Here is a 71,312-nt window from a genome sequence, read left to right on the forward strand (position 1 = left end):
AAATGGCCCCAGAAGCTGGTTTATTTTGAAGTTACTTGAAAAGCTTTCAAGATGAAGTCAAGAACATAAATATATATATGTAGATAGGTATTATTTTGTCTACATAATATGCATTATATAACATATATGCTCCACATTATGTATTTATAGTGGTTTTATGCATAGGTCTATATGTGTATAAGGGCAATGATGCTGGTGAAGAGTCTAAAAAACATGTCTTATGATGAGAAATTGAGGGAGATTAGCTTTTTTTCTGCTAAATTAAATATAGGTAAAGAAGAGATGCAGACACAGATGTTAAGCACTGTATTTTGAAGAAAAAGAGAAATATATGCAGAAGCTGGTAGGACGCTCCACAAAAAAAGGTGTTAAAAGAGAAATTCAAGGAAAATAAATGTGTAGAATACAAAAAAATTAGCACAGGAGGACATTTTTCATGGATGTTTTCAGGGAAAATTAGTTGCGGCTTATTATGAGGTTTTTATGCTCAAGGCAGTTGACAGAAAGCTGCTGTTTTAAATCTTGAGATGTCTCAGATATTTCTCTCCACCACTATTACCCTCACCAGTGTCAGACCCCTGAATGTGGTGGCTTTGCAGCCACACAGAGGAGAGAAAGGCATCTGTACCTTGCCAGGTCTCACACCAAAAAGCAACTGGTGGCATTTTGCAAATCTGCACTCCAACACTGGGATTTGGCTTCATTTTATTAAAACATGGGATAATGCATGGCCTCAGACAGCGTACAAAACAGCAATTCACTTCCAGCTCCTCTATGGAGGTTGTAGCACTAATGGAGCAAATCACATCTCAGGGAATATAGCCATGATTTAGTATGTGCATAACTGTAATAAAATGTTGTTATGGCTGAGATTGTTAGGGTTTTAATGGAAAAAACAAGAATTAGGATTGAAATTGAAAAACAACCTAGTTCCCATAAAAGGTAAAAATGTGCTTGGATAAAAGGTTAATAGAGTTAATTGTGAGGAGTAATACAAGGCAGCAACTCATGTTAGAGAAGATAATTGTGATTCTGATAAAGGGGAATTGTAATTAAATAGAGGTTGGATAAACATGATTATCCTGGAAAGGTTTTCCAGCACAGTACCGGGAGGTTTTAAGATGTGGAGGCAGACGCCTGTACGTGATCTGGAAATAGAGACAACGCTGCTGCCAGCCCTGCTGGGTGCTGACCACTGCGGCACGCTGCCCACGCTGCTGCTCTGGCCAGCAGCACCAGCAAAAGGCAATAAATTGAGCTCATTCTGAAGTTTTGTTCACCTGCAACTCTAAGTGGCAAGTGATCTCCCTGTCTTCATCACAACCCCCAAGATTTCTCATTTCTGCTGGTCCCCATTTCCATCCTCATGCTGCCATGGGGGGAGTAGCTCTGGGTGCTGGCCGAGGCTGATCTGCCATAGGGCTGGAGCAGGTGAGGGCATCCCTCCCTTACTATGCTTTTTCCATAACTAACATAATTTTTTTACACGGATATTAAAATGAAAAGCAGTAGTTTGATACTGAACACTGAGAGGCAAACAGAGGCTTTCCACAGTGATCTATTTTACTAAAACAGGTATTTGTGCTTAAAATTTTTATATGCTTAGTTACAAATGTTCCACAATAACCTATATGAGATGAGGAGAATCATATATAGCATATTCCTCCCAGGACAACCGCAAGAATTCCAAAGAAGCTTTTTTGTTTTTGTTTGTTTCCTTTAAACTGCAAAATATTTTTGCTACATTTTAAACTTTTAACTATACATCATTAAAAAAAGTATAAATATACTGAATTTGAATACAGGATGGTATTAATTCATTTTTCTATAGTTCCTATATATTATTTTACATAACACATGCAGAATAAAAAAACCCTGAGAACTTACTAAGAAAACCTATCAAATACTTCTGCTGTTCAATTATTTATAGTACTGTTTGAGATCACTGTATATCATGACGATATACATTCCCAGATGCCTAAGGAAAATTTCTACTGGAGTTCTATTATTCTCTATTTGGAGCACATGAACGTCTCTTGAGGGACTAAGCCTTTTCTCCCTTCTCAAAAAAAGAGGAAGAAGGTCTTTTTGCTTTCAAATTTTTGTTTTTCCAGCACCAACTGTATTTCAGATCTTCAAGCAGACTTCACAGCCCCATATAGAGAGACCAGTTATGAGCCCTTACGGTCACCTTTAATCTTGCCCCTTCAAAATTTTTTCCTTAGAATTTTCTCTCCAATCTCTGTGCTTGCCTTATGTATTTCCATCAGTTTACAAGCTGCAATGAATCCTAAAAGTGGGCTTGGATTCAAATGTGTCCTAATGTTGCTTGGGCATAATCTCTAACAGGTTAGGTTGCCGACAATATCCATATTGGAATAATTGTGCAAGTATTAGGGTGGATAGCATCCCTTGTCATAGTGAATGAGACTGAGAGCGAAGTGATTGAAATTACTTGTGGAAACTCCCAGCACATCTTCTTTGGCTTTTTCTCTCTGCAGTTGGCATGTGATACAGTAATTGTCTTACTCCCATTCCTGTCTTTGCTAGTTAAGTGAGGTTGTTGAAGTCTCTTCTATCAGACACACATTTATTTGCAGCTAAGATCCTGACTCTATTGCCTAAATCAGTTGTTGAATTCCGTGCTGGAAATATTTAGGTATCAAGGTTATTTTTAAACCCAGTCATATACAACACCACTTTTCCTCCCCAGTCTAAAACTACACTTTCTTTGCAAGAACTTCTGTTTATTGAAGCTCAGTAAAAGAGTAATCATTTTTTCGATATTTTAAAGTTTCCACTAAGTTCATTTCCTGGAGGAATATTTCTTTTTGTCACTATACAGTAAGCCTAAACAAGACCTAGAATCAAACACAGGTCATGGAGATGACATAGTAACATTATTCCCACAAACCAGCTCTAATGATATCAGCTGCCTATGCTGCATACACAAGCTTTGGCAATCCACAAAAATGAATGTAGGGATGGGAAAGTTAAAGTTGTACACCTACCTAAACCACATTTTGAGTAGTCTGCCACAGAGGGCTTCTGGAAAAACCACCTTTCACTGGTGACATATTTTCATTTCCCAAAGGAGAGGGGGGTTTCGAGAAGATATATTTTTATTAATTCTGCAACAATCAAAACTAAACTCTGGAAAATGTGTTTAATTTCCATGAAAATGTCACTGCTTTGGCTCTGACTTACTGGCAGTGATTTTTTCCCAATGCTTTAGTGACAGTACCATGAGACTTTTACATCAGAAATCAACTGCCACATGCTGTAATTTTGTGTTTTCCCAAGAGAAGAGCTTAAAAAAGGAAACAGTGAAATGGTTACTGCTGGTGTTTACCAACAACTGAAGGTGAAGCTTTCAGTAACTTTGCTGTCTCCCCAGCCTAACATCCTCCAGTGAGAGGATGGAACACTGAGCTGCCTGCCATGGAGAAGGATCTCTGCCTGACTTACGGGTAGCACAATGATCCAGTGAAGCAGGGGCAGCTTCATACGGAAAACTGAGGCTAACAGTCTTCAGAATTACAAAAAGGGTGTTCTAAAACATTATGTTTAAACTCAGTGAATGCAGCTGTTCCCCTTCAGTGCAAACTACCACCAGGAAAGGTGATACTGCAGAAGAGATCAATGTTCTCTATTCCAGACATCTTGCTCAACTGATTTGTCACCTCATTTTGATTAAGGTGTCTCCACATATGTGTTTGCATGAAACAGAATTTAAGAAAATTTTGTAAGCATGGATGCCAGCCTGGTTCATAAAGACCAACAGAACTTCAGCCTCAGAAGGAATATGGAAAGAAGTAATTAGTTCCCATAAGACTTCTGTTAGCAAAAATTGTTTTAACTTTTTTTTCTGCAGACAACCTACATCCTTATGAAGCTTTAATACTCCTGCAATTTCATGGGCCTTAAATAATCTTGCAGGCGATAGGTATCTAGCTAGTACAAAGGTGATAAATCAAGCTATGAAGTTCTTCTTTTCTTTCTTCACTGATGAGATATTCCTAGAAAAAGGATTCCAAAAAGCTTTCCTCCAGTGAGTCTGGAAAGCATTTGAGCCTTGTATTTGTAATTTGTTCAAATAAAGAACACTAATATATCTAAGCTCAGATAAAGGTGGATTTCTTCTGCTACTTTTTGTCTTCATTTTATCAAGCATATTCTCAGCTTTTTCACAACACAGAGAGTGAGGTCCTTTGGAGTTGTGTCCCCCATTCTTGAAATATAGAGAAGCATCCTGGTAAATCTGCTTAGCTAGCAAGGTGATGCAGGCAGTAAAAGAAAATAACATGGAGCACTTTATGGATGAAGGACACACCCTGATGAACCACATGTGTGTTCATCACATGTAGATGCAAAGTGGGAAAGAGAGAAGTTTAAATGGAATATTGTGGTTTTCAAAGCATTTTGAAGGTGATGATATTCAGAGCTCAACAGTTTTCTTAAAGAGACACCAGTGAAGATCTCAATGACCATTTAGCTTTGTGAACATTTTCTTGTGTATGCCCATCTCTCTTACTGCTGCATTTAGCCAGCATTTTGGTGTCAGAGCTTAAAAACAAAGTATGATGAAGTACCATAGTTCCTGGACACTTGGTTATTCCACAAAAAAGGCAATTCCAAAGGAAATACCAAATGTTCTCCTGAACTTACCACTTTTAGAAATAAAAAGCCCCTCTATAAATATGGCTGTTTGCCAACAGGAGTAACTAGCACTGCACAGTAAAAAGACCATCTGTGCTACACGATTCATCCAGGGCCACAGCCCATGTCACCAATCAGAAGCATGAAAAAGTCAGGAGTTAATTACGGATACTGTGGTTTCTCTCTTTTCTCTGTGGAAGCGATGATGTTGAGGGAGGTGACCAAAAGCGAAGAAGACTGTCAAGTACTGCAGCTATATTCACTGAATCACAGAATCATTAAGGCTGGAAAAGACTTTCAAGATCATTAAGTCCAACCAAATACCACTATGTCAACTAAACCACAGCACTAAGTGCCATGTCCAGTTGATCGCTGAACACTTCCAGAGATGGTGACTCCACCACCTCCTGGGCAGTCTGTTTCAATGCCTGACCACACTTCCAGTGAAGAAATTTTTCCTGATGTCCAACCCAAATCCCCGATGACACAGCTTGAGGCCATGTCCTCTTGTCCTGTCACCATCTGCCTGGGAGAAAAGGCCAACCCCCACCTTGCTACAAACATGCAGAGCAGCACAGCAAACACTGGAAAGAGCAGATGGTACTGATGTTCTGTTTGCTGGTAATTTATTGAGGAGACACCAATATAGAAGTCTTTATCTTCAGTTGTTTTTCATGGGTCATTCCTATTCTTACATACCTAGATCTCTTTTGCATCACTAACATTTTTATTTTACCTTCTTACGTAAAAAGGTATCCAAAATGGAAACAGTAGAGTTCTGTCTACAGTTAAACTACCCCTTTCTTTATTGCAGTAGTAGGGGGAAATCCAAGCCAAGGAAGACAGAAAACTCCCCATCCAAACCTAAAACCTTGGAAAACTCAGGTTTTGGGTGTGCAGAAGCATTATCCAGCATTAAACTGTTTATCAGCAGGCATTATTTTCCTATGTCAAGAATGTCTGCCATGATAGCTCTGCTAGATTTCATTGGTTTCACTTTAAATCCCGTATCTGTTATTATCAAAAATCCTTAGAGGAGGCCCTGAGAGGCTACTTCCTGTAACACAGCCCTGAAGTTGCGGGACACAATTGGCAACACCACACAAATCACGTGTAGACTGGCTACTCCAACATTATCCAATGCTCAGTGAGATAAGGCAGCAGCTTTGATCGTTGGCTATCTGTTGTCCTCTATGACAATGGTCCTTCTTGGATAGGTCTCAACATCCACAAATATGTAGCGGATCTCAAATCTTCCCGTTTCAAGATTCTGAAAAGAAAACAATTTCAGAGTGTTTTTTTCTCTTTGGTAGTTTAAGTTCAAGACTAAGCTTGTCAGGTGTATCAAGCAATTGTACATACCTCTTTGACTTCCACATGGACTGTTCCCTGTTTCCCTGATTCAGTGCCCTCAATATAAAACTTCAAACGCATATGTTTCAGTCCGTCCTTTATGTATTCAATGTGACTAAAAACAGCAAAACAAAACAAAAACCCAACCACTCAGCAAAGATACAGATTATATGCTAGTTAAGACTTCAAATTAAAACTTACTTAGAGGAGTTGCTTACTTATTTTGTAAGAAAGTGTATTCCGGTGGTGTCCTTATGCTACCTTGGGTTCCTTCTCTACTGCTCCTCTCAAGCTTTACTGTGAGTGCCTAAGGACTAGTGGAGTTAGAAGAGCTAATTAGCTGCTGAGGATTAAGAGATGAAATGCTTAAATGTGCTCACCCCAGTCCTCCTCTCAAAACTGAAAAGCAATCCAGTGCTGAAGACTATGGAAATTCCTTGTATTTATTCTAAAAAAACCCCAGATTTGGAGCCTGACATCTAGAAAAGGACCCCACATCAGCAAGACTTCCAGAGCTTTTTTAGGCACTTCAACAAAGTTATCAAGCCAAAACACACAAAGCATGTTTTTTCAAATTAATTACCAGGTTGGTTAAACCACATCAAAACAAACAGTTTACTATGTGCTTTACTTACTTTGAAAAATAATTTTGTTCTGCTGAAATGGTGTAACTTTGGCACTGATATGAGATCTCCAATCTAAATGCTGGTATTTAGATTGGAGTTGGGTTATGCTTAAGTATTAAATAAATAGCACATCACTTTCAAAGTGACCACTTTGGGAAATTGATAGTCCGATGGGAGTTCTGGTGCCAGTTTTTGTTTCCTACTGAAATTACTAACTGCTGTTTACCACCAAACACTTATTTCCATCAGTCATGCCCAGGTACACACTGTGGATTAAACTTCTAATACAGTTTAAAGTGACTTGATGAAGTAGAGAGAGCAAATATGAATGAAGAGCCTTACTGCAGTAAATTTACATTCAAGGTGTTCATACACAAAAAAACCCTGTAGATTTTTGAGACATTTAAGATCATCCTTATACTGCAGATGCAAACTTTACAATCTCACACAGTTCTCAGCTCAAATATTTATTTAAAATACTATCAAAATCAAAATGATTGAAATTAAATACTAAGAAAGCTGATTCATAATACATTTACTTATTTACAGACAGGTGCTTAAAATGTTTGTGCACATCAATTTCATTTAGCAGCTTCACTTTAAACACCTTTTCAGAGTCTGGTGAAGAGATAAAGCTTCAATTAGTAAAAGTCTCTTTCCTCTAGACAAAATAAAAAATCTCAATTTCACGGTTCAACTTGTGTACCTGGGCTTATGTGTCTCATGCTATATGAAACCTCACTGAATATACTGCAGCCAAAGAGCCCAATAAAGGCAAAGCAGGGAGGTCTTACGTTTTGTAAAAAATAATTCTGTTGTTTCTTTCAAAAGGAAAGCAATGGACACACTCATGAAAGGTTTAGGTGATAGATGTTCTGTCAAATGCACAGTAGAGATGTGGTCTCAAGTACCAAAAAGCATTCTGCATATCAGCTCAGAATAGTTTCAGACTGCAAACTTCAGCCAGATTCCTGCTTCACCCATGCATGCTTAGGCCTCTGTACTACTCTCCTCGGACTCATCCTATTTTTTGGGGAGAACAGGTACCGCAAAAAACTTCTATGTTCAGTCAAAAGTGACAGGATACATCACATACAGTTCATCACTCTAGATCGAACTTGTGACCCAAAAATATCTTTGCTGTGCACAAACTAATGTCTTCATGGGGCAAGCACCAAGGGGTACCTGACATGCTGTCGTCTTCCTCTTCTTGTTGCCTCTCCATAACCTTTGATAGAGTCACCAAAAACACCAATTATCTACAAGAGAAAAGAGGTTTGAGTTGTCAGAAGGGATCACACACAAACAGACATTCCAGTATCAGCTCACACCTCTGCTGTGAATGCATCTTCTTTTAACAAAATGCCCCTAGAGAATCTAACGTGTTGAGAATCGTTTGTGAAAGAGAACGGTTTAAGGAAAATTCCTCTGTATTCCAGCCCTTTTATTTTACAGTCCCGTATTAAATGTCTAAAATATATCCTACTGATAGCTTCCATTTGTACTGTTCTCTGAGATGAAGACGTGTAAACTGACATATTGTGTAAAAAGGAAAAAAAAGCAGGAAGTATTTGCTCATGTCTCCTCCAAGAGAATACGTTTCAAAGTTCAAAGTGCAAATGTATTCCCCTACAAATTGTCTAACAAACACTACTGAATAAGAAATTCAGTAATTTTTTTTCAGACCTATAAAGTCAGAGTGGATTAACTTAGTCTTAAACTTACTTTAAATATGGTTAGGAAGGGAGGTTAAGTTTTACTATGCAAGTACGGGAAAGAAGGTTTAATTCTACAAACTTGTTCCAAAGCAGTCTTCATTTTTATTCTAGCAATGACTTGTCACTTCATTTCTAGGCTATCCTCAAAGGCATTTGTGGTAACCTTGTTTGAAAGATTTTTCATCTGAAGTAGTGTTTTTTAAAATCTAGTTTTACACTGATTTTTGTTTACACCTACTTATGATGACTGTGTGATCCCATGACTGTTCTTTGCCTCTTTTCCTGTTAGCCACAGGAATGCTAATTGTGCTTCAAATGAAGAATTTAAATTCCTGAACATCAGTGCAGTGCTTCACAGAATGACAGAAGCATAGTGAAGTCTCACAATAGAATGAGTGTGCTGAGAAAAGGCAGCAGGTTAGATCCCCAGAACTTAGTGGGACCAACTGCCTCTCTGACCTGCACAACTCAAGTGTTACATTTAGCAGACACTCAGGTATGTCCTTAAAACTTTCTGTATGGTGACACAAGCACATGCTCTGGAGGGCAGACTGTATTTCCATCAGTTTTTGTGCCGTGGCACATTCACTTGGCTTCTAGCAGGCCAGTCCACGAAGGCTCAATGCTTGCAATGACTTCTCCTAATGCAGGCTCCACTCTGGAGCTGACCCACCCCATGCCAGCTAAAAGCACTGGCAAAGCTGCTAAGCACCACCTGGGTCTTCATGTAGCTTGTGAGATTCCTTGTGTGAAGTTTTGACTTGAAGAGAGACAGTAACTACTGAGAAACATAAACTTATGGCTAAAGTTTAAAAACCAACCTCAGGGTGAGATCTGCATTTCTCCAAGGCATCTCCATAGATCTTATTTGGACTAGAAGAAGAGAATAGCTCTTTAAAAATCACATAGAACAAACCACCTGTAACAGAAACAACAGCAGACGAAATGAAAACTTATCAAACCAGATGGAATTAATGGAAAGTGTCTTCTGATAAAGAACATAATTAAAAAAATAACCTGTAACACCAATTCCAACAAGCACCACAATAAAATAGGTAAAGTCTCTTCCAGCTTCTTTCACTGAAATTAAATAGAAAACAACACAGAAGTTACAACCTTGCATAATAAGACTTGTATGACTTTCTTACATAAATGCTTTTCTGTTAGTCTGCAGCTCAAATAACATTTTGGCAGAAGAAAAAATTCCAGTAAGTTTCCATAATGCCTCATCACTGTAAAAGAGATCATGGAACATCTCTTGTATTGTACAGGGCATGCTTACTCTCTGTGTTAAGCCTGATTAATTCCTGTTTGCTAGATGTTTTCAAGATCCAAAGTAGCAATTACTGAGTATATGAGAGCCAGATTTTTTAGGAACTAATGAGGTATTTAGCACTGCAGTATTCAAACTACCACCTCAACCCACAATCATTGCAATCCTTATGTAAAGAAAAGGAGAAGTAAAAATAAAAAAGTGAAAGCTTATAAATTGCACATACAAAAATTAACTGATTTTATGAATTAGCAATCAATAGAACAATAAAAGGGGGAATATTAGACCAAAGTATGTATTTTATTTATTAACATAATTAACTGCTGTTTATCTGATTTGTTTTTATCTTTCAATTTTTATCTAAAGTACAAGTGTCAGTACACACTGCAAAATAAGTCATATAAAATTCTCTCTTTCAAAATATTTGAGTACTTGGAAAGCAACTACTATCTTTTAGTGATAAAGTGTGCATTTCAGGGGAGTACAAGTTATGGAAGAAATGTTAATAACTCTTTCTCCTGCAGTTTTCAAATCAGTTGAAGGTGTGTTTCATAAACCATTTCAAAGCATAACATTTCTGAAGCTAATTATGTAGTAACCACTTTTCACTGAAGTGAATGAACCAAAGTGAAGGCAATCCTTAAAAAAACTGCTATCACATGTAGAGCTTTGACAATTTTTTTGGAGGTGAACTTGTTACAACAGCCCTACAGACAGGCTGCATGTGATAGGTTTTCCTTCTGAAATGGGAAACTAGAGGCTAGTACGTCTTCTGCCAGATAATGACTTAAATCAACAGGCTGTTTAGAAAAAGTCACATAATTTGTTCTGATTGTGCAATGCACACACAGAAGTGTAACAGCTGCTCCAAACAATACGATGTGAAAAGAAACCAACTTGGTGCGCTGAGTTGTTTTTTTTTTTTTTTTTTTCTAGATACTTGAGGTTTGAAGCTACAAAACGTCAGCTGCAGAAGGAACTGTCTCCAGCCCTTCTGAGCAGCACACAGCATCCCTCGCCTCACCTTTCTGAGCCGCCGACACCAGCGTTTCCTCGTTCAGCGCCCTTTGCACGGACACATCTTTGCTATTATCGCCAGGTTTTTCAGCTCTGAGCCCTCCCGCCTGCGTCCCGATGCTCTGACGGGCGGCCCAGAGCAGCACCGGGGGCTGGTGCCGCCATCTCAGGCAGGACCCGGTCCCGGTCCCGGTGCCCAGGAGCGCCCACCCGCGACTGGCGAGCAGCCAGCGGCCCAGGCAGCCCCGCCCGAGGGAGCTGGGGAGCGCCCCCGGCAGCATCCCAGGCACGGCTCCCGCCGCCCTCACAGGGGCACGGCCGGGGCAGCCGAGGCGAACGGAAAGTTTGTGCCGCTCGCCACCGCTCTCCCGGGGGACCTTCGGGGAAGTGCCCCCAGCGGCCGCTGCCCCAGCTCAGGAACCCACCGGACCCTTTACTGCCGCTGGCCGCTGCCCCGGCGGAAATGTTTAGGACGGCGGAGCAGCGAGCGGCGGCGGCGGGCCCGGGGAGAGGGAGTTTGAGCGGGCGCCCTCTCCCGCCAGCCGCCGGGAGCGGCTCCCAGAGAGGTCACTACAGCGCCCGCCATGCCCAGCGCCGCCACAGCCACTGCCACAGCCACAGCCACAGCCACTGCCACAGCCACAGCCACTGCCACAGCCACTGCCACTGCCACAGCCACTGCCACTGCCACAGCCACTGCCACAGCCACAGCCACAGCCCGCCCTCCGCAGGCGGGGACGCCCGTCCCGTTTCACGGGGTGCGGCCGGGGGCTGCTAGCGGCGCCTGCGGTCCCGCTCACCCTTTTAAAGCTGTGTTTTTATACATACTTTTCTTGGTTTTGCACACGTAGATGCGTTAAAGGGATGGAGACGGATTTCCACGGATAGAGACGGCAAGAGGGATCTGGGCAGGCTAAATCGATGGGCCGAGATGAACGGCATAAGGTTCAACGAGGCCAAGTGCCGGGTCCTGTCCGCAACCCCAGGCAGCGCTACAGGCTGGGAGCAGAGTGGCTGGAAAGCTGCTGGTGGAAAAGGACCTGGGGGTGCTGTTCGACAGCAGCAGAACATGAGGCAGTGTGTGCCCAGGTGGCCAAAGCCAACGGCTTCCTGGCAGGTATCAAAAACAGTGTGGTGAGCAGGACTAGGGAGGTGATTGTCCCACCGTACTTGGCACTGTTGAGGCTACACCTTGAGTACTGTGTTCAGTTTTGAGCCCCTCGATTTAAGAAGGACATTGAGGTGCTGGAGCGCGTTCAGAGAATGGCAAAAAAGCTGGTGAAGGGTCTGGAGAACAAGTCTGATGATGAACGGCTGAGGGAACTGGGGATGTTTAGCCTGGAGAAAAGGAGGCTCAGGGGGACTTTATCACTCCCTACAAATCCCTGAAAGAAGGCTGTGGCCAGGTGGGGGTCGGCCTCTTCTCCCAATTAGTAAGTGATAAGACAAGAGGAAATGGCCTCAAGTTGCACTAGGGGAGGTTTAGGTTGGACATTTTTAAGAATTTCTTCACATAAAGGGTTATTGAGCACTGGAATGAATTACCCAGAGTTGTAGGAGCCGCTGCCCCTGGAGGTGTTTAAGGAAAGACTGGACTAGGCACTTAGTGCCGTGGTCTAATTGACACCGTGGTCTGTGGTCATAGGTTGGACTAAATAATCTTAGAGGTATTTTCCAACCTAATTCATTCTGTGATTCTGAGACCCGAGAACAGAGTGCCCGAGAGCCCCGGGCTCACGGTGGGGCGTGGGGCGGGGGAGCCGCCGGGATGCTCGTGGCGGCAGCGCTGCGGTTCCCCACGGCGCTAACGCTTCCCCACGGCGCTAACGCTTCCCCACGGCGCTAACGCTTCCCCACGGCGCTAACGCTTCCCGACTGCCCCACACGGGCGTGCTCGGGAATCCAGCCCCGCCTTCCCCGAGCCAGCGCTCCCGGACACCGCCTCCTTCGGGCTGGCGCCGTGCCACCCCGCCCCAGGGCGCTCCACGGCGGGTGGCAGCCACCCGCTCCTTCCTTCCCTTCCCTCCCCGCCGCCGGTGCGAAGCCGTCGCTGTGCCGCGGCGGAGCGGCCATGGCGACGGGCCGTGGCAGGTAACCGGGGCGCGCCGAGTGGGGCTCCGCCGGCCCGGGGCTGCCTGCTCGGCCTTCTTCACCTCGTCCGGGGAGGGTGGTTTGTTGTTTTCCCTCAGCTCCCATTGCTCCTCGGGGAAATCTCTTTCACGTGCTCTACGGCTCTGGTGTCTAACTCTCCACCCTTAACGGCGAGGTCTGTGGCCATGGTGCTCTTCTCTCCCTGCCCCTGGCCCTACGGAGGTGACACCTTGCAGTGGTAAAACGCTGGTGTTGCCAGGTGCACGGAGGCCTGGGTTTAACACTTTTATTCCTGCTTGGGAAGGGGAGCTTAAACTTCGGTATGTCCTTCAGCTTGGAGAAGGTACTATAATGAGTATCCACAAAGTACTAGTTAGTTTAGTGGCTACTTTATGTGTGGTCAGGGTAGTTAGGCCTTTGTAATAAATAGGAGGGTTTCACTATGGAAGGTGTGATTGCCTTAATTCTTACAGTTCACGTTCGGATTTCAAAATTTTAAAGCATTAGTCTTAGAGGCAGAGTTGAGAAAGCAGATTTTTCTGCTAACCCAGTTGAACAACCTTGGGTTTCACAGCAGTTTCATTCCTCCTGCCGGCTTTTTTTTTTTTTTTTTTTTTCTTTCTTCTTCTTTTTGACCTGCAAATGGATTGGGGTAGTATCCACCTTTTAAAAACACTGAAATTGTTAGTTTAGGACAAAAAAGAACCCTAACCAGCCCATGCCAAAACATTATTGTCATTTCTGTTTATCCCCAGATATGCTTCAACAGTTGGAGGAGACAGGTTTTTTCACTACTTAAAACTTTGTATACATTATTTGAAATGTTACTCGAAAGACAATTGTTTGCTGACCATCAAAAAACCAAGGCAGATTGCAAGTATTATGGGGTGTGAAAGTGAAAATACTGGTACAAAACTGAGCTCCACAGGCTGAAAGCTAATGAAAAAAGCAGTTGAAGTTGTTGTGCCTCTTAGTTAAGAGCATCTCAGTTGTTCTAGAAGTCTCTAAAGAGGGGGTGTAACAGCTGTCATTCACTTTTTTCTTAGGCTTATCTGCCCCAGCTATGTCAACGTAATGTAAAAGCATTTTGTTAATGCTAATTTAAAATCTTGGCACACACAGTACTTGAAAAGTAATTTATGGATTGGGTTTGCTGTTTGTTTCTTCACACCTTGAAAATATTTTTGTTTTGAAAGATGCAAAAGTTCAGCAAGTTTTTTTTTAATTGAAGCTTTTAAAAAGAATAGCTATTACATTAGAGTTTTCAAGGCATGTGTAGGCAAAAGTTTTCTTTCCTCAGATATTTCTCCCTGGGGTGAAGAAGACTGGGGAGTGGTTGACATGAGCAAGAAGGACTGAATACAGGCAATGCAGGTTATGCTTGTCCAAGGTGGTGTGTTTTAAAATCCAGAATCCAGCTTCTTATCTGAATTATTCCTCTGCCTGGAATCTGTGAAGTTGTGTCCCTGTGGAATATGACCAAACTCTCTGCTTTCAGCGTGGATTCAGGGCAGAATAGCCTGGGATGTGCTGCACTGGAACACACAGAAGTGATAGCTCTGCTGCTGTTGAACATGACTTGTGTCTCTAAATCCCTTTAATGGCTTTTGAAAAATACAGTCTGTAAGTGCCTCATCGTCTAAGTGTACTTGATAATGATACATGAGTAAAACCCTTGTTTGACCTCCAGGTTGTGCTTGTTCTATGGCTACTTTTTTGTAGTTCTTTGTTTAGGTGGTCTATCAGTGGTTGGCACCCAAGCTGAATTGTGCATGTCTTTTTGTAAAGGTTATAACAATTCTCAGTAAAATGTCTTGGAATTTTCTTTTTTTTTACACATAGCACAGTTGACAATGTAGACCAGAGTTGTTAATTTCTTTCTATTTTATTTTTCTTTGAGCATAAATCAATCTTAAACCAAGAACAGTGTGTATTAAAGTACATGGTACCCATATATTAAAGGTACATGGTACCCATATACTTAAAAATTAGCTATTCCCCCCCCCCATATTGATTGGTTACCTAGAAACCCAGAGCTTGTTTGACCAGGTGTTGGAAAGTCTGCTGGCAATTTAAATCATGAGTAATGCCGTGAAAGGGGAGCTCTGCCTGCTCGGTGGCATCAGTGGGTATGAAGTGTAAGGTCCTGATTTAAGATTGAAACTCTGTCTCAATATTTCTGTGTGGTTTAATGATAGTATTTGCAATTTCAGTTTACAAAGTCCTTCCTATCAGAAAACTTGGAAATATGTGTGACCAGTTGGATTGTAAGAAATTGTGTTAGAAATATGCCAAGTTTCTTTCTTTTCTATCCAAATTGTGATGTGCAAATGTTGCCAAAATAGGTACTTTCACCCTGGTGTGCAGGAGGCCAATCCAGACACAGAGTTGAGATATTTGATATATTTACAGTTCTGCACAGAAGGGGGTGCTGGGTGGCAAATCCACAAAGCCAGCACACCAACTATCAAAACCTTTTGCTATTTGATACATTTTTGCAAAGGAAGGAATTAGTTTTCATTGGCTACAAGTTACATAGTTCTCTAATTAATATTCTATGTTCTATTGGTTAGGGATTCTCTTGCTTCTCATGCTAATTAGTCTGCATGCTCAGTCTTTCTCGAGTCAGTGGGTTTCTTGGGTCAGTGGTTGCAATCTCATACTTCTGGAAGCTGGAGCTGATTTCAGTGCAACTGCTGAGTTGGCTTTAATACTTTCTTCCTTATCTTAGGAGTTCTTCCAGGTATCCCTGTGGCCTGTAAATTCTGCATTCTTTGTGTCCACTATCAGTGGGCATCCTTCTTTCCAAGCTTTAACCTCCCCCTACGTCTGAAATTATTGAAGCATGTCAAGACCTAAACCTTAACAAGTAATTCTACCAACAAGTAATTTGTCTGTCTTAACACCTGGACATCTCTTAGAGCTTCTTAGATGCTGTTTCATGGATTAAATCTCCTTTCTTGCTGTTTATGCTTGAAAGTGTACAAAGATCAAAGAACATCCTTTCTTAAAAAAATTGTACGTATTCCACATTTTGCAACACTAATGAGCTATAAAAATATTGATATCCGTTTTGCCTATTGAAATAACTCTTATCTCTCAGATTTGTGAGTATTTTAGCAGGGGAATATCTGAAATGAGACTTCAACTTTGTTTCACATATGATTCTGTTGTATATTCAAGGAAATTCTTTTTGAACCTCAGCAGTTTCTGAGGAAGTTTCAAGGCATTGTTTTTATCTGGTATCTTCTAATAGTTTAGCAAAGTTGAGTGGCTCAAAAATGTCTCTGGACCAGTGTTGTGAAACAGAAGATTAATCACTGAGTTTGACTTGCTGCTGGGGTCTCTGGAGCTGGGTTGTGGTGGCCACATTGGTGCAGCTGTGTAAGGGTAATAGATCTCTACTGGATTCAAACTGATTGGGGGAGTGACACTATTCCCTCTGACTGCTGTGAGAGATTAATCATGGCAGTGACAGCTGTGAGTTTAAATCGGAATCTCCCTGATTTCAGGTATTTTAACTTGGGTGTAATTGTTCAAATCAGTGAACTGATACTAATGATTGCCATGTGATGTATTCCCTGAATCTTGCCTTGGTTGAAATGTTGTGTCTAGGTGTGCACAATATGTGTATTTCTTCATTTTGTGAATATGTGACTGAACAGCTTTTCCTTCTTACAAGTAGGTTAAGGACCCTTGCTGCCAGGCCTGGGCAATGTTCTGAAACTGTAAATGCTGGAATTAAAAGTCTGTATTTGACACCTCCCATAAAAACGAAACCAAATGTGTGCATTGAGAGGTGAGTATGTCTTTAGGTTAGGAGTAAGAGTGGAAGACCCCCTGCAGACTCTAAGCCATCTTTTGACTGCTTGCAGTGGTTATATTCATACCTTGGAGATTTCTATGTCAAATGTTCTGAGTTAAAAAGATTTGATTTCCTGGTCTATTTTGGGATCCTTTGTTCACCTTCTAATGTTTTCTGGCATGGTTCTCCTTTGTGTTCTTTTCTAAGTTCATAAGAAATGTGTAGGTTTTCCAAGTCATGCGAAGCCTTCAGCAACTCCTTTGCAAGTCCTGGGCAGTGTTGTTCCTTGATAATAAAAATTGTGATTTTATTACTTCAGTGAAAGCCAGTTCTGAATTAAACTTCATATGTTTCTCTTGGTTATTGGTTGTCATCAAGTGTATCTTAGTGTATAGAGAGGCTGAGAATGGTGGATTGGGATGAGGGGGGAGGAATAAGTGGCTGCTGCATATTTGCTGCAAGGTAAATGTTTCCCTTCCTGTTTGATAGTGAAAGGGCACTTTCAATATAATTGGGAGTTGTTTTCTTTTTGAAAATTAGTTACATTTTTACAAAAAAAAAAAAAATCTATGTTTCCTGAAAAAGTAATTCGTTTTCCTTGTTTTATACATTTGATAGCTTCCTGTGTAATGATTGCTCTGTTTTGCATTGGACAGCCAGTTCAGTACCTTTATGCTGTTAGACTGGTGTGAATGGTGAGAGAAAAAAGAAAAAAATAAATTCTTTCAGCTTCCTTCAAAGAAGGAAGAATACCGTTGTAAAAACCGCTGTTGAAAATTCTGGATCAAGCATGTTAATTTAGGTAATTTGGAGCTTTTTGAGGTATCACTTCTAAATTATCTCTGGAATGAGTGCACTAACTGCTTTGGGCTTACAGTGCACGAGTTATTTCACATAATAACAGTGCAAGTTTTGGCATGCAGAAAGTTTTGGCATGTTGCCTCTATGTTAACGCAACTAAGATTCTGAGTTTAATACAAACATTGAGGTATTGGCATTATCATGCTACCCTTTAAAGCTCTCTGTTTCTGAAATAGTGTTATAAATCAACAAGTGTTGCAAATAACCCAGTAGTAAAATGACAAGAGGCACAGCTGGGGCGTTGACTTTCACAGCACCTTGTATTTTCAGTGGTGATTTTGATGTGGCCATACTCAATGCTCAAGAAAATCAGAGTATAAAATGTATGTATTTTAAACTGTGTAGTTATGAGGTACTGCTTGAATGGTACGAGGTTCCTGTTTGTTAATGGAAAAAATCATGTTGGCTTATCTCCAGGGTATGTTCTGCTTGTCACGCTTAGACTGGCACCTGCATTTCAGGCAGCTTTCCAGATGCACAGAGACATTAATGTTTTCAAGATGCCATTTGGCTCTTACTTTGAAGTTCACATCTTTCTGTTGATATAAATGAAAACTGCACAAGACCCCTGAGCACATACAGTTTGAAGATTATGATGAGGTAGACAGGACATTTCTGTCCTGGTGCATCCTGAGACCTGACTGATACTGCAGTCAAGAGGGAGAGTGAATGTATCTGCAGTTTTGCAGATGCTGGTGGTTGTGGAATAAATGTTAAAATCATGGTACAAGCAGTAAGAAAGTTAAGCTAAGTGAGGTATTTCCATGTCGAGCATAGTTAAAGTTAACAAAGCTTAATGAAAATGCAAACCTTTAACTTTTCATGTAATTATGCTGTGCCACTTGAATAAGTTGTGATGAATTGTTTTAGGCAAATGCCACATACCAGAGAGTGAAATTAGAACCCAAATTCTTCAGTTTAACTCTTCAGGTGATTTTTGATTAATCTGTTTACAACCTGCTGGTTTCCACCTCTTCTGTTTTTCTCTGGTTTGAAATTAAAATTCTCTGCCATTGTAACTTCTGGAGTTTGCAGACAAGTCTAACAGTATTCCTCTTTCTCTTTTCCAGCATGCCATCAGAAATGCTGCTGAAGATACTTTCCTATTTGGATGCTGTGTCCCTGTTGTCTGTTGGTTGCGTGAATAAGCGCTTCTATGAGCTGGCCAATGACAAGTAAGGAAGAGGGAAGGTCTCAGTCATGCTGCAGTTTTTGTGTACCTGAGCTATGAGTCTTTTTAATTTCGTTTCTCTGATGCCAGAGCACTGATGTGTGTACCTGTGGGCAGTTACTCTGCTGAAATTGCACTGCGTAGCCCACAGTCCATGTTGCATGGAATTCAAGCTGTGCAGGCCCTGTTGTTTAATGGGAGTTATGAGGCAAAAACTAAATCCAGTGATTTGAAATGTTGCTGTTAGCACATTTTTGTTTCAAAATTTGCAAATATTTGTATTCACATTCACCTGCACAAACTTTTCAGTTCAGGTGATCCTTAGTGGTGTGTTGCCAGTAGCTTTATGGAATTGTCATAGCTTTCACAATTTTGAAGTCCTACTTACTTAGTTCTTCATCAGGTTTTTGTAGAGGGATTGATTCAATCAAATGATTCACTAGTGGTTTTTCTCTGTTGCTCTATTTGTCAAGTTTTGGTGATGTCTAAATGAGAACAAAAGAGACAAAGATAAATACTGGGACCTTTTTTTATAAGGATTGCTTATACAGAGTTCACAAATTGCTCCTACCTATTGGAAAGGAAATTGCCATGATAATTTTTTGAAAGGGTAAAGAGGAGAGACCCAGCTTGGTATGTGATAACTAGGATCTGGGTATCCTTTTTTCTCTGGGATTCTACTGCATTAGTGTTGTTTGAATGAGAAAATGTCTTCCTCAACAGGAAGTTGCTGCACCTGGTATGAATCCGTTTCTCCCTTTACAGTTAATTAATTGGTTTACATTTGCATTGATACCTTTAGAACTGATGAATTTAAAGGGAAGATCTGTAATCCAGATTTAGGTTTTGAGGCTGTCAGCGGGTAAGGGTAGATAAAAATTGCATAGTTGACACAAATTACCTATCTTAGTACGCGTTTTCCACTTCAGGATGGAAAGACAGGATAAAATCACTGTGGCTGTCCAGGGGAAGATGATTCATCCGTCTCCATCTCGATGATGTCTGTTTCCATTTTCTAATCTCAATATTAGATATTAGTGTGTGCACAACTGGGACTTGGGGAAGAGATACTTTCCCTTATCTAGGATCCTGACTGGTTCAGTGGGACCAGGTCATTTCTTCCTGATGGATTTCCATGGACCTTCTTAAGACCCTGAATCTTGCAATGAATGAACAGAAGTTTTAATTGAAGTCCATGCATATTTCTATGACAAATCTGACCTTGCTTTTTAGACAGAGTATTTATTTTAGGATATTTCTGCTGTCCTGGATGTACAGGGTGCTGTCCTTGGTGCAACAAGACCATCAGTCTTTCATTGTGATATGTCTGTGCTGCCTAATGCAGTGATTTGTCTTCGGGCTGTTTAAATAATGTCTGCACTTGAAAGGTTCTTGGCACTGATGTCTTCAATATAACTGCTGAAGACAAGGAAATGTTTATGACCCCTCTTTCTGCATCCTCCTTGCACCAGCATGGGGTATTCCAGCCTTCCTATCATGCAGTGTGGGAAGTTCGCATACGTGGTCTGCCTGCGAAAGCCTGAGGATTCTGATTGCCAGAGGAAGTGAGAGCACAGGGGAAGGTCTTTTTGCCATTGTGGTCAAGTGATGACTGATGATGATGTGTCTGATTCTGACATTTGAGTTAGCAGTAAAAGGTTTGTTTGGCTTGTTGTAGTAATGTCCAGTAAGAGGCCTTGAGATGGGTATTAACAATTTGAGACAAGAAGGGCGTGTATTCTGCTGTGAAAGAGGCAAACTTGTGCTTCCCTGTTGGATGCCTTTTTGATTTATCTGCCCTGAATTCTTCAGAAGTTGAGGATGAAGGGGCAGTGATACCTTCCTGAACACTTGTGATTCCAAGTCCTCCGTCATTTTCTCCTCTGTCTACCTGCCGTAACTGAATTTTTGAGTTTCTTGAACTAAATTCTTTGCTTGCACAATACTGTTTGGGAAAGGAAGAAGCAATATGTAACTGAGAGTGAGGATGAGGATGGTAGGTATTTGTAATTAGTCTGTCTTCAGTCAACTAAATTGCCTGAGTTAAAAATGCAGGAAATGCCTACTACTAAGCCCTGTCTTTTCAGTATCATACAGTAAGATGTGGAGTATCTCTCTCCATTGAAGAAAGGATGGCTCTCTTGGGAAGGGGTTTCTACTTAATAGGAGACTTTTACAGGAGATTATTTTATTGGACCTTTTAGGCTGATTAAGACCAATTGGATGATACACAGCTCAATTTCCCCTGATGATGTAATGTTAAGGACATCTCTCCTTTGTTTTCATCACCGAACAATTCTAAACTGCCTTGGAGTTAAAAATTCCCCCCTCCATCAGAAATGTTTTATGCTATCTGTAACTTGGCTGCCTCTTATTGTCTTTAAATAGAAGTATCTTAAATCTTTGTTTTAGTTATGGGATTGTTCTTCATGTTACCCCTCCTGCTTTTGGGAAAGGACAGTTGGAAACTCACGTTGACTGGGAACCCACCTTTACCAGTCATGGTAGGTTATTGGTCTATGTGTTTCAAAGACTTTTGTCTCAAAAAATGGCAGTGGGGAATTCTGGATATATCTGCAGAGCAGGAGCTGGAAGGTTTTTTGCAAAATTCCTGTGTATGTTTGCATCAATAACCAGAGCCTGGCTCTCAGCATGTGGGGACTTATTCTCAGCAGCTGATGAATTGAGAATGGTTTTGATGGGTAGGAGGCAGTGTGGGATGGATTTAGTCCTTGAATGCTTTAAGGAGGGGGGAAAATGCAATACAAAATACGCCAGTGTAAGTTTGCCTGAGGATAAGTGAGGACTGGTAAAGGTAATCTTGCTGATAAATGGTAGAAAATGTCTCTTAAGAACTTGTTGCTCTTGCTATTCATTTTCCTTAGTGCAGTTATGTAGACTGTGTGTCTAGCACTTTAAAATTAGAAAACTTATTGGCAACCTGTATTCACAGGTTATTGTATGAATTCTTGTAGGTTCCTGTACTCAATATTCTGTGAACTGTCCTAGAGATACTGCTGTGTGGGGGGTTGAAGCGTGAGCTCATAGTTTTCCTGGCATGAAAGAGATGAACCCATCATTATGGTCATGTATTTCTTTGTCTTCAGAAAGTCATGTCTTCTCTGAGCTTTTCCAAAGAGGGTGCAGAAGGGATTGATGTGACATTGGTACCACCAAACAAAGGTGATTCTGATGGTCCTCCTCCACCCCACTTTCAGCTGGATCTGTGTGAGAAACTTGAAGCATACAGGTTATTTTTGTTGAATAAGAAGTATTAAAATGCTTTTTCCACTAGCTGATTTTCTGTGAGGAGGATGCATCATTGTTTTGGGGTGGAATTTTCAAAATTTTCTGCTTAACCTTCGTCGGTTTTCACTTGTTGCTGACTGTGGCTATGCTGTTGCTGCGCTTCATCCTGGATCCTGTATTTTTAGGACGACAGACAAGACTTTTTTTTGCTAACATTATGCTCAGTGGTAGCTGAGATGTACATATAAAAAATAAAGTGAGTATTCTTCCTCTTTATTCTGTTTTCAGTGGAATTTGGCTGAAACTCTATTCTAGTTCTTTGCAACCAAAATGGACAATTTGGAAAATGAAGTCTAAACAAACAGAAACTGTTTCTTTGGGCTGTGCTGCTCTACATGATAAAAAGCCTGGGTACTGGAAGAAAGAATACATCTTCAAACAAACGTCTGCCTTCAAAACCAGAGTAATGCGGCTCGTTAAACTTCTAGATCCTTATACTGGTCTTCCATGTAAAAACAAAGAAGCTATGAAGTAAGCAATGCCTTGTTACAAAGGGATTTACTTGAGAACAATGTACAAAATATTAATGGCTTGGGAGGGTACAGAAATAGAGGTATAAAATGTACATCATAATAGGAAGATACGATGATAATCAGTAAATGACTGAAACAGAGGAACATAAGTAGAAGTTAGTAGAAATTTAAAAATTCTGTTGAAAGCATAGTTTAAGTTCTGTCACTTTGGGAACTTTTTTTTAAATGCCCCTCTCCCCTCTCAATTCCTAAATAACAGAGTCTCTGGCTTGAGTTGGATAATTGTTCTAAAGGACAAAAATGGAAAAGAACATGTAATAGAGGAGCCAAACCTATCATTTAAGGACACATCTGTTACCATACTTTGGTATGGTACACACTGGCCATCCTTAGATGTCCTGTCAACACTGAAACTGTTTGGAGTTACACCACTGCTTCCTTACCAAAGCAGCCCTCCTAACAAGAATGGGTAAGTTTTAATACAGGATTTTGGAGGTTTTTTTGGGTGTAATTGGTTGATAATGTATCTGTAGGAGCTGACATTGGTTTGACTCAACAAGTTAACTCTTTGCTAGAAAGCCTCCCTGTAGCATTTCTTCTTATGTTCTTCTCCTCATTGGTAGAGCTTTTTTAGCAAGAAATAGTATAATCCAGCAAGCTATGACATTAATTCATAGGTTAATTTAGCTATTGGCACGTGATATGCAAACTGATAGGTCCTGACTTGGATAGCTGAATTTAAGGCATAGACACAAATGAGCATGAAAGAAACATGTAAATCTAGGAGAATTTATTGTGAGAAATTTAGCTTGGAAAGGTTCATCAGTATTTATGTGGCTACAATCAAGTAATGTTAAAATTTATTTTCTGACTAGTAGGTATGTACATGAATTTAGGGAACTTGATGTTTAACTATGTGTGCAATTTTCAGTACCTGTATATAAAAGTCCACAGCATATCTGTTGCTTTTTAACTTAAATGTGTACAGTGTTTTTTGTCATTATATTCTGAGAAGATATTTAAATGAAAAGTGTCTATTTGAGGTATTTGGTTGCTGTCAAGGAGTTTTGCACACATCTGGGCCTGTGTGTATAATAGGTGCACTGTTAGCCACATGCTTCTTACACAAAGCCCCTAGCCATAGAGCTCTGAAAAGAGAGAATTGTTCACCTAAAAAACACCTGGTTCTTCAACCAGAAGCATAGTATTTGCTTAAAAAAGAAATAAATCAAGAGAAGCCATTTGTATAAAGTTAGCTGAACAAGTCTTGCAGTCAAATTATGTAGGAAATGTAATTGTTTTACCAAGATGATGGTTCAAATGTAGAAAATAAAAAGGAAAGCTTACAGGCAGTTAGTGTATTTATTTCACAGAATTGCAAGTTTTTAAAGATTGTGAATATAGATGAAGGCAGTGGTTTCACCAATTTCAGTATGTCAGTGTTAAGACTATAAGGCAGTAGTGCAGGGACAAGCCTGATTGACTTAAAGATGGAAAGGACTGATGTTAATTAGGAAGAAATTTTTTACTGTGATGGTGACGAGACACTGGAACAGGCTGTCCGGGGAGGTTGTGGATGCCCCATCCCCAGCAGTGTTCAGTGTGTAGTTGTAGGTGATACCAAAGTGATGCTATATTACTGCAACCCTAGGGTGTTTTACCATGTCCTGCAGCTGTAGGGAGGAGGAGAGAAGATCCAGCAGGCAGGAACTGTGCAGCAAGATTGATTTATTTAATTATTTTACAAACTCTTTTATAGACTTTTTTCTTCATAGTCTAATTGGGCAAAGGATCAGCCACCCCTTGGGGTGATTGGCTAAAATCCTAAACATCCATTGTCAAAATATTTTTCTACTGTACCACAAACAAGACTTTTCAAGGCTGCAGGTGTCTGGTTGTTCACGTAACTCTGCTACCTCTTCAGTGAGAGAGAAAAGTCTTTCACGGGCTTAGAAAATAGCAAGAAAATCCTTGCTAGCAGCATTTTTGTATCTACAATGCTATGCAGAAATCTAGGACCTGTTTTGAATATAATAAGAGCCTAAGTCTGAAAAGGGTTTTAGAAAGACTTCTTTCTTCATTCTGAATAGGTAATGCGAAGTGTTACTTTCTGCTCTTTTTTTTTTTTTTTTTTTTTTTGATGCATCATTAGTTAATAAGAATGTCTGTGAACTTTTAATAAAAAGTGTTTTGGAGCTAAATGGCTTTAATTATAGGGAAAATATAGAAAAAAGTCCTAAAAAAGGAAAGCTTCCTCTAACACAAACTTTCAATTTATTATGTATACAATTTGATCCTTTCCTTTGAATTTTGCTTCTGGGGAGGAAAAATTCACCTTAGTAGCTTGCATCATGCTGACATACATTCAGTGGTTCCATCTAGTACCAATATAGTATCAAAATCAAATTATAAAGTAATTCTGTTGTATTTTGAAAAATTGGGCAAGCACGTAAGTTCTTTTTTTTTTCAAGAGTGTATTAGGACCATTTTATTTCTTTTCTTGTTAGGGGTTGAGATCCTGCTAGTACACTGTAGTTGTTCAAATGTATAGTTTATGGCTCTGCATGCCAAATGCTTTCACAACCATCTTCATTATGTCCTGCTGGTCAGACTCCAGAGTTAAAAATGAAATTAGGCTGAACTTCTACATGGATAAGGAGACATAGCCTTTTCACTGCATTCTGTATCTTCTTTTCAAAGACCTCGTCGATTTTCCTTGATTGCTGAATACCATCTTGCTAACCTGACTGAAAGTAGTGTAGCAGTTGGTGCTGATGAGCTTGTCCAGCTCTTCAGTCTGAGTCCAGGACTGTTAGTAGGAATTTGGAAGGTAAGATAACCTTTTATTTCAATATTTTATTATGACTTGAAGGAAAAGATTTTTTTTTTTTTTGCCTGGTAGTTTGGGATTTGGGGAGGATTTTTTTTAATCTTCCTTTTTTTTTTCCCCTTTGGATTTTGAAAGATCTTGTCTAAACTAGTAACCACAAAACTCATGTAGGAACTGTAAGTGGGTGATTTATTGTATCCTGAAGAGCTGTCACAGGAGTGTATATACTTAAAAAAGAAAAAAATCTACTTTTAATTAGAAGATCAGTTATGTATCATTCTATATTAGATACTTTGTTCAATTTTATTTGTTTTGCAGTCTTCGCATGCCCAAGTTTGATATCCCAGAGGAACTTTAAATAGAATGGTTTGAGAAGTGCTTCTTCCTCTGATTCATACCATGCCCTGTCCACATCACTCAGAGTGATGAGTTCCCAAATAGCAGCTTAGTTTTTAATCTACATCACCAGGTAGCTGTATCCTGCTCCAGCAGTAGGAATGCTGTAAATCGTGACCTTTTGGGGGCATTGAATTCTTGGTATTAAGAGTCTAAGTTAAGCAGCTTGCTTCTGTAGAGTGGGCGTAGAGATGAATGTCCTTGGAGGGCAGTGCTGAGCATCTGAAGTAGATTTCTATGCAAAAGGAATCTGCATCTTTGCACGGAATGCACTGGGACAGTGTCTGCCTGTAGCTACGTAGGGCTGGGTGCTACGGAAGCCTGTCTCAGGTGTTCTGCTCTTGCTCTGAATTCAGAGCCCTTTCTTCCTCCCCTCAGCCATGTTATTGACATAGGCTTAGGCTATTTGGCACTGGCGAGGAACTTTCCTTAGGGAGCCTGTGAACAATTCCTCAAAGTTGTGTCTAATTTCCAGCTGCAAACATGCTGCCTCAAATATGCACAATCACCAGAGGCAATGTTTAAAACCACAGAAGGACTATTTAGTTCACTTTTACTTAAAGGTAAGAGTGAAAGTCCGTTTCCTAGAAAACTTGAGACTGCCTGGCCTGCACGAACCTGTTACAGGTTGTTTCAATCTGTGAAAAACTCTGCTAAATGAACAGCCTTTTCTCTTGCATCTTCAGAAGTTTTGTAGACTGGTGTCCCTGTATTGTTGGCTCTGTGGTCTTGCTTATGCATTGGCCCCTCCCAAGCTTGGAAAGAGAACTCTTTCAGCACCTGGAAATGGTTCAATTATAACCAAGTTTCACATAGTTGTTAAGAACTGAGTGCCTCACTCTAATATATTTTCCCTGCTTGCTTTTCCGAACAGCAGTTCTTATTCTCTGTGTAGGCAGAGTAATACGAGGTAGTTAACTGTCAGTGGGTGTAATAATTCTAAATGCCACACATCCTGTTTTTTTGCATGTAGCTGTGTAACAGAAACCAAGGGCAGGTTACGTGGGCCTCCTGGTATTTGGATAGAGAAAGACTGAGAAATTATGTGATTGATAAATTGCCCTAGTTATATCTTTTATAGCTGTAATTTTGCACTATGAAAATACAGGAGTAGTTAAAAAGCCAAAAGTTTGAATAACGAATGTCATTTTCTGGTAACCCAGAGAGATGAGCACAGTAGTCGCCCACATTTAAGGAGAGTAATAGACTTCTGGCAGTGAATAATTTTCCTATTGACTTAGGTGTTCGTAAATGTAGGATTTAAAAAATGCATTTAAAGAAAAAAAGCTGACATCCTAGCATTCTGTGTTCTTGAAGTAAATACATACCTCTGTCTCTATTTAGTTTTCACATTGATGTTTTCTTTGACTGTATAGGCATCTGCAGAAGGTTATGTTTTTAATGTTTTCCCAGGAGTAAATAATCTGGTGAAGACAAGATTTTTACTTAGAAATTCACCATTTCTATTGAATAATTCTGTATTCCTCACTGATGTTAGCCCTCTTTGGAAATAGTTCCTTGCATATGAATATAAACCTGATGCTTCAGTAGTTGGGAGTAAGTGCTGTTTGATTCTGTTTAGGTATCTATTTTAAAGTGGTAAGTAGAAGCTAGGAAAGTACAATTCTTGGATTGCTTGCATAATTTTTGCCTTGGCATAGCTAGTTTCCTTCTCTTCCCCATAATATAGAAATGCTGTAATCTTTTATATATATATTCTGTACTCTTGTGAAAAGAGTAAAGGTTTTAGGAGTCCAAGTGTTAAAGAAAGCCATTACTAACATTATTACAGTAATTGGCAGAGTAATAAGCAGCAGCATTTATCCATGAATTTTAATGCTCAGAAAGACCTTGTGAAAAAAAGAATTTCCAGATGAAAATACATCTACTTCAATTAACTTTTCAGGAGAAAAATGAAATTGCTTTTGTTATGGCGAGTCTTCATTATAATCAACTTCTTGAGAGAAGCATTTTGGGTTCTGCTACTGTGTAAGTTTGGTTTTCCTTTGTGGGTAATAAAGATAACCTTTTGAATAAAGCTTTGAGTTTAACAGTTAAAATTGGCTGCTCGTAAGAGGTTTATATTTAGGCAGTAATTATCTAATCTTGCTTAATATAAGCAACAGTTACAGCAACTATATACAAAACTTTAGAAGCATTTTCATACTAAAATATTGCCATTTTTATGCTATTAAGGAGATAATTTACTTATACAAGTGTACTAGTACTTGCTGTATTGAGAAAGTTAGAAATACACTGCCCATACTTTCTCCCTTTTCACAAGCAGTCTTTTTATTTCCTCTTCCTATCTGAAGCAGCGAAAGAAGAGAGAGACATTTCAGGAAGTAGGGAAGTAATCTTTGGCTGTGTAAGGGGGGGGGAAATTCTGGTAAACTGGTGAGGTGCCTTATCTTTTAGTATTGAGAAAGTAGCTGGCCTTCCTGTGAAGTGTTTGTATATGTGTATATTGCAGTGTATAATATAATATAATATCTATTTATACACTGTAAACTGTTTTTAAAAATGGAGTTTTTAGCTTTAGAACAGTATTTGGGGAATTTATATCCCCCTCAGCTTTCTGGTTAGATACTGTTTTATCTACCAGTAGTCTTAAATGCGCACTATAACTTAGTGTGGCTCTTCTCACATAGAAGGTAAGATTTAACACCATCTCCCTTAGTATCAAATTGGATCCTATGTAGAAGTTGCTCAGTTGCCTCTGGCACTTGGTCTCTTCAGGTCATTTGTGTGCAGTAGTTTCTTATTTAGTTAGGCACAGACAAAATTATTTCAATATTTGCTATTTAAGAAAAGTCTCTAGCTAGTGGGCTTTTAGATTTGTAATTAAGCTGATGCTTTTTTCTTTTTTGTAGAGAAGTCCATGTTTTGAAGTTTAGCAGATGTACCTTTTAAAGCTGACTGCCATATTTTCTGCTTTTGGCTAGGCTGAACAGCTGATCAACAGTATTAGGCACTGTATTAGCTTAAAAGAAGCATGATGAACTAGAGATGTTTGATTTCTAAACTGTCTTAAGATGACAGTCTCAGTGTAGGGGCTATGTGTTATATCTTTCTCTGTTAAATCTCTGTTACCCCCCTCCCCTTGCTAAATTTGCTAAATTCTATTTTTTTTTTTCAAGTCAATATGCTCCTCCACCTAATAAACCTTTGCTGGATGATATTGACCCAGAATATGGACTGCATGACTACAGCCTGCATCTTGATCTGCATGGCAGAAGCTGCATGTACCTGTGTGGATCATTCAAGGGCCTCTTCTGCAGAAAAGGTAAAGTTGATGGAACAATAATGTCTGTTTTAAAAATGATCCCTGCTGTTATGTCTTTCCTTCTTGTATCCAGTTTCTCTGTTTTAAGGGGAGAAACTGAAATGGAATTTTAAGAGTGAGCTATCTTTCTGTTCATTGTGTGGTTTCTTTATATCTGCGTGGTGCTTTGTGTGGCGTCCTAAGCCTGCTCTGTAGGAAGTCTGCCCACTGTTACATTGACACAGTGTCAGGCCCGGGACACAAATTCTGCAGATTGTCAGGGTCTTTTCTTTTAGTTCCATGCTGCATTAATAATGCAGTGGCACTGCTCTTGGTGCAGGTTGATGTTTCTTTCACTTGTATTTTATAAAGGAGAGACAGTTTGTCCTCATACATTTTGGAGGCTTGTTTCTGTAGAATTCTCCTCAAGTATACTTTGGGTGCACAGACAGACTCAATATATAAATAGATTTGTAGAAGTTACCCTGAACTTTAAGAGTTACAGTTTTTATTTCGGTGAACTTAGGTTGCCTGTTCTGACATCCTTTCATTGTGTGGTAAACACAGTGTTTTGTCATTAATTTAATTGCTGCTTCATTCTTTTCTCAGCACTTCTTTCCATGAGACATGATTTACCATCCCTGTTGTTCTCATACAGTCCAAATTCATAAATGTACTGGGGTTTCGGAAAATATATGGATGATCTCTCCTTTGACATAACTTCAGCATAACTTCCTACAGCTACAAAGCTGTCTTTCTGTAAGCAGAGACAGATTAAAATATTAAAATTAAGCACTTTAATTTATTTAATTTAAAATTAAGTACTGTAAATTAATTACTGCTCCCACTATCTTTTTTAATACCGGCACTCCTGAGCGTTCTGTAGATTTCAGAAAATACTGGTTTTAGTCAGTAGAGGGCGCTGTTGCCAGGCGTGAGTGCTTTTACAGGTATACAGGATTTCCCCGTGATTTGGTTTCTCTCATTTGTATTTGGTGATTCCAAGAACTATCATTTAAACTGCAGCCTTGTGCACTGTGGAGTGTTGTAGTCCTTGTACCTGAAATATACATGTTTTCAGATTCCAGAAAAGCTCCAAGCTTGAATTAAAGGAATAGTTCTAAGGCTAAAACTTCAATGAAAGTCTGTTCTTGTAGCAAGAAACCTTACCTGAAGTGTTGTGCAATACAGGAGGTCCTCTTTATATTCTCAAAAAAAAAAAAATCTCAAAATCGGCCAGAGGGTTGGGTTTTTGGGATTGTGTTGGGTTTTGTTTTTTCTCGCTTAGCTGAGTATCGTGTTTCGTTTTCTAAAATGAAAATGTTATGCTCTTAGCAATACAGTTTCACAAGAAGTATTATATGGCACACTTTCTTTCTTGGTATCACTTTTTTCCTTCTTGGAAGCTACTTCCACAAAAGATTAAGCTGATGTTTATGCAAATTGTAGCAAACGTCCCTGAGCTACAGTTGTGATGCCATCTCACTTTGCAAGTTACAGAATCTGTTTTATGCTCACAAGTGTTTTCTGAATTGCTTTGTTTTTGTGACCTTCAGCAGTATGACAGCCACCACATTCTGGTCTCACAGGACATCAGACAGCTGAAGACATGGTTCTGCAGACAATAACCTCATTTGTCATCTAGTCCTTTCCATGTGCTTGCACAGTAATTCCTCTTGGAAAATGCTTGACTTCCTCCAAAAATGGTGTAGTGAGGCAGCTTATGGCTGTCTGCTGTCACATTTTTCATTGTAATTTGTTGTTCAATTTGCTCTTTCTGGTGAACATGGTATTGCTGAATGTGCCCAGGTTTGTCCAAACTGGTTGTGTTTGATGGTTTGTGCTTTGTTTTTAGGCTCCATTCTAATAAAACTCTTTGTCTCATCCTCTGGGAGGACTCTGAAGCATGGAGGTCTTCAACATACTAAGAAGTCTTACTATTTCTTAACATCCTCTACCCAATCCAGTTCTATTTTAAATTATGGATGTGAAATGCCCATGGGAGTCTCCACAACTTGAAACACAGATCAGTTGTCAGCTATTATACTGTTGTTTTATTTATTTACTGGTTTTCATTAGGAAGCTTTAGATATTCCTAGGTTACCAGAGAATGCCCATTTGTATTCTGCGGAATAACTGATTTATTTGCTCAAGTTTAATTTTTGTCTGCTTTTTGTTAGTGTCTATTAATATTGTGCTTAATTTTGCTACTCTTTTTCAATTATTTTTGCAGAATTCTTAATATTAAATTAAAAAAGGTTATATCACACTTCATTGAACCAAGCAGATGGAGTGTATACAGCTTCAGATTTTTTTTTCTGTTTTTAATATTAGCATTACAGTAACTAGCTGTTTTGCCACGGTTTTGGTTGGGTTTTAGCATTTTATTTTATGCTCCCTTTCATGTAAGCAGAATTGGTAATATGGTCTTACTGACAGATACTGTGGGGTGAATATGTTAAATACTTTGTAACTGAATTGAAAATATTTAGAAAAATTTCCGTGTCTTCAAGAAGTTTTGAAAGACTTTTCATATGACTCCCAGAAGCCGTCAATCTAGCTTCTTAATAAACATTCTTGAAATGCATTTACCTAGGTTTTCAACTTTCTAAGCACAGCTTTGTAGCCACATGGTGTCGCTGTTATTCCCCAGAGAACGGCGAATCACGACACAAGTTCAGGTTACAAGGTACGGCCGAAGCGACCTCGTTTAATCACCCATAACCTTTATAGCATGGATCGCAATAGAGAAATTACATGATTGGCCTATTGGCCCACCACCTCCCGAGGTGATAGGTTGAGCAGTAAGACACCCATTTCCAAATATTATTCTTACAAGACTGAAAACAATTCTAGTGTTCTCGTAACAACCTGCAGGTGCAGAAATGGTTTACATTCTTACAAACTGTTGTCTATCTAGTTCTCATGAGAACAAAAGCTTTCACAGAGAAGCTGTGAGAAGCTGGATTTCTCTAACTGCTTTCTTATGAGAAAGGAAATTTTCACAGAAAAAATCCTCTGTCAGGCCTTGCTAGCATCTACAACATGGTAGTTTAAGCTTTGGATTTTCAATGTCGTTTCTTGTTGATGTAAATTGAAGTGTTGTGCTTGCAGAATGTAAGGGGTGATTTTTGTGTATTTAGAGAGCTTTTAAGATTTGTTTGTAAAATTTCATATCAGGCATTTGAAATGTTTTGCATGAAGAATGATTTGCAAGTTTAAATAACCATTTCAGGGGGGTAAGGCTTGTTGTTGGCACCAGAATTAGTGTTGACCACATATTTTCCTCTGAAAATACCAATCAAATTTCAACTTGCAGCAAAGGCTTGGTTAGCAAAACAAACTTCCTTGGCTTTTAGGTAAAATAAGTGCTTTGGAACTATGGTCTGTTTGTTTCCTTCCCCTGAGGTTTGTCTACATGATGTATATTCTCTTTGTTGGTATTACCTTTATTTGGAAATATTTGTTCCCTATAGATTACTCTGCTGCTTTGCTGCTCTAAGTGTCTTGCATAAACCAAGGACTAGAGAGATTATAAGGGAACAATGAAACAAAGTCTAGATCAGGCTGAAGAAAGCCCTGTCCAGTTTGCGTCCTCCGTGTTTTTCTTGGTATGTTTAACGTAGCTTGTTCTGCCCTTTAATTTCATTTTCTCATCTGACTGGGGTAAGGAAGGGGAGATTTCAGTACTTAGCCTTCAGCTTCTTGCTCTTCTTTAGGCAGACTTTTCCTTCCATCTGAATGTGAGGACTGCAATGGAGCTTTTAAATTTAAAAAAAATACATAAAGACTGGATTAACTAACCCATGAATAATTAGCCTTCAGATTCCTGATCTGTTGCCTATTTCCATTCTTGCTAAAGTTAAGAAGTAACTGCAACACACCTAAGCCAGCTGATGTATCTAACAGTGCTGTATTAATGCCATGCAATAGTAGTGATGTCCTGGGGTTCATTAATTTATTAGCAGAATGCTTTTTTCAATCCATTTTTATTCCGTTCAAACTTTATTTGGTTTGAATGAGTAAGAGAAATAGCCACTGCCATTCAGATTGGAATTGTGGATAACCAAATAGTCCTTTGGAAAAAATGCTTGTTGGCTGATGTTTTCAAGTCTCTTGTAAAAAGCTCAACTGTAAATGTGGACTTTCGGTGCTTAGTCAGTAAACTATTTAGCTATTTTTACCTTGAATGAAATTTTGACATTTAATTTGATTTACTGAGGTTTTGGAACTGAACCATTTGGGCAGCTATCAACGGCCTTTTTCCACTTGGAGATGGATCGTGGAAATGAATTCTGCTTACATTTTCCTCACTGATTTCTTTTGGATTTCACTGCAAGGACAGTGGGTATCACAGTGTGGAGGATTACATTTTCTTTCAACCATACAAAATATTTCCTACAAAATATGTCCTGAGCATAGTCAGGTTGGTTTCACTGTATTCACACTCCTGTTCCAGTGTCTGTATTGAAAAACCTGCAGCTGTTCTCTGTCATGTGTTGGGCTGCTTCCTCCCCAGAGTAAGTATTCTTTGGACTCCCCACTGGTGAGTGATGCCTTTCCAGTATTGGTTTGGGGCCAGCTGTATCTTGGGAGTTGCTTGGCCCTACAGTGCCAATTCAGAGAAGTTTCTGGCTTCTTTGGTAAAATGTGGGCTTTCTTTCTCCATCACCGCCTCCAGCTATCTGCTTCAAGCAGAGGTTTTGCTGCCACTGCATGCAGGCTGCAGCTATTTAACTCACAGCCAGCTTTTCTGATGTTGCTGCTTCTGTCTGTAGCCTCGTGCTGCTACTTGAGCTTGACTGAAGGAGAATCACAGGCAAAACACTTCGGTCTTTTTTCACTTCTGCCACTTGCATCTTAAACCTCTGCAAGCCCCTTCACTTCTTACCTTACCATCCAGGGCCTGCTCCTGGATCCTGACAAGCATTACGTTCCTGGCATTCCTTCTCTCCCTTCCTATGTGTCTCCTTCAAGTGCTAGATACTTTCTTTTTTTGTATTGAGGTCTCTAGTGCTTTTGTTTTGAGAGAGTATCTCTTGTTCAAGGAAACTTGTTTAAGGGATGTCTTACTAAGAAATCTGCTTGTGTCATGATGTGATGCTTTTATTTTCACTTTTCTTTGTAGTCAGTTCATTATGATGTACCCCAGGTTATAATTAGACTGTTGGACTCCCTGGTTAATTTTCCTTCTCTGATAGCAAGGGAAAAAAGAACAATTAAAAAAAAAGCCGATCTCTTCTGAGAGGAGAGATACCGAAGAAATATGGTTATATATAGTAATAAAAAAACCCCCCACAAATAATAATAATTCTGTGAAAAAAAAAACAACTGGGCCCTTGGAAAGCTATTTTAAAAATGAAAAAATCCATAATTTAAAAACTTGATTCAAATCAAAGCATACTGCATGTCAATTTATATGATGCAATATCTTTTCCAAGGAGGAATAGTTACTGTATACCCTTTGTATTGGGTTATTTGAGTTTCCAGTTAGAGCTGAGAGATTTAAATAATTTGAAAGAAAACGGTTGGGGGAGATAGATATCTCATCATTTATTTTGTGTGTTAGTGTTGAGCTTGACTTCTGGGGAATGAGCAGTGATGGAGGCACTGGGGGCATGAAATTGAAATGTTGAATGTGGAATTTACTCCTTGCATCCTTGTGTAAGTTCTTTAGGTGGCATTCCTATTTTTATACTAAAAAATACAAAAGAATTTTTTAGCTGCTGTTTCTATTGTGAATCACAGAATGAAAGCTCAAAACTGCAACTTAATTCCTCTGTAATGTGCTTGATATCTAGCTGTTGGTGTATGTCAAGGTTTCTTATTGGTGAGTGGGAAGAAAAAGGCATGGAGAGAAGATAAGAAAACATTTACAGTGTACTTGGGCTGAATTTGATTTACACTGCTATAATGTTGTATATTGTTTATATTTTCAGGTGACATTGAAAATGGATACCTGAGGCTCTCAGTTGTAAGCTTAAAGGATAATAGGAAGCACTTTCCTATTATTGGGACACTTGGCATATGCTGGGAAACAGATGCGTTTAAAGGCAATGTAAAGGTCAGAAATACTTTTTGTTTCTGGAAGTGCTTATCTCAAAACAGAATTGTGGTTGTGCATCCTAAATATGCTAAATTTTAAACAATTTTTTGATTTGTAGAAGGTGTCTGTAACTAGACAAAAACCTCTCTTCCAATATTCCAAAAAATATGTGCATTTTGAGGAAAAAAGTTTTTTCTTTTCTCTCACAGCATCTGGATTGCATGATACACTCATTATGCATGTGTTACTACTCCATTGCTTTCCATTCAGCAAAGATGCTGTGACCAACCAGCCCTGCTTGGAAATGCTGGACAAAAAAAACGTACTGCAGATGTACTTTTTGTGAGGGTTTTTTTTGGTTTGGTGTGAGGGGGTTTTTTTGTTGTTGTTTTGTTGGTTGGTTGGATTTTTTTGTGAGCAATAAGCCTTGAACCCATGGGGAAATACGCTGCAGTTCTGTGCTGTATATGCAGGAACTGCTGGGGAATGTTAAAATGCCAGGGGGCACAGGCAGAAACTACAGTCAGCACCTAGCTCAAGTCAGGTACATCGGTCGGCTGGATTAACTCTTTGTATTTTAGAGGAGTGCTCACACATTCTATTGGATAAAATTCCTAAAAGAGCTATTTCAAACAAAGTTTCAGAGTAGTTCTCTAGATTTTTCATGAATATTTCAGAAGTCCCAAAAATTCTGATAAATGTTATTTAAGCACTACTGAAAAATTATCTATTTCAACACTTGATTTCAATTTTGGCACTTCTTTTGAAAAAAACCCCTCAAAATTAATAAAACTGTTGTTTCTGCCAATCCTGTATAAATGTGGGATGGAATACTGTTTGATAACATAACTGGGAGAGACTTTTTTACTAAAGCTTGTAGTGATGAAACAAGGGATAATGTTTTTAAAATGAAAAAGGGTAAATTTAAATTGGACATCAGAAAAAAAAAAGTAAAAAATTTCTTTCTCCATGCAGAGTGTGGTGAGACTGGGGAGTTGGAATTAGACGACATTTAAAAGTCCTTTCCAACCCAGACCATTCTATGACTCTATAGGATTAACAGCTGCTTGGCAGATATTTTTTTTTCTATGAAAATAATCATGAGTAGCACATAAGAATTTGGGAAGTTATCTGTCAGAGGAAGCAGAGAGCTATGGCTCTAGTCTTCAGGTTTTTAGTTTTAGTCTCTCTCCTATGTGCTTACAGCATAAGTTATACTGAATATTTATTTCTAGGACAATAAAGAATATAAATTTTTTTAAACTCCTAGTTTTGTGGTGACAGAGTGAACATGTCAACATATAGCTGTGGGTTGAATTCAGTGTGGTTTTTAACATAAGTCTCTAAAATTCTTAAAACATGTGAAGGCCAAATAATATCAGCCAAAGAAGCAGGACATTCCACTACTTTGAATTTATTTGAATTTCGTTTAATACTCTTAAGGAAAACCAAAAAACCCAAAAGCTTTCTTGGCACTTCTGGTTTTTTTTAATAAAAAAAATTAATTGCTGAAGTAGATATAGTTAGAAATAGTCACGGCTTAGGAATGGTATTCTCCAATTTAGTGTTCTCACTGTAATCACTCCAAATCACACTCTGCTGGCTTGCTCCCCCCTTCCTGTCCCCTTCGCTGGGCTGCAGAGAGAACTGGAGGCACAAAAGGTAAAGATCACAGGTTAAGATAAGAACAATTTACTGGAAACAGCAATGAGATAAGAAAATGGAGAGTAGCCGCAACAATATTAATAACAAGAATGTATGAGAGAGGTGAGTGATTCACATGCAAATGCTCACTGTGGAGCCCAACCTGACCATGCCTTTCCCCACCCCTGGAAAAGAGGTGACTTGGTATAGAACAAACTCCATGTTTTAGCCATGCTCCCTCCTGGCTACTGCAAAAATTAACCCTGTCCTGGACAGAAATGCATGGGAAGACCCCCACCATCCCGCCACTCAACACCACCTTGCTTTACTTTTCATAATTGGCCTTGTATGTGCAAGTTGTCAGACCAAAAAACAGTGATTCTTTCTTGTTTCCAGTGATTCTGTAGCTCATGTAAGTTTATTATATCATCATTAGGTTTGGTTTGAATTTTTTTTTTCAGCATAGTCTACTGTAAAAAGCTTAGGGAGACTGTGTGTATCATATTGCCTCATGTTTGTGCCATCTGCTCTTGTATTGTTTGATTGAAGTAAAGTAATAGTGAAAGCAATGCTAGAGCAACAGAAGCACAGCTATGTAGTACAGAGAAATAAAACATTTCAAATGAATTTTTTTGGCATGGAGTATGTGGTGTTGGTTTGTTTATGCTTTTGGAGTATAGATACAACATAATTCAGATAATTTGATTCATTTAGTGATTCAAAACTCAAGAGAATAAGTAACAGCTGGTACTAACAATGACACACAACTCCTATGGTTTTGAGGGATATACAAAACAATCATTTTGCAAAGACCCAAGAATTGGCATTAACATTTTAAAATTATGTAGTTGTGTAATCTTGTAAAGAAATATTTTCAAGAATCTGTAAAAGGAAGAATTACATGAGGATTATTAATATTACCTTTCTGGGAACTGAAGCTGTGAGCCATTCAAAAAGTGCAATGTACAGCTGGCATGGAAGGGTAATTGTCTGTGCACTGCCTTGGGTGGTCCCTGAGTATCTTTGCAAACATTGCTGCGTTCACCCAAGTTTAGCAGCTGAGTTTGAATTTAGGTTGCTTTCTCATATTGAAAAGACTATTATTATTTGAATGGTAAAGTAACTAATAATTGAGGAAAACATGTTAAGGGCTTAAAAATGTTCAAGAAATAATGTTCTGATTTGGGTTGGCAGTGTAGCTGTAGCACAGCCTCTGACTTCTGTAGTTTGCAATTTTGATTTCTTTAGGAAACTTCTAAGTAAGTATTTGTTGCAGTAGGCAGTGAAGCACTATCACTTATATTTTGAGTTTTTAGCCTTCGTATAAAACTCTCCGAACTCTTGATATTTCTTCTAAAATCAGGGACAGATCTGTGCCATGACAAAGGGAAGTAATCTCTTCTGCTTGTGTTTGTAGGACTGCTTTGTGATGGATCTGACTCTATTGGATGAAAGTGGAAAGCCCTTCTGGTGTTTTAGTGCTCCAGTCTACATGGAATTGTCTTCCAAGGCATCCGGCCTTTATGACTACATGGGTCCTATCTATACTGCAGACTATGTAGATTCAGAGGGTAAAGTCTGTGTTGAGTTTGTATGGTTGGAAGAAACCAAGGAATATATTACAGTCAGTTTGGTGCTTTATGTAAGCACCAAAAAGGTAAATAGCTGGTATGGAACAAACTACTGACCTAATTAGGTCACTAATTTCCTTGCTTGAAAAACCAAACCACCCTCCCACAACAAAAACCACAATAAACCTTTGATACTTAAGATTGACACCAACAAGCAAGACTGTTCCTGCAAGTTTTCCAGTAACAAGTGTAATTGCCTAATTTTTTTTAATAGGCAATTGGGGGTTCAAAGAGACATATTGATATAAGTGAGTTTTTCTTCTCTGTTGAACATCCCATGGTTAGTCTGTTTGTGATACTGGGTATATTGAAATTATTTTTAGAAAGATTTCTCCTTATAGACACTTGTTACTATGGTTAAGGAATTGCTTCTTTTGAGAGCCATACTGTGAAGATGCCTTATGTTACATAAGCTACACTGGTTTTGAGAACATTGACTTTTATGCTTAGTAATAAAACAGCATGTGTGCTATTCCCTCCAGGTTTGTCAGAGTGTTATTGGTAAATGACAGGTTTTATTAAATGCATTTTGTTAAACACTTCTTCCAGAAAAACTTCATTTGAATATATTTTAGTGAAGGATTGAAAGGGTAGATGGGAAGTCATATCTGAAAAATATGTCAGTCAAGGCATTTGTTAAGAAAGTCATGTGTAAAATCTATTTATGACATTTCTTCAAATTCCTGTTTGTTCTGTTTTCCCATGTTCTAACCTTCTGTCTGATTTGAGCCTAGATACTTGCCTCACATATTGGCCTATGAATAAGTGTCCCAATTATCAGCCAACCTGAGCTTATGTCTGTTCTTACTGAATGTATGTAACATTCAGTTATTCTGGAAACAATGCATATCTGATACTGTTTATCTAACAATGTGGATTCATTTAAAAATTGAATATATGTGCCTGATCTTTCCAGTTCCTTAGATTAACTTTAGAATCACATCTTCCACTCCCTGTAAAAAAAAAAAAAAATTACATGGTATTGTGAGTCCAGTGTCATTACCTAGTAAGGACAATTATGTTGTTGACTGCTCTGATGTTCCTATGCTAGTGTTTTCCTTAAAAATAAATTCTCTCTTTTCTTTATTTGTTTGCATATATCAATTGGTTTGTGCAAACAATGTTCGTATGTAAGCACTTGTCTTCTGTGCTATAGAGGCAGCAGGAGATAGATACTACAGCCAGAAAGTTGTTTCTTAATGTAACTTTCAAAGACCTTAAGCTGAGGCTGATACAGGTCTAGCTCACCTTGTTAACCTTGCCTAAAGAAGCAGAGGAAATGTTTCTGTGTTTGGTCGTTAGCCAGACCTACAAGAACAATCAGCTGCGTTTTGTCTCCTTTCTTACTGACTGCTGATGGGGACAGGGATCCCTTGAAGTGATACAAAGGCTTTAATACGTGGACTCGGTGTGATGAATGCCAGAACAACAGACACTGAAATTGATCTGCACAGACAAGTGGCCAAGCTAGATTTTTTTTTTTTTTGCCCAAATTTAGTCTTTGAGATACCAGCTTTAGCAAGGAAATGGTAGCTCAGTCCCAAAGTCTTCTTGGTGATTAGCCTTACTGCTAAACCTGTAAACAAAAATGTAGAATTATTCTGGCTACATTGTTCCTTTGAAATGTGCAAGTATGTTCTCTGCCCTGCTATGAATCTACTAAAGTCAATGAGCACCCAGCAGCCATCAAATGGTAAAAGACCTGTCACTGTTCATTCTAGCTGAATTTTTATTGTATTTCCAATGTTTCTGGGTTTAGGGGGTTTTTAAATAAAAATAAAATACTTTAATAAGCAATTTCAATTTCTAAAATATTTGATTATTTTATACAACTGAATGTTTTATAGAAAATTCTGGTGTCACTGTTGGAAATGAAACAAAAGAGTATGCTCTTCCTACCCCTGACAGGCTCATCTAGTAGCCTGGAAGTTTACTAACTGAATTGATGAGGATGAGAGTAAGCCTTTAGCAGCACTGTCAACCTAAAAGGTGTTACAAGGCAGAGCAGTTTCCTCAGGTTATTGCTGACTTACTTCTGTTGTTCATAAACAATATGTGCATTCAGCAAACCCAAGCAAACTGTTCCAAGATCTTAAAAAATGGACTGAACTGTTGCAGAACTTTTCTCCTGTATCTTCACTGACCATAATCTTTCTGGAGATATGAAGGGTGTGTCCTGAAATAGGCCATAGATGGACGTAAACTTGATTTAGTATTATGCCACTCCTTTGATTTCAGCTGACAGTTGCTTTTAACTTGCACAACAGAAGCAAATTCAGTAGGTACCACCTGTATGATCAAATCTGGTAAGTTACAAATGCCTTAACTCAAGCTTCCATTTCTTCAACTCACATCTTCCTTTCTTTGTATAAGTAAAGATGTACACTGAACTTCCACAGAGGAAAGGGTTTACATTAGGTAAACTGCACTGGCCCATTCCGTGAAAGAAAGCATCTGTTCTAAAAACTCATGCTTTGGTTAACATCTTCATCTAATCTTCTAAGTCCCCTTTTACACACACCTGGTGCAAAAGGTGGTAGGGTGAGTTGCATGTAGCACTCTACAGTAAAAGATTCTTGCTGTATAAAAGACAATTATTAGAACAAACAGGAAAGATGGAGGCACCAGTTGAAATCTGGTCATGTGGCAACTAGTTGTGACAATAAGCCTTCCAGCACATTTTTCCTTTAATGCCTCAGGATTTCTTGCAGCTGCTTTTAATAATTTTGTGTTATATACTGAAGACAGAACAATGTGTTTGTTGTAATTTTATCATTTATACAAGTAGTAAGACAGTTTCTGTGAGCTGAAGTAGAAACACTTTTAAGTCAAAGATTTTACTTGTATTTGTGTGCTTCAGGTACCAACTCATCCAATTAAAAACAGAGCAACCCCTACCAACTTCTAAATGTGTATGTTTAAGTACTCTGCAATAGACAGAATGGTAGTATTTTTTAAAGGGTGATTTACATGGTAGGCAAGCATAAAAACAGTACTTATGTTTATTTTAGTGCTATTATAATAGTGCTCATTTAACATGATGAGTTTAAATTGCATTGAAAAGGAATCAGTGTGAAAGAGTGCTTTAATGAAAGGGCTTTCATGAGATTATTCCAACAGTGGAGGAGTTGTCATCTAATAGAACTACATGTAAATGTTAATTCTGCCATTTATCCTTGTTTTGCCAGATGTCTGCTGGGTACCTAAATGCTTCTGGTATTGTGTTCTTGAATTTTTAAAAATTATTTTTAAGAGGTATTTTTGAAGGGAAAATGTCTTCAATGAGCAATTTATTAATATTTTTGGGCATTTAATGTGATCTTCAATTGATACAAGCTGGAACTATTGGTTTATGTTATCTGAGTAATTGTATTTAATTTTAACACTGCCCTTCTGGAATCATTGCTCTTTACTGCAGTTGGCTTACTATAGTGGGAAGCTAATGGCAGCTGTATATTCTGAAGTCTTTGTAGCACAGGTGAGTAATCACAGTATTTTTCTTCCAAATGCCCTTTCAATTGTTTTGGGTTTTCTTCCCTTCTTTTTGCAATTGCTTTTATAATACATTGCAGTTCCAATGTGCTTTTTGGTACATTTGATTTAATATGGAAAGCAGTTGTATGGTGGGTAGTCTCATTGACTCTTCTTTTCCCTGCCTGGCCTCTCTCCCTATTTAGCAGGTATGTTTTGATTTGTATTCATCCATATGGCAGTTTGACACTGGTTAAGCACCAAACACCATGAAAAATTATTCACTTATTTTCCTCTGCTATAGCTGAGCAGAGGAGGGGGAATTAAAACTTCATTTTCATAAACTGAAATAAGGATTATTGAGGAAAAAACTTCAAGGCAAAACAGGTTCAAAACTTAAAGAGTATGAAGAAGATTTATTATTGACAGAATTAAAAGTAAAAAGGCTAATGAGTACTAAAGCAAACTCTCAGAGCACCTTTCTTCTCCCAGTACCTCCCTCTTTCCATCAACCGCGCAAAAAAGCAAACACGGGGTTTTGGTCAGTATTTAATTTCTTAAGAGTCTTTCTTTAAGGAGCAGAGTTTCTTCTGCTGTGCCATGGGATCCTTCCCACGGGAGATAGTTCTCCACAAACTTTTCTAGCGTGGTTTCAACTTTCACAAGCAACAGCCCGCCCAAACCTGCTGCAGTGAAAATCCCTCCCATGACTCTCACAGTCTTCCTACAACTGCCAGCGTGGGTTATGGGGTTAAGTCTTTTAAGGATGAGCTCTTCTAGCCTGGAAGCAAAGGTTCTCTTCTTCAATCTTTAAAAGCCTCTCAGCATCTGTGCGCCCTAGTGTGACTACTCCACGGGCTGTGCGTGGATCTCTGCACCCCCATGTACATAATGAATTATATGGAAAACAGATTGTTGTATTATAGTCCCCACCACAGCTTGCAGGAGAATTTCAGCTCTGGCACTGGGAGCGCCTCCGCCCTCTCCCTTCCCCCCCTGACCTCACTGCCACCATGTTGGCCTTCCTTCACATGGCCTCACTTTTCCTTTTTCTCTGACCTGGAAGAAAGTCAGTGTCTGTAAGTTGCAGCTGAGAAGTTGGTCTTGTCCGGGCTCTGCATTGGGGAAAAGACTTGCCCTGTCTCTCACTGCAGGCACTGTGGTGTTTTTTGTCCGGGTCGGTGCGAGCCATGTTGACCTCAGGGGCCCGCTGGCACCGTGCGGGCCATGGCGGCTTCAGAAGAATCTCAGCCACACCGTCCTGGCCTCAGTTGGGGGATTTTCCAGCCGTGTGGCTGCTCGTGGCGCCGGGGTGGCTCCTCTCGGTGGCCCAGCCTTGGCCGCCGCGCCAGGAACCTCCCCCTGTCCATCCCTTGTAAGGGAACAAGGGAAAAAGGAGCTTCTGGCGGGCTCTTCTTTCTTAAATATGTCCCTCACAGAGGCGTTTCCAGCATGTCCAATTGGTCTAGCAACCTGCCCATCAGCTATTGGCTCTGTGCCCGTCACAGAAGTTTCAAGCAGTTATTTTTCCTTTTTTTTTCTTTGCCTCCACAAATCAAGTTTTGCTAAACCACCACAATCCATTATGTATTTAGGTATGGTCTTGATTTTGTTGAAATTGATTTCATTGTCATGTGCTTGCTTTCTGAGACAAGAACTGTCTTCATTTTTTTCTTTTCCTTTTTTTTTTTTTTTTTCCAGGTACATGGCTACCAGATGCTAGGGATTGAGTGCTTAGCAGAAATATATGTATAGTATAATAAGGATACCATCAGCTGAAATATATTAATTCTGTTTCAGATTAAGAATCTAGGCAAGGGATCCTGTTTTATATGTTAGGTATATCTGAATGTTTTACTGCCTGGCAACAGTTATGTAGTAGCCTACGTTGTATTTACCAGACTGTTCAAAGTATTCAAACAATTAGAAGGAGATTTAGGTAAAAGCACTTGCTCTTCTGTCTTTGTTATGTATTACTACAGCTCAGCTGATCTGCTGTGTCTAACTAAGTTATGATAACTGAATCTGAGCTCAAGCATAATTGCATTAGAAACTGCACAGAAAAAATGGTGTTTCAGGAAGTTAAAATGAGAACAAGAGTTGGGTTTCAATCTCTGTTTGTGTGTAGTGAGTTGGAAGGACATTAATACGAAAAGTTAAATCCTTTTCTTGTTTCCTGTCTCTTGCATCCATCAAAAATCAGAGGGGGAAATGGTGGCAACAAGGATAACTAGGGAGTTGAGTGTGGTGAGGAATTTACTATTCTGAATGTCAAAGCAGTGCTTATTCTATTCTTTCTCGGACTCTTAAATGGCTTAAAATTTTTTCTCATGCTGTGCCTCTTAAAATGTTAGCGAAAAAGGAGTAATGATACTTTGTATTAATGCTACTTCAGTTGTAGAAGGGTTTATAATGAAGTTGAAAACTGTAAGGCTTTTAAATGTATTGAAGAAAATTAAAATGGGAGTTATTCTTTCTGGGTTTAAGTTGTTTATCTCCTTTTGAAGAGAGATGAACCTTTTGAAGGGAAATGCGCTTATCAGTTAGACACTGATCATCTGTTGATAGGTAAAATTACTTTTGTTCTGCATAGAGGCCACTTAGAATACATGCTAACAATCATTTCCCTCCTGAATCAGTCATAAAGTTAAATTCAGCTGTCTTGATGAAATCTTACCGAAAAAAATGCAAGGTAGGGAAAAACGTGTAACAGCTATGTTATGTCCTGTTTATTCCTGAAATACTATAAATCAGTTTAATCTGCAGGGGTTGGAAAGTATTTAACCATTAAACAAAAAATACCACCACCAAACCCCTCAAGCTAATGCAAATGCTTAGCATATCAGAGCTCAGGATCATCAATATCTCTTCTGTTCCAAAGAAACAATATACTAACAATTAGGGCAAAAAAACCCCCTCCTGATATTTTGAAGAACCTGAAAATGAAGGTTATAGCTTAAAAAAAACCAAAACAAAACCCTTAGAAAATATACTGAAAACTCTCCATGTTTGGCAAAACCTGGAAATAATAAATAAAGTTATTTGTGATTATCAGTGGCTCTTTGTTAATTGTTATCTCATTTGTTTTTGACACCTTGATTTACAACTTTTCTGATAGAAAAGTGCAAAGAGGGGTACCTGTGTGTACCTTGTGAAAACGTTTACCAAAAACCTTGAAAGAGAGGTAAAGTGCTCTGGAAGAGAATATTTCATTCCAGGTTTGCTACCTGTATGAGATGGTAAGTAAAAGAGTATTTTTGAGGAAAAAAAACCTCGTAATAGTAACTATATCACATGTCCACCGTGTTTTATTCTAATGACACATATATATAAGGATCTTAAAATTTCAGTTTGAATTCTATTGTAGAGTAATTAATGGAAGTTTGTGTGGGAGGAAAGGCACAACTTTGTAAGACTAGTGTTCTGCTGTCCTGAAAAGACATTTAATGAACAAGTAATGGTGTAATACAATTACTGAGTAATTTTTAAATTTCAAGTTTTGCATCTGCTTTCACATATTGTAGGACATATGGTAAAGACTGAATTGGAAATAACACTGTCTTTAGGAAGTAGTAGAGGTAATTGACAGTGTGCTCTTTTTTAAAAAGCTCAGCATTTCATGTTTACAACTTATATATTCAAAGCATGAGCAGAATGCAGTTATTTTGGCCTTCAGTTTTCACTGTATTTTATAACTATGTAGGAATTTGTGGAGCACAAGGATTCTTGCCCATATTCCTCAGTATTTCTGAAGGATCATTACTGGAGACCCAATCATAAGCATTGGAAGTCCAGTTTCATGCAGCTGGAGACCTCTCTCTGTGGGTTGGTTTAGGGTGCTCTTTCAGATTGAAGTGGTAGTTAACCTGTTTGTTGTTGAACAGTATGTGAAAAAGTTTGCATTGTTTTATGCAGCTCTCTTCTGTTACGAGCCAACCTGCACTTGATTCTTTCTAAAAAACACGAATTCAGAATGTATCCATTACTGATAAGTACATTGCCTCATTCTCATTAGCTAGCAAGCAGAACTGGAAAAAAACTGCCATGTTTATCACTTTCAAGAGATGGAGGCTTTTTTCCTGGCATCTCCCCACAATCACTGTTTGCAAGTACTGCGTAATTGCTAATGTACTTGGGGCTTCCATTTCAGCTACTCGGTGCACTTATATATGGAACTGTAATTTAGTGTCACAGAGCACTCTTTCATTTTTTCTGCTATGCCTTGGTCCCTCATTTTGCACCTGCAGTAATTTTGTCCAAATTGTGTGCACTGCAAAGAGGAAAATGTCTGCAAATTTTGAAATCCAAAGAGAGTTCCATCTGCAACTCAGACTGCACATCCATATTTGTGTTACATGGGACATTTATTCCAGGATTTATTAAAACTGGAGTTTTGGTTGGAGCTTTAGCTCTTTATGTTTATTCCTTCTAGTTCAGCAGTAAGGATTTCCAGTGTCAATCGCCTTTATAATCTCCTATCTCTGTGAAAGCTCATATAAATTGTCTTTCAGTGAAACTGGACAGAATTACATTCAGTAAGAAGAAGTTTTGAATTTTTTGATTTGTGTTGATAGTTTTGTCTTTACTATTGAAGATTCTATTTAAGCAAATGGGTTGTTTCCAACTAATACTTGGGTAGTTACATAAAAACAGTCTTGATTCTCACCTTTTTTTTTGCCAGAATTTATATAGAAACTTACCAGACTGCCTCAAATTTATGACTTAGTCAACTGAAGGCATTGCATACCATCCAAATGTTGTAGCAGCTACTGTAGCTTTCTCGGAGATTCCTCTTCAAAAAAGCAATTTATTCTGTTTTAAAGAGAAGAATAGCAGAAGTTGATTTACCCCTAATTAATAATTATAAAATATTTTTTGTCAAGCTCTTGTTACCTTTATGTTCTCACAGCGTAGACATTCTTACCTAGGCAAAGCATATGTCTGCATCTGTCTGTGAAAACTGATGAACAGGTAATCATAACTTTTTCTGTCTGTAAAGAATTTGCTGCCTCCTTTAAATCTGCAATTCGAATCTTTTCCCGAGGACTGAGTTTTTGGAAGTTGTTTTTTTTCAAGACCCCAATGTGATTTTAAGCTACCAGATGTCTATGTCTCCTACCTGCTGCCACTTTTTTTTTTTGTTGTTCCCTCTCTGGAGACCTATGCCATGTCATTGTAGCAGATTCTTGGTTTATTCCCTTAATGATTTTTTCTTCTAATGCACCAAGCATTAGACATTCCCAGCACGTCCTGTGTAGAGCAGTCTCATTCCTTTCATTTCCTTTTTCTTGTTTCTATGTGATACATAACACACACTATCTTGCACACAAAGCCTTGCTCATAGAGAATGGCCCATGACAGTTCACTCTGTTTCTGTCACAGGCAGCAGTGGGCACCTGTGCAAGGTCACCTGCAGTTTAAGCATTCATTTTTTCTACTGTTAGGGTGCTTTGTAAGACACGTAAATAGTTGGTCTAAGCTAAGATGGTCTGGCCATCTTTGCAATGTCTTTCCATTGAATGACTTTGTCTTGCAGATGTTTGCCTGCTACTTTTGGTTCCTGCTATTTTTGTTTCCTGTAAAGATGTTGGTATGAGAACATCTTTATTACTAAGGAGTTATAGTGTAGTCAAAACCTAATAACCTTTAGGCACAGGTCGCTACCAATGTTTCCTATTTGGCAGGCTAAGACTTTGTCTGAAGAGCTCAAGTTCCAAAGTTCTGCTCTCTTGGAGGAAAATGAATGCTTCCCCTTCCTTGGCTTCCTTCAGGTATCTCTTTCTTTCCCAGGAAGGTAGCAAATGACTGTAGTAACAGGGAACTCGCTAAGGTGCATGGAAATATCTATGGCCTTTGAGCCTTAGACTTGAACTTTCCTGGACCAAGGTAGAGTAAAGAGCTTGTCATGGGACAAGTCCCAAAACAGTGATGGAGTTGGGGTGGAAGCAGAAAGCCATTGTGGATGGCCCGTGGAACACACTGGTCTGCTGTAATCCTGACAAAGATATTTTATTTCCAGCATATCTCTCAGAATGCAAAGTTTGCCCATACGCAGTTTTCTGAGCAGTAATTTGCTGGAGTTTTTCAAGTAGCCTTTCTGTGATTTAATTGTGTTACTGATGATACCTGTCTCCTTTGCTGTGGACCATTGTTAAGGATTCAGGTAATAATGTGGTGTAGGACTGCTATAACAAATGTAGCCAACATATGCTACTCTGTGCAGCTTGGAAACTGCAGCAGGAATCTGCAAGATACAGGTCACTGTATGTAACAACATGGATAAGGGTTGCAGCTGAAGGTGGAAAATGTTTTGTACTTCAATCTTCAGTCTCTACCTCTTTGTTCTTATTTTATTCTACTGCTTTTGCTTCTTTATCTGTTTCTTCCCACACTTACATCAGATTCTGTCTTTGTTTTACCATAATCCTAGTGGTATTCATACAGGGGATCATAGAGGGATTCCTTTAACTGCTGAATTATTTGGCAGGTTTGCTGCTGGGAGCTGCCTTATCTTTTTTAGCCTCATCAGTGTCAGGCAAATTGTCTTGCCACATAGTAACTACCATAAATCTTGTTTGATCTCTTCCCACAGGCATGGAACTATCTTAAGCAGTTGTGGGGGCAATTCCTGATGTCCTTGATGAAAACAACAGTAGCTGCCCAGGGGATTACAGCAACTGAGAGACAGAAGATTGCACTGTAATATAAACTTGTAAAACAGTAAAGTTTATACAGTGTATGTCACTGGGTAGCATCTTTTTACTACTGGCAGAGTTGGACAGGTAATAGAACTCAATATGTGAACTGAAGCATTAATTTAATATGTACCTGCAATCTGGCAACAGGGACTTAGTGAACTTTCTAGTCATCTCATCTCTAAAGGACATAAATCATAAACCAGCACTTTTCCCCTGAAACTTTCACTAATGCTCATTTTCACATTGGACTCCATAGTTTTGAGAAGCAGTGAGAGAAGTCACACAGGCATGTGAGATTTATCTCATCTAGCAAAACTTTCAGGGTATAAAATAAGGAGGGGGGAAAAGATGGGGTGCTTTTGTGAAGAAGTTCAATTGAACTTCTGTGGCACCTTCCTGATTGTCATGGAGGTACACAAAAGCAACAACACCCCCCTTCTCCAAGCCCCTCTCACTCGGGGGGTGCCTGGGTTTGCTTTACCCCAAAGGGTCACTAAAGGGTATTCAGCAGAAAAATCATTCCTACAAGAGGAGTGTTGAGGGCACTCAGCCCCCAGAAGTGTCCTTGCCTGGCATTCCAGCCCCAAGGGAAAGGCATCCCCTCATAGACCCACTACTCCCAGGAAAACCTCACTTTAGGAGGGTTTCTGGCAGGGTGTGTATAACCTAGTTGGTTTGGGGCTTGTGGTCATGCATTGGTAACAGTCCAGAAAATTCTCTGAGCCTCAGTGCATCTGTGTGTGTGTGTTCCTGCCACTAAAGAATGTTAGCACAAAGGGGAATTTAATGAGAGCACATAAGTGAGCTTAATGAGTTAGTTTAAAAGGAATTTTGTAATTGACACAAATTGGTTAAACTTATTCATTGGATTTAGAAAACTCCTGTTGATATTTTAGGTGATGCTTTTCCTAGTTTGCATTTTAAGCGAATTTAAGGCTGTGGGAAGTACCTCCTTTAGGCAGAGATATTCTAAGTGGATCAAGAATGGTGCAGGGTGCATCAGCAGCTTCAGCCTGGGAGCGTCACCTCCAGACATAGGCAAGTAGCTTCACAGTCATGTCCTTTCAGCTTTGCTTCTTCTAGAGATAGTAAGGATGATGCAGCAAATTAGCATCATCATCATCATCCAGAAATTCCACCCACAGTAGCATTAAACCTTCAGTTTCATTACTTTCACATTTCTTCAGTTAATTGTGGGGAGAAATAGGTTTTGACATGCAAGCAGTTCATGCCTATGTTGCCTGCTTTTCAGTTATGTGGCCAATCTTATCCTGCTGCCTTGAAGTCTGTAAAGGTAGCCTATCTTATCTGATAATGAAAGAAATCTATGTTGAATTTCTTTGACTGAATTTAAACCAGTGACTTGAAAGGTGTTTTCTACAAAATCTCTTTGAGTATCTATGCATGCATCTTTAGATTTTTGTGAATAAATTCACCATCTGCTTTTCCCCAGGTCCCAGGGTTTTTTTTCAGTGACAATATTGGCAGAAGAATATCTGTGGGAAAGAGTTTGATCCCAGCAGGACTTAAGTGATAAGCATAGTTAAACATGTGAGCATACATTTGAAATGTCTGAAGTTCAGTCAATACATAATTTAAGTTCTGTGTTCACATTTCCCTCAATGACTTTTTGAGAAGGTGTATCCTTAAGCTTATTGGAAAATTTCTTTATCGTTGTAGCATTATATAGGAAGCACTGATCTTAAAGCACCTGCAGTCATGTAATATAATGAATGGCAAAATACAGCTCCTTGTAATGGTTCATAATCAGATTATTGTGAGAAGGGTAATTTTGTGAGGTCTCTCTAAAAAACACTTTTTTTTTTCTAAGAAATGAAGTTTAATGATTGGAAATAGATGCTGAGAGGAATTCTAAAGGTAGCTGAACTGCTGCTCCAATATTGCTGAGTTAGCTGAGCAAAGTGAAGCGTTCATGTCCTTTTCCAATTTTCCCTTTTCCAGCCAGTGTATCCTGAAACTGTGGCAGTAAACCCAGGGGTAGTCAGGCAAATGTCCTTTCTGGGTATCTGCTCTCCCCATGCATTACATAACTGCTCTCCCCATAGGGTTGCACTGACGAACAATCTTTAGTTTGTAGGTCAGGATTCATTTGGTGATAATGATGCCATGAAGATTTTTTGCCTTTTTTTTTATACCCCTGTTATACCTTTTACAACTTCTGTATTCCTAGTGCTTTTTGCCTACATTCTTGGACTTGTTTGTCAAGCTAAGAGACTAAACATTTTAGAAGCTTCGTAGGTAGAGGATACTGTGCCCCAGACCCCAAGGCTCTCTCCAGAACACATTCTGTAAACCAAGATAGAACCATCCAGGAGAAGGCTTCTTGGGGAGGGGGATTCACTCGGGCCTCTCATCGGGTAATTTTTGATAGATATGCTAATTAGTAAAACCTATAATGTTATACCACATATTTGGGGGGGGGGGGGGGGAAGGGGGGAGGACACTGTGGTGTGCATTTCGGTTCATTTGACCTGGACGTGTGCACCTAAGGATCCTTAAAATAAATACCAAGGTAATATCCCTTTTCCCCTTCAAACCATATTTGACTCTTGATTTTAAGACCAGGACAGGCATCAATACGTGCTTGGTTATCACTGCCCTAGAGTCACTCATTGAAGAGCCAGTTACTGAGTGTGAGTTCTAGTTCATGCTCATTATTGACCTTGGGGCTTCTACACTTTTTGTCTTGAATAATGTTTTCACAGATTTCATGGTACATTCTGAGTTGGAAGGGACCCACAAGGATCACTGAGTCCAACTCTTAAGTGAATGGCCTGTACGGGGATTGAACAGGGATCAAACCTGAGACCTTGGTGTTACTAGCACCATGGTCTGAACAGCTTTTTCAGTAGCAATCCAGCTACCCTCTAGCAGTTCCTCTCTCCTCAGTGAATTCTATTCTAGGCTCCTTGTTTTCATTATACCTGAGCCAATCCCAGTGTTTCTATATTCTGCTGCATTAATTTTTGTAGGATATATAAAGAGACTTTTTTTGGGTGGTTCCACTGTAAAATGGGCAAGTGGGGTCAGAGTTGGACTTTGCTTCTAAGGATTGCAAAGAAAGTAGTTTGTATTTCACTTCCTCATATTTAATTACTATGGTTGAAAGAATTGCTGAGCTAATTTGAAGCAAGAGATTGCTTTGAAATGTTTCTTTTGCCAGCAGATCTTCCTCAATGAACCAACAATTTGTATAGATTTTAAAACTCCTCATTGTCCCTGCTTGCAAATGACTTAGATATTTGATATAATGATGTTTTTGTCTAGTTCTCCCTTAGAACTGCTCGGTTTTCTGTACCACATGAAGCTGGATAGATTCAGAAAATGTTCTGCTTCACTTAAAAACCTCAAAAAGGCAAAGTCTGGGGGGAGTAATCCCAAGTATTATTTTTATGACAGAGTTTGGAAAATCTCATAATTTGTATTAAGCTTTTGGAAATGCAATCTTTGGCAAAGTGGTTCCTTAGCGTAGATTTGTAGAACTGTATGCAGGCTCAAGGAAAAGTATAGCTACGGCATCAGAGGGCTAACGTGTTTGTATAGGACTGTGTTGGTACAATTCGGAAACTGGAAACGAAATGTTAGCTTGAGTATTCTTCTGAACTATTCTGCACAGCACACAATGGAATGCTACATAATTTGATTTAAAGAAAATAAAAAAGCAGCCCCAAGGCTGAAAAATTGTAAGTATTCTGAGTTATTAAAAAGTCCTCCTCTGGAATTAAAAAAAACCAAAAAAACCAAAAAAACCCCAAAAAACTACAGGCTACACTGCTTCTGAAATTGATGTGCAGCATCTGAAGGTAGCCAAGGTGCTATTACGTCTATTATGTATGTGATGTCTGTTATGTATGTGATGAGGTTAAATGACACACAATTGTAGTATGATACAATTGTACAATATTTCTTACACCTGATGGACAAGAATAGTTCAGGTGATGTTGAAGCCAAATAATATGGCACAAGGATGTAACTTGCAGTAAGAAGATTAAGGTTAAGTAGTATGCAATGCCAGTGACAGCATAAAGCAGCATAAAGATGATTCTAGCAGGTAGTAAGAAATAAATGCTTTTCTGAAATAAAAGCAAGATGTGCATTGTAGCAGCAAATTTCTGATAAGCTGAAAACATGATAATTCATTATGGTGCTACAGAAAATGCTCTGAAAAACAGGTTATAAATATTATTGTTATAAATACTATTATAAATATTATTCTTATAAATACTATTATTAGTAGTATTAGTATTATTACTAAATTATGATCGTTGTTTGGCTGCACTGCTTCCAAAAAATGACACACACAATGTTGTAGTGTTAGGGAGTCATTGCATGCTGTTTACTTCACTCAATCAGGCATTTTCATGGCTTGATTTGTTTCAGATATTCTCTGTTGAGCACATGAGAGTAATTTATTTTAGCAGCTGGAAAATACACTTAAATCTGTGGTACACATTGATTTGTAATTTTCTGTTTTCTTGCATGCTGATAGTATTTAAAGATTTTGAATTGTTCACAGCAGTAGATGTTTATTCTAGGGGAGGTAGAATAACATTCTTACACACTCAGTTGGATCTTGTTAGAGCACCCTACTGGTTGTGGTATGTATTTGAATAAATGGATAGATTTGGACAATACAGACTCGTGCAAACTCGTAATTATCTGCACTACGTGAGACATTTTAAACAATATTGTCTCAAAACCCCATTGTCAGGCACTGCAGGGAATAAAGATAAAACTCTGGCACAAAGCAGACTGCCTTTGGCCAGCGAGGCAAAGGTGTATTTGTGGGGAACAAAAAACTGCATCAGAGTTAGGGGGATGACTCAATGGAAATACAGTCATCTGTCAGTCAAAAATTACTGCTCTAAATGAGATAATCTAATAATGGAAGTCTGGCACGGCCTGCTGTGACTGGGAAAGGAAGAGCACTACACCTCCCTGAGTGTCCGCCATAGGTCTGGAAACCTCTGGGGTTCCAATCTAGGGTTAAAGATCCTCAGGAGGGCCTGTCAGGCCACCAAGCACGTGCCTGCTATTCCCAGAGTGACGTTGGGCAGGATCAGAAGTGATTAAATCCTCAGTGCACTGACCGAAGGCAAAGAGATAGAGAGGGGTCCTTTGTATGGGTTGTGAAGGTTTAATTCCTCAGAGGGTCCAGGGACAAAAGATGTTAACAAGGGAAGGTCCAAGGGTTTTATAGGGATACAGTCCACTAATCAGGTTCAGGCAAAGGGGAGGAGAGAATGCAAACTGACCAATCCGGGGGAAGGTGGGAGGGAGCAGGGAGAGAGGGACCAATGGGGCATTGAAGAACAAAGAACTTTCTAGAACATAAACGTATTCAACAGGGTGATACATATTAAAGGTATATACATAAAACAGAGAGGGGAAACAACAATTGACAGTTTACATAACAGGGCAAAGGACTGTGAGTGCCCATCATAGCCTGGGGAAAGTTTAAACTTCTGAGCCAGCCCACCAGGTATTCAAGGCTGCATTCCGTCCCTGTGGCTCACCTACCACCTGGCTGGTAGCGGCTACCGCTGCCACAGAAGTCTCCTATGGAGTCATCATGTTTTAGAATGTGACTGCATAGTGCATCTTCCTCAGTGTACTTTGTAGTGTTTTCCCTACCTGGCAAAAACTAGAGAGGAGAAGAGGAACTGCCTTCTCATTTTACACTAATAATATCCCATTCCCACGTTCTGGAAGGCTTTATTTGCCTAGGTAGCTGCGTTTAGCAATGTTTACCTCTAAAAGAATAGTGAATATGCTGTTATGTCACATGTTGAGTACAGATAATTCTTCATTTTGCCACCTGCCTGAGGTATATCTCTGTTCTGGGATCCATGGGAGGAAATAATCCCTTTAAGAGGAATGATGAAGCTGGAGATAATTGGAAATTGTTTTATAAAAGCTGATCCGAAGTTAACTCTTAGAAAGTAGTGATGGATGGTTCTAGAAGGCAATTGGTTCAAGGCTGTGATAACTGCAGTGCTTACATCCAGTCACTCTATCAAGTGGCCAGGCTCTGTTGTAAGCTAACTTTTCCTGTGTTACTGTGCTTCTGATGCTGATGGCTTCAAGGTGTTAGTGTCCTCACAGAAAATACTTGAGTTATCCTAAAGCTTTCCAATAGGTACCTTTGTAAAAAGTAGTTGGGGGTGATGGTTGTCACTTCTTAAAACTTGCCATTTTCTGAAATATCAAGATAGAATTTTATATTACAGAATTTCATTTAGCATTTTTCAACCCTGTCTTTTTGTTTTTGTAAGCTACTGCTTTACATTAAAATTACTAAAATAATTGCTCTTCCACCTATCAAAAAAAAAAAAAAAGCCATTGTCATGCAGGTACTTCTTGACATTTGAAAATATGAGTGATCAGAATAAAAAAATACTTTGATGTAAGTAAATCAACTTAATTAAGGCTGTTCAGCTATTAAAATCTGCCTTGGCAAGATGAATAGATTCTAAGGAGTCTGACTTGAAGGGGGGAAAAAAAACATGTCTGTGTCTAGTATGCTGTACACAACATGAGTGCAACTAATCTTTTCTTAGTGCTTGTATTTGTGACCCTCCCTACCCTATTTGGATAGCCGACAGTTCTCTCCAATTAAAATGACTATTTTAGCATGGGCAGGGAATAAAATCATTGTATTGAGGTAGATTCTTGTAGTGCTTAATAGCTTGTGGTTTTAGAACCTAATTGCAGGAGTGGTGTGTTGACAGACAGGTGACAGATGTATTCTTCTGTTTGTCGTGCCTGTGTTGTAATAGCTGGGCAAAAAGAGTGAACTTGTGGAAATGATCATTGATAAGAGGTACATATTTTAGTCCCAGTATTTTGTGCAAAGCCTTTTAGAATGCAAATATATTAAAAGTAGCTGCAATGATTAAAAGTGGTTGTGCTAATCTTCCTCTTTATGGCAATTACTCACCTTTTCAGAATGACTTCCATGACTTTCACCTCAGCATTAATACTTTAGCTGGGGGATATTTTATACTACATTTCCCAGAACACTTATGTGGCTCACATCTGAATATTCTCCAAATAAATCATAATATCTCATTTTGATGCCAGATTGATGGCTTATGACTTTCTCATGTAGTGTCATAATCAATTCTTCTACAAAGTGCCTTATTGTGCAAAGCTGCACAATAATGTATAAAAACTGTGTGTTATTTATTATTTCCATCCTGAGGCCCTATTATTTCATTAACTCCCTGACCTTTCCTGTCAGATCTTATTGTTTCAGCAGAATCTTTCTGCAGAATTAGAATTTTGATCTCAATATTGATATGTGTTCCTGCATTATCTTATTTATATGCAAATGGAGTTTTCTTCAATGTTTTTGGTAGGGACTACTTTTTTTTTTTTTTTTTCAGTTCTTTAAATTTCTGATAGTATTCTCTTGCTCACTTATACCACCAACACTGACAGAAGCTTTGATGTTTAACAAACAAAAGTTCTTGCTAAGTATCAGCAAGAAGTGAAGGTCTGCTTGAAGTTTGTCTTTAACAAGACAAGCAAAGTAACACTGTTGTAGTTTAGGACTCAAAATCTTCCAGTGCAAACCAGGATTTTAGTCTCAAAAACTGCTGTGATAATTCTAAAAGTTTTGATTTCTGAACAGGTTCATTATTTAGGCATCGTGACCTTTTGCTTCAATAATTCTTAGGTTATACTAAAAATACAGTAATTTCAGTAGAAATGTTTTAAGGTGGCACTGATATATCATTACTTAGGGTGATCTACATTATCCTGATAATATAATAGTCTCAGTATGTCAGGGAAATGAAATGCTAGACTACTGTATTCTTGAGTTCATATACTGCACAAAAGTACTGATCTTACATGTGCTAAATTGTCCTTCAGACTTAAATTACAGCTATGATCGGCACAATTCGTTGGATGAGTGCTTCAAACACCTGCTTCTCTGTGTTGTATTTTAATCTGTACAGTCACTTCTGGAAGTATTTGAAGGCTTTCAGCTGGACCTGAGGTTCACTGAAGACCAAATCTGTGACAAATGTCAGCTTTTGTCACAAACCTACAGAATGAAGAAAAGTGTTGTGATGATCCTTGTATCATGTGACTCTTCTCCATGCTTGATTTCCTTCTTTCTCCTCAGCTGTTGCGGTGGTCAAGGCCACTGCAGATGTGACCAAGGAGCCACAAGGCCCAAGAACAGTGGAAGTCTGCTGGTGGGCAGGTACTAATGTATAGAAGTGCCTCCCGATCATGGCGAGTTCCCACAGTCCTTTGTTTTGATATGCAGATTACTCCCAGTTAGTTGGCCCTTTGGCCTACGCCCCCTTTCTTCCCTATAAGACTTAGTTCCAGGATGTTCTCCTCTCCTCAACACCCCATTGGTTGTTGAATCCCAACTCCTCCCTCCATGTTTCCCTATTGGTTTGTGTACCCTGGCCCTGCCTATGCTCCTCCCCTCGGCTCTCTCTCCATTGGTCCCTTCTCCGCCCCTTCTCCTCCCCGTATTTAATCCCTGGACCCCCTGCAATCTGTGGTCTTTGCCCCTGGACCTCTTCACATATAGATAAACCATGTCTGTGGAACTCCACACAAAGAGCCCCTCTGGCCTCTTTGTTCTTGGCGTGATTCAACAAAGTGCTTGTGTGTGTGTGTTCACTTGCCCCGAGTGCTGCGCGAGTGTGCCAGAGCAGTTTACGCCCCGCCCAGGCGGACTCTCGTAGGATGCTTTGGGAATGGTCGCGCCATCTTCACACCCGAGCCACACACGAGCATGACACTCACAGCCTTCTTTATATCTCTCTCCTTACAGTAGCTCTCCACAGTCTCTATCTTTCAGGTATCTAAAAGTTGTTTCATCTATCTTTCTTGATTGCTTTCTTGGATGCAAATAGGAATTTGCACTGGGATCACTGCAATTTCAGTTAAGAAATGTGAAGTTAAAGGAAAGCTTTTTTTATGTTTTGTTCCTTTTAGTTTGATAGCAAGATTTTTGTCCCTTGTTTGGTGGTTTTCCCATCCTTCTTTCTTGGTTCCCTTCTCTGTTTTTTATTTCAGCACTGAAAGGGTGCCTTTTTCAGTGAGGATTTCACCAGAGGACTGCTTTTATTTCAGATCTTTCCTTCTCAGTCCCTTTTTCCACTAAAAGTTCGGAGGAAGTTTTTTTCTTCGTTGTGTTCTCCTTCCACAATGTTCTCTCTTATTCAAATTTTTCCATGTTCTTTCTTATTCAGAATTCAAATATTTATAAATAGCTGGACAAAATTTGACAGTAATGGAGCTTATCCCAGTTGTGTATGGTTGTCCAAGGCTCTCCTTTTCTTTTTTTCATCTTAGACTGATTATGAATATATGGGACTGCAAGGTCCTTCCCTCCGTTGAGGGATTAGAGTAGGCAAATGGCTGCTTTTTGTCTTTTAACATTTCGTGATTATTTATTATTGCCACCTTCATTTAAACCATGTGAAATTCTTCTCATGGCTGTTGGTTCTCTTTAAAAATCCTTCTGAAGGGCTTTCAGACTGTTATCAGCTGAATCTTCTTTATTCTTTTTAAAATGTAGAAATCTGGGAGCTGCGACTCCCCTTGATAAAAGCTTTGCTGATTCTTCCTTGGTGGGTCCTGCCCACCTAATGTTGTTCTGAAGAATTGTGGTTGTCAGGTTTATTTGTCTGTAGTTCCTGAATGTCACTTGGAAGACTTTAAAATTTTCAAAATTATTTCAACTCTTCTTTTCTTCTGGTGTAGAGGCATTTTAAAGATTGAGAGTTTGAGGACTGTTTGCTACAATTATTGTCTCTCATGCCATTTGGGTAGCCAAGGGGTGGGAGGTACATTGTGAGTGAAACAAGGATCTAGGTGCTTGTATTCCTGCTCGCCTAGAGAAAAATGACTTCCTATTCTCACTCAGAAATAGAAAATTTGTGCTTTTTTTGGCCAGGTATTTACTTGGTAGCTCACAGAGGCCACACAAAAATACCTCCTGGAATTTCACGTAAATTTTTAGGTATAAGTCCACTTACACCACTTGTATTTCCAAGCTACAGGCTAAATTAAACTTTGACTGTTGAAACCATTCCTGTTTCCCAATATCCCCTCCTTCCCTCCTCTCCTTCCCAATTAAAACACTGCAATAGATAAGAGGATTGCTGCCCTTTCTAAGTTGGTGTTTATTACTTCTTCTAATTTGCAGTTATAGCACATTTCAAAGTGTCTCCTGTGGGGAGAGCTGCTGCTTCCACATTCGTTATTTTTTATTTGGTTGGCTAATGCAACATACTTGATCTCACTTGAAGGATGATTTTCCAGTTTACAGAAGAGCTGATGTGAAATCTCACAAATAAGATTTACCTGGGATTTAAAAAAAAAGCTGTACTGCAATCAGGCTCTGCAGTGCCATAGTATTTGCAACATTCCTTCTGAATCAGATTCAGTAAAAAACAGGGTCCAGTCACAGCTGATAATATAGAAGCTACAGTTGCTTACTTTGGCTTTATTAGGTATGGTTCATTAACAAAGTTGGGGTGGTAAGTGAACACCAAGTATCCTCAAGAAAATACTAAACTTTACTCTGAGGAAAGTGGAAAGAATTTTGATTTTTAAATGAGAACATTAGCAGAGCTAGGCTTTTTTACAGACGTCCTGTTTTATACAAAGTTTTGCTCAAAGCAGTGTACTATAGCTGCCATTTAACTATTTGTTACTTTGATTGTAATCTCTCATACTTTGTAATGAGAGCATGAAAAGCTTTGTCTTGTCCTTGGTGATTGAGATGATCCACATTTTTCAGCATTAGGATGTGGCACAACTTTCAAAATCTCTCTGACAAAAATCCCTGGTTTAATTCCATGAAACGTCTGTATTCTGTTATTTTCTATATTAGGTGGAAGCCCATGTTATAAGAGTTCATTTGAAATTTCTAAAACTCAGGAATATTCTACATGCCCAGCAATATGGTGGCTGCTTAGACATGCATGTATTCTTCTTCTATGAACTTGGCCAATTGAGTTTCTGTTGGCTTGACTTGGTTTGTGCCAAAGTAAAATTAATCAGAAGTGAAGGCGTTCTGACTGACAAGTTGGACATGCCAGGATGCTGCAGATGTAGAGGTGAGGGAAATATACTATTTATATCTGTAGCTAATTCCAAAGTAACTATGTGCAAATATCTCACAGGCTTTCATGAGAGGTCAGTTGTGGAATGTTTTGGGGAGATATTTCTAAAATTATCAAAGCTGGATTTAAAAAATTAAAGTGAAAGTAATAGCTTCTAGGTTGTGGGGTTTTTTGAAAACTTGTTCTATATTGATCCACTAAGGTTTTTATTATTGAAATTGAACATTGCACTTTAGGTAAGTTAAAAAGAATTAGAAAAATCCTAGCCCACTGCAATGAGCCCTTACAGAGCTGCAAAAGAGAAGGCTCTACTTCAACTTAGATACAAAGTGGAGTTTTTTCATAGCACAGAATATCTGCCTTGAGAATTTGGTTTAGTTATGGGAAACAGGAGAGCAGGTGGTAAGTTGGAAGGTACCTACAGAAAAGCGGGTAATAAATTTTCAAGCAAGAATGGAATGAATATCTATGGGGTGGTTTGTGTGCTTATAGCTACACTAGTGAATTTATAATTCATGTCACATCTTCACAGTTGGAAGTAGTCTTTGAAAGAAGAAACCACTTTTTCTTTTACAAGATTATTAGAAAAAGAGATTATTACTTTTGAAAGTACAGGAGCATTCAGTTAAGAAAGTACTTCCTTGGAAAGTAACTGCTGTGACTCAGCATGTAGCTACAATGGCCTACTGGAGCTAAATGTAAAACAATTGATGGCCTTGCATATCCTAAATTGTTACCTCCTGCAGCCCTTGTAAAGAAGTCACTATGGTGGCAGCATTTCTACTGGGTTTAGAGTCAAGTGCTGCTCAAACGCAGAACCACTGGAGTGAAAGGGATATGTAAGCAGACACAAAGCTCTGAAGTTTCTTTGATGGTGCGGTAGGACTGCCCTCTGAGGTGGAAGAAGACTGCGGAGTTGCCATTTTTAAAGTTGTAGGTGAGACTCTCAGCTGTTCTCACAAATAAAAGTGGAAGTGCAGGACTTGTCTGCAAGACCTTGCTTTGGACTGGATTTTAGTCTGAGTCTGGCCTGGTGATAGAGCCCATGAATTCTTATTTTAGAGCCTATAATACTTAGAGCCTCCAAATACTTATTTTCTCTTCATTTCTCTCAGACCTTCATAAACTGCATTGCTGCTGCTTGATTTGTTTCCTTTCCTGTTTGGTTTGTTTGGGTTTTTTCCATCAGCTTATGTAAACTTGAGCTAAAGAGTGTAGCGTGGGTTTTGTATTTTATTAAACAGCTTAAAGCAAAACCCCTTTATCCGATATCTAGACTTCCTGATCTTATTAGTAGTGTCTTGTTCATGCATCACAATATTTTATTATGCAGTACTGATGTACCCTGTACCAGTGTTGCTTGTTTATTCATCTTTTACTATAATACCTGTTAAACTGTAATGAACGCTTTGAGCTAAGTTACCATTTTAATAAAGCTGTGCCATGATATTTAAGGAACAAGTCTAATGCCTTAGAATGCGTCAGCCAAAGGCAGAATTTTTGTTCCTGCACATCATTTATTCCAAAAGTAATAATTTCTGGTAATAAGAAAATGAAAATGAGATGATGTGTGTTTAAAGACATCAGGGTTGTGGTCATGGAGTGAATTGTTTGACCATAGTCCAAGTCTTTTTCAGCAGGCTGTCTTTGAGAAGCCTTTTTTTCTTCTATTTTTCTCCCTTGACAATGGCTAAAAGCATGAGCTTTAGGGAGAGCAGAAGGCTAGAGCAAGCCTGTAATGATTATTTGACAGAATATTCTCCCACCAGCTAGCCATTTTCACTGTAGGACTTCTAAGGCTGAATTTGGTTTCTATTCATTTAATGGCTTATTTTGTTGTCAGGAAACTGTCTGTGGAGGATCTACTATCACTGTGCCTTCTGTTGCAGATTTCTTTTGAGTCTCTCAAGCAATGCTTCCCACCACCTCTGATTTCAGGGCTTCTCTGAGGAAAAAGACACTGACCTGATTTCCTCTGATATTTAAAGCCTCCCCTGTAAGTCCTCTGATACCAATACATACACCACTGAACGGATGAAAAGAGGTAAGAATAAACATCCTCAAAAACATCACTATAGTGGATGAACAGTGAAATAATGAATTATGCAGTGTTTGCGCACAGTAGAATATCATGCTTGTGTTCTGTCATTCTCATTGTAGTAGATTATTGTTTGCCATGTGCAAGTAGAGCAAGGTTGAAATACTAGGTGTACCTTATGTCTGCAGTTTCAAGAAGAATGAACACTGTGTTGAGTTAGTGAACTTAATTCTGCTTCTAGAGGAAAAAAATTGCAAAAATACTTTAATTTAGGAAAGTGCACAGGAACCTGAATTTCCTTGGTGTTGAAGTCTTCTAAAGTTACCTACTCTAAATAGTAAGTACCATAAATATATCACTACTGCAGTGATTTTTTTGTCTTTTCCCTGTGAGGATGCTTACATGCATATATATAAAAGGAGTTTACTAATTTTAAATGATAGTAGTAAACTGGTGATCTGATTTTACAACATGTGCCTGCTATGTCTAAGCACACAGGCTGTCTGTTAAAGTGTTAATGCATTACTCATTTTCTGAAGTTACACACATGTTCTTCACTCAAGGGCTGGGTGGGAGCCTTAATCTTTGTGCTCAGTGGTTCCAGGAAGGTGTTGTGGATGCAATCTGGCATCTGTGTAGTGCCAGATGCAGGCCCTGTGTATCATTAGTTAAACATTTAAATGGAAATCTTCCTTGCAAAAAGCAGAAAAAAACCCTTTACTTAGCTTCTTTTAAAAGCAGTTGTAGGTAACCTCACTTATAGGTTAGCAACAATTTACAAGTTTTCTGTCTTCTCTGAGTGTAGAATTTTCTTAGCCTTACAAAACAAGCTGTGAGAGATGGAGGAAGGAAGCATGAGAAATACAGGTACATTGTTTTAAAGAGAGCATTGTACTTTAAGCTTAATTAAACTGAGAATTTCATGTTGTTGCTCTGCTAGAAATAAGAACAACTAATGTATGTTCCACTTTAATGGGGTTTCCTTTGAAAACGTTTTTGCATGTGCTCAAGACAGCTGCATTTGCTAGTCAAGAAATAGATGAACTGTCTTTCACTTGGATTCATTATCCTGGAGACCACTGCAGTTGTACGGAAGATACAAGGTAACAGTGCACTTTCTAACTGCCCCAAACCTCTCGAATCAATTTTTTAGACCATGCTTTTTAAATTTTCTCATTATTAATGTCATTCTAGGGTGCTATGTCTATTTATTTGAAGTAACATGCAAATTTTACCTCAAGTAGTTTGAGTTCAAATAGTTCCAAGAACAACATTAATTGCAGTGAATTCTGGCCACTTTTTGCTTAGGCTTATCTATGAAGGAAATGTTTCCTGAAACCTCTTACTTGAGAGGAATTACTGAATCTTTTTTGTTTAAAACAAATAAAAACCTTACCTTAAAGGCTACACTGCTGCTTACTTGCTTACTGATTTGGGGGGAAATAATGTCAGTGGAAGGGGTATTAAAATATTTGTTGAAACTGTTGCTGTAGTTTATAGAAATACGTTTTTTATTAGGACATGGTTTAAATGTTTCAAACAAATGTTTTAGTTCAGACAGATCTGATGTTCACCTTGTTTCTTTCCCTGATCATCACTAAAAGAATCAGCCAGCCTTGCAAATTAATTGCAATTAAATATTAATTCAAAGGACTTTTTGGCTTTTATCTACCTGGATATGTTCCTCATCAGGATGTGAATTGCTAACTTGCACCTACTATTTTTCTTGCCTTCTAAGGCAAAAGGATTTTGCTAAAGTATTTGAAAAGTATTTGAAACTAGTAAATGAAGCACAGGCATTGGTAGTGATGGCGGACGTGTATTTCTCCACAATGACCATTCTCTGCCTCTGGCCTTTACCATGGGGAGAAGTTGTCTCTTTGGCCTTTATATTCATGTCTTCTTTATCAGGTTTTCCAGCTGATTTGAAAATTATTTCCAAGTTCGGTGATGATTTTTATGATATTGGTACTTGTACATCCAGATTTAATTGCAGTAACTTCATCATTCTTGTTTCAGATAGGTTTTCAAGCTCTCCTGCTATCTCATAGATGCCTGGCATGGGCTCAGTTTAAAGTCTTCATTTTTGTATTCTCCCAGGGTTTGAAAGAAAATACAGAATCATCATACCCTGTGTGATTGTATTACAGTTTCTAGGGATAGCTAGACACTGCCAACAAACAGCCTTTTCTACTGAGCATGATGCTCACTATAACACATATTAGAGAACCAAACAGGCCATTTGCAATCAATGGAAAAAAATAGGATGCTAAGCTTCAGTGAGCACTCAGATGATTGTGGATCAGTTGTGCAGAGAATTTGCAGAAAGTTAAAACAGCTTTTAGTACATTGGCTGTTTACATGAGTTTAATGCAGTGGATAAGCTGTTGATGCCTTTTGCGATTGCATTAGGCCTTGTATCCATTCCAATCTCCTTGGCTTTACTGCAAGGACCAGCACAATGGTGTTTGTCTCTTCTGTAGCCCCCATCTCAAAACTGGCAGGGTGTGTGTAATGAACAGAGTTGGTTAGCTGCTGCCTCTAACAGGATGGGGCAAACCTTAATTGGGAATGCAGGCCAGGTGTAACTGGGTGTAGCACTGTGGATATTTATTCTTTGAGCTAGCCAGTAGAATCTGGTTCTCTGAGAGACTGGGAGGAAAGGTAAGTGCTACTGCTGTTGTAACTGATTTTGGTTTTTTCATTGGCCTTCAATTTAAGACAGCAGTGACCTGGGCCTTTTATTGGAAATATCTAATCTATTAAGCAGTAAAGCTTAATTTATACCTTATAATTTAATTAGTGTGTGATTATAAACTCACTTAAATCAGGAGCTTATTTCTTCACAAGATATATGAGAAACCAAAACCACTTCCTGAAACCTTATGGAGGATTAATTTCCTACATTGCATAATCCTATTGATCCTTTTGAGTGAGCATCCTCTGCTACCTATAGCAGTATCAGGTATCTTGAGAGAATGTACATCATTTCATAGACTGGAAAGCTTTTTTTTTGTTGGTTGTTTTTTAAGCATCTGTTGTGTTATTGTTGTTTGCTTTTCACGGTAGTCTCATGCTGTGGCAGCTTTGTTCAAATATGCAATGCTTGTATTATTATGTCAAGCAGCAGGAGTTTTTTGATCAAAATGCTGAAATGCCAGAATATATCTATTCTTCTGCTTGTAGGGCTTTTGGTCTACCATGAACCCACAACTCAGTGCTGTTGGGAATGACAGTACACATAAATGGCAATTAAAATCTTCTGAAAAACGAGAGACAAAACATACTCTTCATACTGTCACCAGAAGTTGGGAATAAAACTCTCTAACATTGTAGTTTCAGTATTGGAAAGTGGCATTGCGTTTATTTTCATCACTGGGTGTGAGGGACGTATCTGCCCCTAACCCACATGGAGCAGCTACCTAACAGTTTCAATCTATATAACTTATACATATTCATTATATTTCCCCAAACTCGTGCATGTATGCTGAACATCCCTGCAAATTTTTTTTCATATTTAAAGCACTTCTCAAAGCTTATTTACATCAGAGTAATGGGTCTTTTAAGAGTCTTTGGTGGTTGTTTGGGGAACATACCATTCCTCAAATTACTCTTTTTTGGTCACAGGCCTCCAAAAAGTTTCTTCTCTTTGGGTGCATCCCAGTGATGTGGTCTGGCCAAGATATACATTCTTAGCAGCCTTACGTTCTCAGGCCCACAGTCTTAAAGGCTAAGATAACCACTTGCACAAATTAATACAGGATTAATACAGAACTAAGCACTGTCACTTAAAGCTGAAGGCATTCATAAGACTTAAACACTCTTTGTTACAATTAAAGATTTTCCCAACAATGCTAAATGCATTTCTCATAATAAACAGCAAAGCATTATTAATTTGCATAGATTTACTCTAGTTTGGGCTTTTTCTTCTCAGATGAAGTAGAAGGTCTATGTTTGTATCCTCAGTAATATTATATAGCTTCATATTGGTGATCACAGTAATGATGTTCAAGGAGGTGTGTTTCTGAAGAGTAATTTTAGTCCTGCTGTGGTTATAGTACCCTATGACACACAAAAGACTAATATGTTCACCTGCTGTTCCTCCCGACAGAGAGTTCCTGCAGCACAGCCACTTCTTCCTTCCATTAAAAAGTTCTTGCCTGCATGCCTGACTTTTATTACCATTATAATGTAAAACAACATGGGTGAACTTAGAGAGTAGTGAAATATAATAATTGTGAGAAGGCCTTATCCAGTACTCCAGGATTTAAATGGATTTTGGCTGTCAGTATTTCTCCCCTCCACCTGTCAAACTGATTTTCTTATTGGCGTTGAAGAGCAATTGTCACTGTTCATTTAAAGCAGATAAATTTCCAAATATGTTTCAGGCTTGTTTGTAATATCTAAGAGTGAACATCTAAAAAACCACTTGCCTAGGTTACAATAGGAGTCACTTGGACAAAATACATTTGTGAATATGTACAGATACAAACATATATATGTCGTTGGTGCTTTCTCAGGAAGCATTTAATAATTTATTTGCCTGGATTATATTGTTTTGTTTTTGTTTTTGTTTTTTTAGTTCATGGAAGTTAATGAAAAGGACTGTTCTTAACGAGAGCAAATATCCTGTAGGATTCCACGTGTCTTAAGATACAGTACTTGCTTCTTCACTGCCTTGCACCTTACATTGTTTTATCCTTGCACAGGAGGAGGTGTCAAATATTATCAGTGCAAAACAGTACAGGCAATGGCAGAAGAGTGGATGACAGCAATACTCAAGACAAGCACGGCCCTAATTGTTTCTTGCAGTAGCATCATGCTCATAAATAAATGTATGTCTTCTACTAAACAAAGTAGAGGGGTTAGTTTTATTTCTTGGGATGTAGACATGATGGATCACATGTTGAGCCTTCTGATGTTGAAACAAGCTGGTGATTTATAGTTTGTCATCTATAATTAAGAGTTCCCAGCAGATGTGTTTATTACTCTTACATAGCACCATGGCAGTAAAGCAACACTTGCATGCAGTGGTTGCACAAGTATATGACTGAGAGTCTCAGCACAAATGAGTTCAATCTCTAGCTCATAACTGACTTTTTTATTGCCTTCAAATTGAACTCATTTTCTTTGACTGTAGCATGCCAAGTTCAAATTAGTGTCCTTATCTTATGTGGTTCTAAAACTGATTGACATAAACTCACATTTTTGCTTTATTGTCTTGTAAATTGGGAAAATGCTTTAGGAATTCAGGTCTCTAGGAGATAAAGTTTTCCTGACTTTCTTATCTGTATTCTGTATCTTCAGATATCTGCATGATTTTCTCACTTCTTTTGACTGCCTTTCCCCAAGTACCCGGGTGAAATGGGCAAAGTTGATTTGTATTCATGTATTACTCTACAGCTACAAAGCTGAGCCTGAGTGTATAAATTTTAAAACCAGAATATGTTATTGCTTTTCTTTGTTTGATGTTTTTTAAAATACATTAACTTCTGTGGTTTTTGTTTTGTTTTGTTTTTTTTTTAAATGAGTGATGATGTTTGATGGGAGGGAAGGTTATTTCCAGACTAGTGAGATAGCATACTGTTGCTTTGATTTAATTATGTCTTCACAGCTTCTTTCTACTTTTCTTTGGTTCAGAGTAAATATTTAAAAACTCACTGTTTCAAAATCTTTACATTTGCTTTTACACTCACCATAAAATTAAATGCCTTCTAGATCTAATAAATTGGATTGACATACTTTTTAATTATATAAGTGTTTGTTGGTGGAGCCAGGTGTAAATATGAATTTAATACTAGGAAAAAAATTTAATGTGATTTCTGGCAGTACCAAATCTTCACTTTCTAGAAAGAATAGTTATTAGTCTCATTTTTTGATTGCTAAATAGATTTGTTTGATGTCCTATGTTTATTCAGGTTGGTTCCTGCTCTTGCAAACTGCTAGCTTGTTTTCTATTGTTGAGAGAGCAGCAGGAACTTATTATTTAGAACAGAATTAAATAATACTTACAATTTAAAGGAGACTTCCTACATTCTGCAGCAGCTAATCTTTTTACACTTTTCAAAATGTTATTGTCATAGTGAATACCTGAGACTTTGTAAACAGTTTTCTGCAGCAGTCAGTAACAAGTGTTACTGTACAGCACATGAGAGATCAGTTTTTGCTGGAGAGGTAAAAGTCAGTGCTGAGTAAAGGGGAAGGATCTCATCCCTCAGTCTGCTGGCAGGACTCCTCAAATACCTTTTATTATTCTGCTCACTAACAACAGAAGCCCCCCTTCTCTCATAGAATGTTACCTTAAGCCACATAAAGCGAAATTCTCCAAATAATCACAAATAATTTTGATTAATTCAGTTCTGGCTTTGAAGACTTCTAGGGTCTGATTTCATATCAAAGCCATATAAGCTCAGTTTTACCTTGGCATTTTTGAGCAGAAAAACTCAAGGAGTAATTCAAGCACTTAAGTCCCTTTGAGCACATATATGTCCCTGGCCTGGCTTTCCAGCTTCTCAGGGAATCCTGAGGGCAGCTCAGAGAGAGCCCCTACTTTGCATCATGGAGAGACTCTTCAGCAAGATTTATCAACCAAAGGATTTACCTGGAAAATAAACTCCTTTGAAGTAAGGCTGCAGCTTATTTTCTATTGCACTGACAACTGCAGAATGCTGGCAGTTTTTCTGTTACAAGTTCAGCCCAATACTGATATTTTGAACGGTCTTTGGTAGGACGTGAGAAAGGTGCAGGAGTGAGAATAACCAGAATGCCTGCAAGTGAGCTGAGCAAAGTCAGGGAGCAGAGAACATCAGGTTTGTTATGAGAGGAATTGAATTCAGAGTTGCTTTTAAAGTCTCAGGCACTTTTCTGCTGAGAAGTGCTTATTCAAGTTCAATTTGAAATATTTTGCAGAAGGAAGTTTCTAAAACAAAAAAACCCTTTTGATAGCTAACATAACTATATTAACATTGACATATAATAACAGTTTGTGTCTAAGATAATTGAGAGTGACTGTTAGAGTCAATATATGAAAAATGCCTTCCAGTAGGATTTGGGAAAGAACCAACTGTCAGCATTTTGCAATGATTAAAAGTGCATCTATATATTTGCCATCTCTTGAGGGCTGTTACAACTCAAAACAGCACTGACTGTCACCACGAGGAATGAAAAATTTCTCTTTAAAAGAAGTCTATTTTTTGCTTGATACTCTTGAGTAATTCTATGTAATAATTACTCTCAGTGGCTACAACAAGTGTACCTGGTGTATGCCCATGGCCTGTTTGCGTCCTTCTGCTCATGGTGCTGTTCTGAACCTCTTGCAAGTTGTTTGGGCTTCCCTCTTCATTAATTAGTATTGGACTGAAAAACTATAAAATGGTGGGGGGCTGTGTTATGGTTGAGTGCAGAGAAGAAACTGGTTAGTGACAGTTTCTTGAAGAGACAACCATATAAAGGGAAGGGACCTTCCCTGATTTATTTATTCACCTTCCTATAACCAAAATGCCACTTGGGGATTGCTCTGTTGGATCAGGATCAGTCCCATTTCTTCCTGGGGCTGTTTAATGAGGGGATAGATATTGGTCACTTTTTGAGGAAGAATCTGTGTTAGGGAAATAGAGTAAATCTTGAAGCAACTGAAAATTGGCCGAACTCAGCTGAAGATGCAAGAGGTGGGTACCATTGGGTGGTGCTGCTCTGCAGGGCAGGTCTCTCCTCCAGCAGCTTCCCTGGTACATCACAGACCTTCAGCAGAACCCTGGAGCTTGGGCTGGGGCAGGGGAGGAGGATGCAGCGACCTGTCTGTAGGAGGAGGGGAACAATCTGTGTAGAAGCAGGAAAGATGGAAAATAGTTTGATATTTCTGTTTAGACACCTGTCTGGAGAGGGTGTTTTAGGTGGAAAACTGGCTTTTACAGCTACAACACCCTTTTTAAAGATGAAGGATTGCTGTGGAGAGGAGGATCTACCTAACCAAATGGGGCAACAGCACCTTTGCCAAAAGGCTGGCCAGCCTGATGAGGAGAGCTTAAATAAGGGGCAACTTGGGAAGTAAGGATACCATACATGAGGATGCAGAATGGCGGTTACAAGAGACACCTCAGAAACAATGAAACAGGGCAAAAGACCCCTGTATAAAATGCATGTACCTGAATGTGTGAGGCCTGGAAAACAAATGGGAGGAACAACCGCTCTGGTTGTGGTCACAAAATCTACAGTCAGGCTGCATCACTTGTGAAAAAGGGGATTGATTTATTCCCTCTACATGTCACGTGTGTGGCCATATCTAGGCCACTACATGCAGCTTTGGACAAGCCCCCTTCTCAGTGCAAGAAAGACATTCAGCAGAGGCCCCCATGGTGGTCAGGGTGGCAACGTTTGCCCTGTAGGAAGAGGCTGAAAGAGCAGAGCTGGGAGCAGGGACATACTTAGGGGTTCTTAGCAGCAGGCCTGCATGCTTGTGGAGAGGTTACTGAGGAAAGCGACCAGCCACGTGTGGGCAGGATGTGAAAGGCAACTTGCAGAAGCTGAAATAAAGGGTTCAGACCCCATGTGAGGAACAAATATTTCCCTATGAGGACAGGGAAGCAGGCTGCACTCACTTTGGTGCATTTTACGTAGTAGAAGTTGGAATAGCTGCAATTTATCACAGTTCTGTCTTGGTAATCTAAGGAGAGTCAGGAGTGATTGACATGTACCTAGCTGATCTTATCTTCATGTGTGGATCAAACGTGCCATGTCATCTCATGGGCTTTGGGGAATAATATCATGAACTGCTTTATGCTTGTTATTTTCTTAGTCATATGCAAAATTGTCAGGGAATGTAATGCTGGCCTTTCTGAGGCTGTATCTTTTCTGTTCACAAATTCACAAACGCAGTGGATATGTTGGCCTTTCTTAACACCTTAGAAGTGTTCCACTCTTTTTGTTTTAGAAGGAGGATTATAATAGGAGGATTATGCTTGTAGAAGTCCAGGGAAGCTAGTTCAGCATACAGCTCTCTGCAGTTATAATTTCGTTACTAAATCTGGTCTTTCTCATTTGTTAACCATAAATGTAGAACATAGGAATTAATTTTGCTCAAATAGTATCTGAATTTGCAGATGTAGGGATTTCACCATTCTAAATATAATATTTTGATTTTTCAGTAAATGAAAGCTATATTATATGTTGTGGGAACAGTGCCTTGATCATGCACTTCACACACTTAGCATGTCATAAATTATTTAGACAATTCCATTTTAATATTAGAGATGTGACAGTTCTATCTAAAATAAAACTTCAGTACAGACAGATTCTGCCAGTCTGGCTTTAGGCGTCTGCCTAAAGCTCTAATGTAAGAACTTGTGATGTTTCAGCTCAATTTGTAGAAGCTATGTAGGGCATTCAAAGTAAGAGATAATAGGATGGACATAGCAGACTCCTTCAATCATACCCAGTCCTCCCACAGTACTTTTTTGCTCTTCTCAAGTATAAATTCACATTCATTTCAGAGGAATAGAGATTTCAGAAAGAACTTATACTTACCTTATACATTACAAATAAAATTTGCTGCTGCTTTGCACATACTGATGAATTTACCTTGGATTTTTTGAGTTACATCAGCCCGTGAGCCAGAGGATGTAACAAAGGTTCATCTGTTTCCTCACAGGAAAGTTAGTGCAACAGAATGCTGATTCAATTATCTCCAAAAGAAGGTACATAATTTCAATGGTGAATAACTTTCTAGATATTCTAATCTATTTCTCTACAGTACAGCATCAGCTTTTGCAGACTTTTTTCTTGGCATCTTCACTAGTTTGACTTGGCCTTGGGA

General features: G+C 38.9%; 2 protein-coding genes and 1 long non-coding RNA gene across 14 annotated transcripts in view; 2 read left to right on the forward strand and 1 right to left on the reverse strand.

The window, feature by feature from the left end:
• Positions 1–5,268: 5,268 nt before the first annotated feature.
• TIMM21 (translocase of inner mitochondrial membrane 21) lies at positions 5,269–11,117 on the reverse strand. The gene is made up of 6 exons (XM_069004338.1): positions 10,654–11,117; positions 9,374–9,436; positions 9,178–9,275; positions 7,824–7,897; positions 6,022–6,127; positions 5,269–5,929 (listed from the first exon to the last, which is right to left on the reverse strand). Exons 1-6 carry the CDS (start codon positions 10,925–10,927, stop codon positions 5,837–5,839), a joined length of 708 nt encoding a protein of 235 aa, XP_068860439.1. The 5' UTR covers positions 10,928–11,117; the 3' UTR covers positions 5,269–5,836.
• Positions 11,118–11,745: 628 nt separating this feature from the next.
• Positions 11,746–38,649, forward strand: FBXO15 (F-box protein 15). Of its 6 annotated transcripts, none has more exons than XM_069004341.1 (11): positions 11,746–11,763; positions 14,236–14,360; positions 16,420–16,536; positions 18,474–18,578; positions 22,112–22,354; positions 22,616–22,825; positions 25,057–25,186; positions 27,489–27,571; positions 28,723–28,868; positions 34,787–34,911; positions 37,955–38,649. In XM_069004341.1, exons 2-11 carry the CDS (start codon positions 14,338–14,340, stop codon positions 38,222–38,224), a joined length of 1,452 nt encoding a protein of 483 aa, XP_068860442.1. In that variant the 5' UTR covers positions 11,746–11,763; positions 14,236–14,337; the 3' UTR covers positions 38,225–38,649. The 6 variants fall into 6 exon arrangements, with proteins under 6 accessions (XP_068860442.1, XP_068860441.1, XP_068860443.1 ...); XM_069004340.1 differs by lacking the exon at positions 11,746–11,763 and adding an exon at positions 12,619–12,737; XM_069004342.1 differs by lacking the exon at positions 11,746–11,763 and adding an exon at positions 12,619–12,737 and having other exon boundaries at positions 16,423–16,536.
• Positions 38,650–61,382: 22,733 nt separating this feature from the next.
• LOC138105855 (uncharacterized) overlaps positions 61,383–71,312 on the forward strand; it is a 14,175-nt gene continuing 4,245 nt past the window's right edge. The window contains exons 1-4 of one of the 7 annotated variants that reach the window (XR_011148739.1): positions 61,383–61,507; positions 62,513–62,604; positions 66,211–66,336; positions 71,148–71,193. This is a non-coding gene — a long non-coding RNA (uncharacterized lncRNA). Of the gene's footprint in view, positions 61,508–62,512; positions 62,605–64,109; positions 64,166–66,210; positions 66,337–71,147; positions 71,194–71,312 lie in introns of those variants that run through there. The other 6 variants (XR_011148735.1, XR_011148738.1, XR_011148736.1 and 3 more) reach the window with 6 other exon arrangements.

This window comes from Aphelocoma coerulescens, chromosome 2 (genome assembly GCF_041296385.1).
Source record: "Aphelocoma coerulescens isolate FSJ_1873_10779 chromosome 2, UR_Acoe_1.0, whole genome shotgun sequence".
Lineage (NCBI taxonomy): Eukaryota > Metazoa > Chordata > Aves > Passeriformes > Corvidae > Aphelocoma > Aphelocoma coerulescens.

Excerpts from the sequence above, each read along its gene's own strand:
- FBXO15 (XM_069004339.1), top strand. Across the intron at positions 21,079-21,681 it reads ACCCACCTTTACCAGTCATG|AAAGTCATGTCTTCTCTGAG; the intron begins GTAGGTTATTGG and ends CTTTGTCTTCAG. Across the intron at positions 22,826-25,056 it reads AGCCCTCCTAACAAGAATGG|ACCTCGTCGATTTTCCTTGA; the intron begins GTAAGTTTTAAT and ends TTCTTTTCAAAG.
- TIMM21 (XM_069004338.1), bottom strand. The coding sequence starts at position 10,927 with ATGCTGCCGGGGGCGCTCCCCAGCTCCCTCGGGCGGGGCTGCCTGGGC. Across the intron at positions 9,437-10,653 it reads GGTGTCGGCGGCTCAGAAAG|TGAAAGAAGCTGGAAGAGAC; the intron begins GTGAGGCGAGGG and ends ATTTAATTTCAG. Across the intron at positions 7,898-9,177 it reads AATGCAGATCTCACCCTGAG|ATAATTGGTGTTTTTGGTGA; the intron begins GTTGGTTTTTAA and ends TTTCTCTTGTAG.